The 72089-nt window shown below is 38.4% G+C and overlaps 1 protein-coding gene and 1 non-coding gene across 2 annotated transcripts; both read left to right on the top strand.

Moving 5' to 3' along the window:
* Positions 1 to 52219: 52219 nt before the first annotated feature.
* Positions 52220 to 52322, top strand: LOC145103366 (U6 spliceosomal RNA). The gene has a single exon (XR_013706460.1). It is a non-coding gene; the product is annotated as a U6 spliceosomal RNA (small nuclear RNA).
* Positions 52323 to 54316: 1994 nt separating this feature from the next.
* LOC145097523 (putative prolyl 4-hydroxylase 9) lies at positions 54317 to 56260 on the top strand. Its single transcript, XM_079035099.1, has 8 exons — positions 54317 to 54710; positions 54811 to 54924; positions 55062 to 55219; positions 55308 to 55410; positions 55488 to 55583; positions 55664 to 55729; positions 55822 to 55941; positions 56046 to 56260. Exons 1-8 carry the CDS (start codon positions 54564 to 54566, stop codon positions 56130 to 56132), a joined length of 891 nt encoding a protein of 296 aa, XP_078891225.1. The 5' UTR covers positions 54317 to 54563; the 3' UTR covers positions 56133 to 56260.
* The last annotated feature ends 15829 nt before the right edge of the window (positions 56261 to 72089 follow it).

Raw genomic sequence — 72089 nt, 5'->3', positions numbered from 1 at the left:
CAAGCTTACACACTCTATTAGGGTACTTTGCATCAACAAAACCCTCTGGCTGACTCATGTAAACATCCTCGACCAACTTCCCACTAAGGAAAGCGGTTTTGATATCCATTTGCCATATTTCATAATCATGAAATGCAGCTATGGCTAGCATAACCCTAATAGACTTAATCTTCGCTGCTGGTGAGAAGGTCTTATCATATTCAACTCCTGGATTTTGAGTAAAGCCCTTCACAACCAGTCGCACCTTATAAGTGTGTACTTTCCCATCCATGTCGGTCTTCTTCTTGAAGATCCATCTGCACCCGACTATCTTACGACCCGACACATTGTCAACCAAGTTCCAAACTTTATTGACATGCATGGACTGAATTTCGTTGTGCATAGCCTCTTGCCATTTGACTGACTCAGGGCCTGCCATGGCTTCCTTGTTGTTGTTAGGTTCATCCAGATTAATCAGTGTACTATCACTGATCAATGTATCACCTTCTACAGTAATAGGGAAACAATAATAATGCTCAGGTGCATTCCTAACTCTAGTGGAACGCCTCAGAGATACAGACTCGTCAACTGGTTCAACAGGAGTTTCCTCCTCAGGTTGATGGCTAGTGTTTGAGGTTCCTTCACCGCTCGACTCTTGAAGATCTTCAAGGTCAATTTGCCTCCCACTGTTTCCGTGGCTTATGAATTCTATCTTACGAAATAATCCTCTCCTTGCTACAAAGACCACATTTTCACTCGGTCTGTAGAAGAGGTAACCAAAGGATTTCTATGGGTAGCCGATGAAAATACACCGCTCACTTTGAGGTTCGAGCTTGTCGTGAGTCTCGCGTCTCACGAAAGCCTCGCAACCCCAAATCTTGATGTGGTCTAATGTGGGAGCTTTCCCAGTCCACATCTCGTGAGGTGTTTTGGCAACCCTTTTAGTTGGAACTAGATTAAGGATGTGGGCAGTAGTCTATAAGGCATACCCCCAAAAAGAGATTGGTAATGAAGCTCCACTCATCATGGAACGAACCATGTCCAAAAAAGTTCGATTATGCCTCTTAGCCACACCCTTCAGCTGTGGTGTCCTAGGAGGTGTCAGTTATGAGACAATCCCACATTCCTTAAGATAGTCAAGGAACTCGATACTAAGACACTCACCACCCCAATCAGATCGGAGCATCATTATCTTCATGTCCAGCTGTTTCTCCACTTCTTTCTTGAACTCTTTGAAGTTTTGAAAGGTTTCTGACTTATGCTTGATTAAGTAGACATAGCCATATCTACTGTAACTATCAGTAAAAGTCACATAGAAGCGGTTAGCATTCCTTGTGGCGTTTTTGAAGGGTCCACACACATCTATGTGTATGAGGTCCAACAAATCCTCACCCCTTTCACAAGAACCAGTGAAGGGTGACTTAGTCATTTTTCCAAGTAAACAAGATTCGCAACTATAATCTGACTTTAGGTCAAATGACTCCAAGACTCTAGCCTTTTGGATTTGGCCTATGCGCATCTTGTTAACATGTCCAAGACGACAATGCCACAAGGATGCTTTCTCCAAACTAATGGAAGAATCAATATGCAATACATTATTTCCTAAGTTGTCTACAACATTCATAGTTGTTGGATTAGGTGTCTAAGTTCATAAATATTTCTGGAATGTACTTGACCCGGTTGGCATTGTCCATTTGGGTTGCATGGCATTGCAACACTTGGATAGACTAAATGATAGAAAGGACACTTAAGGTTTATTAAAATATTATAAGTTCTAACATATTAATAATATTATTTAATTAGTATTGATCAAGAATTAATTTGGTGATCAAAAGGCGACTAATTAAATATATGGGGTTGATTGTGTAAATCATCCATTCTTTTATAGTGGGCTAATGATCCATGGTTTATTGAATTGGGCTAAAACCCATAAGGTGCTCCATGGATAGTTTATGGAGGTTATAAACCCATGGATCATGGAATATGAAAATCCATGTCAATTAGGGTTTACATGTTGTAACCCTACTTGTGACACAACTATAAAAGGACCCTATGGCTAGCAAAATCGGTACTACAAAGAAAGACCAAGAGGGCTAGCTGATTTTGAGTGTTAATGAACTTCTCTTAAGGTTATTCCAAGAGTTGTGGTGTTGTGTGAAACATTTGAGGCATCACACTTGAGGTGCTAGGCTCACAAGGTTCTCAAGGAATCCAAGCAACAAGAAAGGTATGTTCTGTTACTAGCTTTTATGTTTCAAAGTTCCCCATGCCATGCTAGTTAGGTTAAGGACCTTGGAAAATCAAATTTGCATGTATCTTTGTAAAACATAGATCCAAGGTTTCTAGGGTTGCATGTACACCTTAGGAGTGTTAGAATGCTCAAAACCCCTTCAGTGGTATCAGAGCCTGGTTTTTTTCTTGATACTTGATGCGACTTGTTGAAAAAACTCAAGATTTTTGCATTCTGCTGAGTGAACTCGTCGAGTCCATGGGGGGACTCGACGAGTCCATGTGTAAATTCATCCTACTCGTCGGGTAGATTCTTGCGCTCGATGAGTAGCAGGCCCTGAATGTTGATTTTCGAGTTTTGCTGCTAGAAGTGGACTAGAAACATTACCCTAAATTGTTTTGGTCTTATAAAACTTGCTTAGATGGTGTAATGATTATGCTAATCCATTTGCAACAAATATTATCAAAATTTCAAGTCTTATATGTGTTTTTTGTGATTCTTGAAATTATTGATATGAATGTTCGTGAATTTGTGAGTATGGTAGATCATAGGAATTATTTTGTTAGTTTAATTCTTGATCTTGATGTGTTTTAATGGAATCCATAATTTGTCGTCAAGTTATGGATTACCAAAAGTCTTTCCTTTAAAGGCCATTAATAAACACATAGGTTACAAAAATGAAAAGTCTCTCATTTTAATAAACCATTAACTCATAATGTATGTATGTATGTATGTATTTATATATATATCTATGTATAAGAACAAGTCGTTTTACCGTTAGTAGGCCTCATTCACAAAGTCGGTCTATAAGGGGGTATAAGGTTGTTGCCTATAAAATGGCAGCTTAATGGGTGTCCACTCTCACCCATCACTTCCTTGACTGGTGGAGGGTCGTTAGCCGAACGGGTAGGACAATCAATTTAATCCTCATTAAAAGTATGATGGTTATAAAGTAACTAAATGTTTTATAAATTCCCAATCTTAGTTACTCTAGGAAAATGTGAATATAGTGCTAACCCATGAAATTACACTTTGCACTTTGCTTAAGTCGTTAGTGGAGCGTGTGTGGTTAACCGGCACACTAACCAGGACTTAACAAGGTAGGCAAAGGGTGGCTTAAGGTCTATTATAGATCGGTGGAGCGCATGTGGTTAACCGGCACATCAGTTAGGTGATAAACATTAAGAGTACCAAGTAAGTTGCATGGTTAATTCACACCTTGTTCTGTGATCGTCGGCATCCCAGTTACAAAACCTGAAGGGCACATTCGAGATTGAAACATGCCATTGAAAAGTTCAATGAATATCAAAGAATCTAGGAGTTTCAAAACCAATTAAAACCTAATAATATATTTCATTTTTCATGGTGGAAATTGGTGAATCATCATTCACCTACCTTCAAATATTTTATAGCTTGGATTATGGCATCCCTCTTTTAAGTTATAAAATATTTTCTTCGGTCCTAGCCTTAATATTACATTTGGGTGTCTTATTAAGGAACATCTTTATATATAATCTAAACTTGTCCTTTCTTTTTAGATGTCTTCCAACAATGTTGCTTATGGCTCAAACCCTACCAGCTCCTTCTCTCTCATGAACCTTTGTGGGAGAGTCATCTTCGATGGATCCAACATCAATGATTGGATCAGGAACATCAGGATGGTCACTCCAAATAAGGACAAGGAATATGTCCTCGACAAGGAGCTTAAAGATCTTGATGAGTCTACCGCTACTCCCGAGGAGATCACTAACTTTAGGGCACATGAGAGAGATCCTACCAAAGTGGCATGTATCATGTTGGCCACGATGACAGCCGAGATCCAAAAGTCCTATGAGGACTATTACCCTTTTGAGATGCACCAGGACTTGATGGATAGATACAATCAGAGTGCTCATCAAGAGCGGTATGAAATCATCTCCTCCATGATAACAACCCGGATAAAGGATAGTGAACCCATCACGGGCCATATGCAGAAAATTCAAAGATTCATGAACCGTTTGCTGAAATTGAATGTGAACTTCCCCGAGGAGTTGGCAATTGACATCATTTTTCACTCCTTACCTTCGTGTTATGATCAATTCCGAATGACATACCACATGAACAAGGAGGAAGTTACACTCAGCAAACTTCAAGGACACTTGAAGACCGCCGAAAGTGGTCTTAACGGTAAATCAGTTGTTACCACTCCTACTCCTACCACGGCCCCTATCTTGGCAATCGGGCAAGGTAAAAGGAAGAAGTGGAAGAGCCCTTTGAAGGGTACCAAGCGAAAGTCCCTTAATGGCTCCTCTTCAAGTGAAACCAAAAGAGTTTTTGTCACTCCTTCTACCAACCATAAAGAGGTTGAATGCTTCTATTGCCATGAAAAGTCGCACTGGAAGCGAAACTGCCCAAAGTACCTGCAAGATGTTAAGGATGGGAAAGTGAAACCCAACCTTGCAGGTATTTACACTATACTGTCTAATAACTCACCCCATTCTAATTATTGGGTCCTTGATACTGGTTGTGGTATTCACATATGTTCTGATTTGTAGGGACTAAGAAGAAGTGAGAATGTGGAGCATGGGAAGATAAAATTGATCATGGGGAATAGGAAAGCTTCACTTGTCACCATGATTGGAGTTTATTCTTTGTTGCTAAGTAGTGGGCTAACATTAGATTTGAATAAATGTTGTTACTCGCCTGAAATGGTGAGAAATATTATTTCCTTTCATGGTTTGTACAAACAAGGGTTTACCTTTTCGTTTGATAATGAATGTGGTGGTATTAATGCTTTCTTTAATAATGTTCTTTATTTTAAAGCATTACCTTGTGATGGTGTGTATGAAACTGTGTCGGTTGTTGATAACCTAGGAAATAATGTGTTGTGTATTGATTCTTCCACTAACTTGGATAAATCATCATTATGGCATTGTTGTCTTGCACATGTAAGCAAGAAACGCATAGGCCAACTCCAAAAGGATGGAGTCTTGGAGTTATTTGACCTAAAGTTGGATGATAGTTGTAAATCTTGTTTACTTGGGAAAATGACTAAGTCGCCCTTCATTGGTTCTTGTGCTAGGGGTGAGGGTTTGTTGGATCTCACACATAATGATGTATGTGGACAATTCAGAACCGCCACATGAGATGCTTACCGCTACTATGTGACTTTTACTAATGATTTTAGTAGATATAGATATGTCTACTTAATCAAACAGAAGTCAGAAACCTTTGAAAAGTTCAAGGAGTTTAAACAGGAAGTAGAGAAATAGTTGGGCATGAATATTAAGATGCTTCGATCCGATCGAGGTGGTGAGTATCTGTCACACCCCCAAACCAGAACGGCGGAAACGTTCGGAGTCCGAGGACGTCATGTACAGTGTCATAACAAATGAATAGTAAAGAAAGTACACGCAACCATCATATACACAATTGAACAGTTTACATCATTGTAGTATTACATGTTTGCAAAAGTCAATTACAATATGATGTCCAAAAGATTAAACTAACGCCTGAGCGTGAGTCTACAAAAGCAGTTGCTAACCTGATTTAGCGATTTCCTGAGAATACAAGTTATTTCAAAGAAAAAGTGTCAACATTTAAGTTGGTGAGTTCATAAGTAGTGTTTTGACAAAATGTATGCCATTCGAAAGTTCATGTTCGTTTTCCAGAAAATCCGATATTTTCTTCATAAAGTGGGTTGTGACTCATTGTTGTATAAAGTGAATGTTTGAACCAGGAAAATCCTATCTTTTCCTAAAAGTGAAATGCAGTCTCAAATGACCAAGACCGTAACTTGTAAGCAAATATGACATGCTCAAAAGAATGATGCTGTAAATCGTTATTGTACAAAATGAATGTGTTTGAACCATGAAAAACCTATATTTTCCTAAAAGTGAAATGCAGCCTTAAATGACCAAGACTGTAACCTGTAAGCAAATATGCCATGCTTAGAAATGAAGATGTATTGTTTTATTGTTAAGTAAAACTAGTTGTGGAAGTGTTTATCCTGAGTTTTGAACATGCTAATAATACCCTAGAATATAGTTATTACCCCCAAGCATGATTGAGTTATGTATTACTAGGTGTATGAGTCATTGTTTCCATGTGTTGTGAGTTCCTCATAACCATACTAGACGCAGTACCTAATGTTGACATTTGTCACCCCGGGGACTGTAGCTAACAGTCAGGGTGCAGAATCGTTAGCCCCGTATAGATCTGTACACACTTGTCACGCTCTCCCACCAAGAGACTCTGGTTATATGTGGGGACTTTCGTTTGGTACAAACAAAGCCATATGACATCACATGATTTCTAACAACAAGTTCACGAGTAATATGATGAAAAATCGTTTGTATGAAATGATTTCCTTTTCTACCGTGTTACAACGGCGTGATGATTGAGTTGAGTTTTCTTGTAAAAGTATCATGATATAGTTGAAATGGTTACCCTTGATATGATGTAGTATGCAAACGTATAAATAAAACATATTTCTATTTATAAAACATATTGTATCCCAAGAGGGTAAATTTGTGTTGTGAGGTGTTTTGCATGATAACAACTTCATATGATAGTTAAAATAACAATACAAAAAGTATAGCAAAAGATTGGTGTTTCACATGATTTTAACCGTGTGTTTACTTGTATTCCCCCCTTCAAGGTATTTCAAAAGAATTTAAAGTGTTTGTAGGGGTATGAACTCACTTGATAGATTGAAGAAAGTGAGACAAGAATCGAGCAGAACTTTGACTGGAAAAGTTGATTTTCTCGGGCTTCTCAGGAATCTCGGGAATCTTGGGAGCGTAAAACTTCCTTCCGAACATGGATATGAAAACCGGGACTTCGGGATGGCTCTGAGGGTTTAAACGCAGATCTTCGATGCAAGAAAGGGAAGAAATGAGCAAATATCCCCGGAACCCTCACACCCTTTATATAGGGTCTGAATCCTCGGATTACACTAGGCATACCGAGGCATTACGTTGGGCGTAATCCGAATCAGACCGGTGACTCCTCCTCCTTCGGATAATATCGGGTATTTATAATTAAATTTAATATTTTAATTATTTAATAATATCGGGCATTACGCAGAACTATGCTCTACAACTTTCGTTTAGACTCCGTCGGCTAATTTTGACGTTATTTTTATTATTTATTTTTAGCAGGACGGGACTGGAAAAGTCCGTTAAAATCCATAACTTCTTCATCCGATGTCCGTTTTCGTCTGTCTTTTTACCGTGGCACTAATATTGATGAGACCTACGATTCCCGTTTAGGTTGTGTTGGCTAAAAATCGCTCGATCTCTATTTCGAGTTTTTAGTTGTCTACCGGTATTCTGAAACTTCGAAAAATCATAACTTCCTCATACGAAGTCAAATTTGGGCATTCTTTTTATGTATGTTCATGGTTTAATGATATCTACGACTTTCATTTAGATACTTAAGGCTAAAAAGTATTTTATTGGAATTTCGCATTTTACGCTTAACAGTGTTTTACCGGTATTGTCGCGGATCTTCGATCGGTCATAACTTCTTCGTTATAACTCGGATTTTAGTGTTCTTTATATTTTTGGAAACCTTATTATGATATCTACCACTTGGTACATCCCAATTATGGTTTTATAAAAGTTTAATTTTGAACCTAATTTGACTGGTGTTACAGTATCTTAGTACAGAGTTCCTTGACTATCTTAAGAAATGTAGGATTGTCTCATAATTGACACCTCCCAGGACACCACATCTTAATGGTGTGGCTGAGAGGCATAATCGAACCTTTTTGGATATGGTTCGTTCCATGATGAGTCGAGCTTCGCTACCAATCTCATTTTGGGGGTATGCCTTAGAGACTGTCGCCCATATTCTTAAACTAGTCCCTACCAAAAAGGTTGCCAAAACACCTCACGAGATGTGGACTGGAAAAGTTCCTAATCTGGACAACATCAAGATTTGGGGCTGCGAGGATTTCATGAGGCGTGAGAGTCACGATAAGCTTGAACCTCGAAGTGAGAGGTATATTTTCACCGGCTACCCACAATATTCCTTTGGTTATCTCTTCTATAGATCCAGTGATAATGTGGTCTTTGTAGAAAGGAGAGGAGTCTTTCGCAAGAGAGAGTTTATAATCCAAGGAAACATTGGGAGGAAAATTAACCTTGAAGAAATTCAGGAGTCAAGTGGTGAAGGAACCTCAAAGCCTAACAAACAACCTGAGAAGGAAACTCCTTTGATCCGACTTACGAGTATGTACCTGTGAGGCGTTCCACGAGAGTTAGGAATGCACCTGAGCATTACTATGGTTTCCATATTACTGCGGAAGGTGATACACTTATCAGTGATAATACATTGGCAACTATAGATGAACCTAACAGCTACACGGAAGCCATAGCAGGCCCTGAGGCTGCAAAATGGAAAGAGGCTATGGAGAGCGAGATACAGTCCATGTATGACAATCAAGTTTGGAACTTGTTTGACAATGTACCAAGTCGAAAGACAGTAAGGTGAAAATGGATCTTCAAGAAGAAGACCGAAATGGATGCTAATGTATCCTAATAGAGTGTGTAAGCTTCAGAAACCTATCTATGGATTGAAACAAGAACCTCGCATATGGAATCTTTGTTTCAATGAGAAAGTCAAAGAATTTGGTTTTACAAGGAACGAAGATGAATCATGTGTATATGTCAAGGCTAGTGGAAGTATAGTTAACTTTTTGGTACTGTATGTGGATGACATACTACTCATAGGAAATGACATCCCAACTCTATCGGAATTGAGGTCCTTGCTTGGGAAGTGTTTCGCTATGAAGGACCTGGGTGAAGCTGCCTATATCCTAGGGATAAGGATTTTGAGAGATAGTAGTAAAAGACTAATTGGACTTAGTCAGAGTACCTACTTGGATCAGGTGCTGAATAGGTTCAACATGTAGAAATCCAAGAAAGGAGAGTTACCGATCCAGAGTAATGCCAGACTGAGTAAGACTCAGACCCTGAGTACAGAGGCTGAGATAGCTGAGATGATTCGAGTACCATATGCTTTTGTTGTAGGCTCCATCATGTATGCTATGACTTCTACTCGTCCTGATGTGGCCTTTGCTTTGAGCATGGTCAGCAGATATCAGGGGAACCCTGGAAAGGCTCAATGGACTATGGTAAAGAACATTCTCAAGTACCTGCGGAGGACTAAGGACTAGGTTCTTACCCTCGGTGGGAGTGATGACTTGAGAGTTGTGGGGTATAGTGATGCTAGCTTCCAGACTGATAGGGATAATTTCCGCTCTCAGTCATGATGGGACTTTACCTTAAACAGAAGAGGAATTACTTGGAAAAGTTCCAAGCAGGAGACAGTAGCAGATTCAACCTGTGAATCAGAGTATATAGCGGCAAGCGAGGCATAAAAGGAGGCTATATGGCTAAAGAACTTCATTAGATACCTTGGAGTTATACCAAGTATAAAGGAGCCTATGGAGGTTTTCTGTGATAGTGAAAGTGTAGTTGCCTTAGCCAAGGAACCAAGGGATCATGGAAGATCCAGACACATCGACAAAAAATACCATTTCATCATACATCGAATAGAAGAAGGACTCCTCGTGTCAAAGAGGGTATCATCGGATGAGAACCCAGCAGATCCCCTCACGAAGGGACTGGGTAGGGTTAAGCATCAGCATGCGAGGCGCATAGGGCTAAACGATGATATTAGTTTTAGAAATTAGATAGCATTGAAATTTTTAAAGTGTAATTGACATTTGATGATAAATAAAAGTTGTTGTTTATTTATAAGTTGTCACACCCCCAAACCAGAATGGCGGAAACGTTCGGGGGCGGAGGACGTCATGTCAAATATCATAACAATTGAATAGTAAAGAAAGTACACACCACCATAATATAAATATATTTGAAAAGTTTACATGATTGTATGTGTTACATGTTTGCAAAAGAAATCAAATACAATATGGTGATCCAAAATATGTTACTAACGCCAGCGCGTTAGTCTTCAAAAGTAGTTGCTACCTGGTCTAGCGGGTCCCTGAGAATACAAGTTATTTCAAAGAGAAAGTGTCAACATTTAAGTTGGTGAGTTCATAAGTGGTGTTTTGAGAAAATGTATGCCATTCGAAAGTGTGTGTATGTTTTCCAGAAAAACCCTTATTTTCTATTAGATGTATGAAATGAGTTTGAAAGATTGTTGTATGTACTATATGTATTTGAACCAGGAAAATCCCTCATTTTCCTAAAAGTGAAATGCAGTCTCAAATGACCAAGACTGTAAGCTATAAGAAACTATGACATGCTCAAAAGAATGATGTTGTAAATCGTTATTGTACAAAATGAATGTATTTGAACCAGGAAAATCCCTTATTTTCCTAAAAGTGAAGTGCAATCTTATTGTTAAGTAAAACTAGTTGTGGAAGTGTTTTAACCTGAGTTTTGATCATGCCGATAATACCCTAGAATATAGTTATTACCCCTCGAGCATGATTGAGTTAAGTATTACTACGTGCATGAGTCATTGTTTCCGCGTGTTGTGAGTTCCTCATAACCATACTAGACGCAGTACCTAATGTTGACATTTGTCACCCCTAATGACGGACTGTAGCTAACAGTCAGGGTGCGGAGTTGTCAGCCCCGTATAGATCTATACACACTTGTCACGCTCTCCCTCCAAGAGACTCTGGTTATAGGTGGGGACTTTCGTTTGGTACAAACAAAGCCATATGCCATCACATGATTGCTAACAACAAGTTCACGAGTAATATGATGAAAATCGTTCGTATGAAATGATTTCGTTTTCTACCGTGTTACAAAAACGTGATGAGTTGAGTTTTCTCGTAAAAGCATCATGTTATAGTTGAAATGGTTACTCTTGATATGATGTAGTATGCAAACGTATAAATTAAACCTATTTCTAATTATAAAACATATTGTATCCGAAGAGGGTAAAGTTGTGTTGTGAGGTGTTTTGCATGATAATGACTTCATAAGATAGTTAAAACAACAGTATGAAAAGTATATCAAAAGGTCGATGTTTCACACGATTATAGTTGTGTGTTTACTTGTATCCCCCCCCCCCTAAAAGTGTTTAAAAAGCATTTAAAGTGTGGTTGTAGGGGTATGAACTCACTTAATTAAAGTGGTTGATTTGAAGTAGTCGAGAGGAGAATCGAGCAGAACTTCAACAGGAAGAGTTGGAAACGTGGGAAAATCTCGGGATACTCGGGAATCTCGGGAACACAAAACCTTCCTTTGGGACTTGAAGGTGAAAACCGGGGCTTTGAGAGGGTCTCGGGGGCATAAACGCAGAGTTTCGGCGCGAGAAAGAAAAGAACTGAACAATGGAACTCGGAGCCCTTGAAATCTACTTATAGGGGCATTTTTGGGGTGTGCCACGTCGTGGCAAGGTATGGCCACGTCGTGGGGAGTCAAACCTATCCTCTTCCATTGATTAGACGCCCTCAGTCTCCTGCCGGGTCGCGGCAAGCTTTTGCCACGTCGTGGGGCCTGACAGCCTCGGATTTTGGACCCCGAACTTGTAAAATCCATAACTTTCGCATACGAGCTCCGTTTTCGACGTTCTTTATATGCACGCGTAGCTAAAAATATGATCTACAACTCTTGATTAGACTTCATCGGCAAATTTTGACTTTATTTTTAATTATTTATTTTTAACGGGCCGGGACACGAAAAGTCCGTTAAAATTCCATAACTTCTTCATCCGATGTCCGTTTTCGTCAGACTTTTCGCCGTTGCGCTACTAATGTTGAGACCTTTGATTCTCATTTAGGTTGTTTTGGTCAAAAGTATCTCGAGCTCTATTTCGAGTTTTTAGCTGTCTACTGCTATACCCGAACCTTGGAAAAATCACAACTTCCTCATACGAAGTCAGATTTGGACGTTCTTTTTATGTACGCTCACGGTTTGATGTTATCTATAACTTTTATTTAGATACTTAAGGCTAAAAACTATTGTATTGAAACTTCACGTTTTTCGTTTAATCGGTGTTGCCGGTTTTGTCGGAAATCTTAGAATGGTTATAACTTCCTTGTTATAACTCGGATTTTTGTGTTCTTTATATATATGAAAACCATGTTACAATATTTACCACTTAGTATAATCAATTACGGTTTTATAAAAGTTTAAATTTTGACCTGAATTTTACTGTTGTTACATAAGTAAAGTGTTGTTATCTTCTGTCAATTGTTTACTATCATTTAATTTTGCATATTTTGACTTCCAGAATAATTATGTTATGATATATCATATTATTCAAATTCTCCACAGTCGGTCATATGTTCGAAGTAGATATGAATCAAGACTGTCATGAAGTTAGCTTGTAGATGTCTAAAGTGTTGGACATAGCAAGAGTTGCTGCAACACTCATGAGTGCTCATAAGTCTTGTGTATTAGATTCAACCCACACTCACTTGTATCAATTCATGAAATTTATCTCGAGTGATCATGAGAAGGTAATATCATATAAGTCTTCAAACCTAGAGATATGAGTTGTTGACAATGAGTTGGTTATACATTGATTGCACGAAAACGCATTGGTAACTCGATGTTATAAAACTTGCCTTTATGTATGATTCAACAAGTAGTAGAACAAGAATATGAGTCAAAGTTTATATGTTCCTTCTTGGATTAGAAGCAATATTTGGGCCCCTCGATGATTTTGTGTTGACCTATGTACCGGGCCTGGTCAGAGCTATATTGATGTGTTCAATTAAGTTCTATGTCAAACATATCGAAAATCGGGAAACAAACTGCTGGACAATAAGTAAGACATTGTTCCATGTATTTGTCTGACTGATATCTAGAACAAAGGATTATATGATCAGTTATCTTAAATGGCGTATCATCATCATCTCAGTTCCACGAGACTTTGAAAGAGCTACAATTGTTGATCGGTTCCTAAAGTCATTCTTGTAGTTATAGTTGTTAGACTTATCGAAGTGGGAGACTGTTGGATTAGGTGTCTAAGTTCATAACTATTTCTGGAATGTACTTGACACGGTTGGCATGGTCCATTTGGGTTGCATGGCATTGCAACACTTGGATAGACTAAATGAGAGAAAGGACACTTGAGGTTTATTAATATATTATAAGTTCTAATATATTAATAATATTATTTAATTAGTATTGATCAAAAATTAACTTAGAATTAATTTGGTGATCAAAAGGAGACTAGTTAAATATATTGGGTTGATTATGTAAATCATCCATTCTTTTATAGTGGGCTAATGATCCATGCTTTATTGAATTGGGCTAAAACCGATAAGGTGCTCCATGGATAGTCCATAGAGGTTATAAACCCATGGATCATGGAATATGAAAAAGCCATGTCAATTAGGGTTTACATGTTGTAACCCTACTTGTGACACAACTATAAAAGGACCCCATGGCTAGCAAAATCGGCACTACAAAGAAAGAACAAGAGGGATAGCCGATTTTGAGTGTTAGTGAATGTGACATCCCCAAAATCTCGGCCAGAAAAGACCGATTTTCATTTATGCTTTTAAATATTTTCAGAGTAAATCCTTTTGATTTGAAAGAGTTGCGGAATTTGTTCCCAAAAGCAAAACATGATAAAACATTGTTTACCGAAGCATTTCATAAAAGAAATGTATTTTCATTATAAACAAAACTCGGGGTGTCATGTTCCGATACAGACCAATAAGCATAAACGAATACATTACAAGTCATATAACAAATATAAACATATGCAGACTTGTAAACAAAACAACTTGATGGTTCATCCATCTCATGCCCTTCCGCCACTACCTGTAATACAATATAAAACTGAGTGGGTCAGGCTTGGGAGCCTGGTGAGCATATAGGGTTTTCAACCCACAATAAATATCATATTTAATTTTCACCAACCAACAATAACCCAATTACCCATTCCCGTTATTCTCACTTTAATGTCCCTAAAACAACTAACATAAGGGACCTAGTCTAAGAATATTTCATCGGGGCGACAACACATGCTTCGGGGGTACCTCAGCAATATAAGTCAAATAAGGCAACCATGAGGGGGATGGAGTACAGCGAATGAACACCCAAGTTCATTAACACCTACAGGTGGCGAACCTGCTAATGTTTCCACAAGACTGTCTAGAATAGCCAGTGGTCGTCATCTAAACTCCGCTAGATGACTCAATCAAACAACAACGAGGCCTCTCATCTGTTTATTACACACCAACTGTCTACCCATGTTCTACCCAACATATTAGTAGATAAAAATATACATTTGTATACATAGTTTAAAGAAAACCTGTATAGCATGCTTTAATCAACACATATATCACATAACAGATGAGGCACACACACATAACACATATCTCATAAAGAAATAAGCAGATCTATAAGATAGAAGAGAGTGAATACTCATTCACACATAACACAACCAAATATATACACATAGCACGTATTTTATATATAATACTTCGTATTATTGTATTTGGAAAGAAAATAACTACACACTCACTTGATCAGAAGATGATCGGACAGCACTACGGCTTATAGAAGTAGTAATCCACAGCAGATCTGGAAGATCTCCTCGAAAATCGAACTTCTCGCGGGCAGAGCTTCGACTCGGGAACCGCACTTTTCGGGATCTTCGGGATCTCGGGACTTGCCTCGGGGCTAGAGTATGATACCGGGACTTCGGGATAGCTTCGGCACGAAAAACGATGCAAAAGACTAGAGAGAAGAGAAGAAAATGAATAAGACATAAGGCTGTCTTCGGATTCCTTTATATAGAGGCTGGAGCCTCGGAGTACGCGGGGCGTACTGCCCAAAACGTCATTGCTTACGTATCCGAAGTGCTCGAGTGCGAGTGTCGACATCCCTCGGAGTACGCGGGGTGTACTCGAGTACGCGGGGCGTACCTCGGATCAGATCGGTGACTCCTTCGGATAATACTTCCGAATTTTGAATTAAAAATAAATACAAAATGATTAATAAACTTCGGAAATTCATAACTTCTTCATACGAACTCCGTTTTCGACGTTCTTTATATCCACGGAAAGGTGAGACTACGCTCTACGACTTTCGTTTAGACTCCGTCGGCTAATTTTGACTTTATTTTTATTAATTATTTTTAATAGGCCAGGACAGAAACTTTCGTTATAAATTCATAACTTCTTCGTTTAACGTCCGTTCTCGCCTAACTTTTTATCGTTTCAATACCAACAATGAGATCTTCGATTCTCATTTAGATTGCTTCGGCTAACAACCGCTCGATCTCAAATCGAGTAAAACAGGCTGTATACCGCTAAGCCGGAACTTCGATAAATCATAACTTCCTCATACGAAGTCAGATTTGGGCGTTCTATATATATTCGGAAACCTCGTTTCAAATACTACAACACTAACCAAAGATATTAAGTTTATTTTACACTTAAATTTTGACGCTTATTTTATTCTTAATTAATCAAACCACATAATTAAGCAATTAAGCAAATAACACATAATACTCAAATAATACATTATTATTATTATTTCAAAACGGGTTACAAAGGTTAACCTAGACTATTACATTGCTACAAGTGGCAAGCCCGGAAACACAGGCGTTACAATTCTCTCCACCTTAGAATGATTCCGTCCCCGGAATCACACATCAACAAACAAATGCGGATAGCGACTCAACATGTCACTCTCTGTCTCCCAGGTGAGATTCGGCCCATTCGTGTGTTTCCATCGAACAAGCACTAACCCAACCATTTTGCGTCGCAACTTCTTAGTCTTTCGGTCAACAATTGCCTCTGGTTCTTCAATCAACCTTTTGTTCTCATCAATTCTCAATTCAGAAATTGGAGTTATATCGGGAACTTCTCCCGTGAACTTCCTCAAATAACACACATGAAAGGTGTTGTGAACTCCATTCAGTTCTTCGGGTAATTCGAGCTTGTAAGCTTGGTTCCCAATCCTCTGAAGGACTTTAAACGGTCCAATAAACCTTGGACTCAACTTTCCCCTTTTACCAAATCTTATAAGTCCCTTCCACGGCGAGACTTTAAGCAAAACCGAATCTCCAACCTCAAAAGTCATCGGTCTTCGCTTCTTGTCAGCATAGCTCTTTTGACGATCTTGAGCTGCTAACATTCTTTCCCTAATTATTTTCAACTTTTCAGCAGTTTGATGAACCAACTCTGGTCCCATAAACTGCTTTTCCCCAGCCTCAAGCCAACAAGACGGCGTACGACACTTCTGTCCATACAAAGCTTGATAAGGTGCCATCTTAATGCTCGAGTGAAAACTATTATTATAGGAAAATTCTACCAACGGTAAATGTTCATCCCAATTACCTAGGAATTCCAAGGTACATGCTCTCAGCATATCTTCAAGTGTTTGTATCGTTCTTTCACTCTGACCATCAGTCTACGGATGGTAAGCTGTGCTTAAACATAACTTGGTACCCATTTCCTCTTGTAGACTTTTCCAAAACCTTGATGTGAAACGGCTATCACGATCCGACACAATCGTTAACGGAACACCGTGAAGCCTCACAATTTCCTTCACGTAAGAATTCGCAAGCTTTTCCATAGACCATTTCTCCCTGGCCGGTATGAAATGCGCACTCTTAGTGAGTCGATCAACGACCACCCAAATCATGTCGTGACCATTCTTTGTTCTGGGCAGTTTAGTGACAAAATCCATAGCAATGTCTTCCCACTTACCCATAGGCACAGGCAAAGGTTCTAAACTCCTGTAAGGTTTCTGATGTTGTGTCTTGACTCTCGCACAAGTCACACACTCGGCCACATACTTTGCAATATCAAGCTTCATCGTCGGCCACCAGTAGTAGGGTTTCAGGTCCCTATACATTTTAGTGCTACCCGGATGAATCGAGTACATGGTTTTGTGAGCTTCTTCCATTAGAAGATCCCTAATTCCTCCTGATTTAGGTACCCAAATACGATCTTGGAATACCTTCAGTCCATGACCGTTAGTACCAAACACCAACGTTTTACCCAAACGTTCCTCCTTTCGGTCATTTTTCTCAGAAGCTTCCTCTTGAGCTTTCTTTATACTTTCCACAATGGTCAAGACAACTTCAATTCCCAACGCTCTTGGCCTCTTCCTTTCAAGATTGACCTTCCGACTGAGAGCATCAGCAACAACATTAGCTTTACTGGGGTGGTAAAGTATCTCACAGTCGTAGTCTTTAAGTAATTCTAGCCAGCGTCGTTGCCTCATGTTCAATTCTTTCTGATTAAAGAGGTATTGGAGACTCTTATGATCAGTGAAAAGTTTGCACTTCGTGCCATAGAGGTAATGCCTCCATATTTTTAGAGCGAAAACTACCGCTGCCAACTCCAAATCATGAGTCGGGTAATTCTTTTCATGCTCTTTCAGCTGTCGAGACGCATATGCTATCACCTTTTCTCTTTGGGTCAAAACACAACCCAATCCAACCCCAGACGCATCGCTATAAACAACGAAGTCTTCAACTCCATCGGGTAGAGAAAGTATTGGTGCCTCGCATAGCTTCTTCTTTAACTTCTCGAATGCTTCTTTATGCTTCTCACTCCAAGCATAAGTAGCTCCTTTGTGGGTCAAAGCTGTCAATGGAGTAGCAATCGAAGAAAAGCCTTGGATAAACCTGCGGTAATATCCGGCTAATCCCAAAAAGCTTCGAATCTCCGTGGGACTTTTCGGTTGTTCCCACTTCATCACAGCCTCAATCTTCGCTGGATCAACCATTATACCTTCTTGGTTGACCACGTGACCCAAGAATTGGACCTCACGAATCCAAAAATCACATTTGGAGAGCTTTGCATAAAGCTTCTCCTCCTTCAAAACTTCTAACACTTCTCGCAAGTGTCTGCCATGCTCCTCCTGGCTTTTCGAGTAAATCAGAATGTCGTCTATGAACACTATCACGGATTTATCAAGGAACGGGTTACAAACCCTATTCATCAAATCCATGAACGCTGCTGGAGCATTGGTTAGTCCAAACGACATAACCAAGAACTCGTAGTGTCCATATCTAGTTCTGAATGCAGTCTTCTCGATATCTTGCTCTCTTACTTTTAGTTGATGATATCCTGACCTAAGATCGATCTTCGAGAAATAGCTCGAACCTTGCAATTGATCAAACAGGTCATCAATCCTCGGCAACGGATATCTATTCTTTATTGTTGCCTTGTTCAGCTCTCTGTAATCGATGCACATTCTCATACTTCCATCTTTCTTCTTTACAAATAACACCAGAGCTCCCCAGGGCGATGAACTAGGTCTAATGAAACCTTTGTCCAATAACTCCTGAAGTTGCATCATTAGCTCCTTCATCTCCGTCGGTGCTAATCGATAAGGTGCTTTTGCTATTGGCGTGGTTCCTGGTAACAAGTCTATTCTGAACTCCACTTGTCTATCAGGTGGTAATCCAGGAAGATCTTCGGGAAATACTTCCGGATAATCACACACCACTGGAATGCTCTGCATCACCTTCTTTTCTTTCTTAGCATCAATCACAAATGCTAAATATGATGTACATCCCTTGGTCAAACACTTTCTGGCTTTCATTAGAGAAATGATCCCAGAATTCACTCTGCGTTTGTCCCCATACACCATAAACGAATCTTTTCCAGGCGGGTTTACTTTAACTATCTTTTTCTTGCACAAAATTTCGGCATCATTGGCGCTAAGCCAATCCATTCCCAACACGATGTCGAAACCATTTAGTTCGATAGGCAATAATTCCTCGTGAAACTTATTCCCATTCAGATCAATTAAGATGCTTTTCATACGATGACTAACAGGTACAAACTTGCCACTAGCTACTTCGACTAATAAAGCATCATCTAGTCTATCAATAGGCAAAGCTAGCTTTCTACCAAACTCATGCGAAATAAAGGAGTAGTTGGCTCCAGAATCAAACAATATATGAGCAGGTAATTCGTTTACGAGAAAGGTACCTGAAGCGACATCAGCTTCATCTTTCGCAGCTTCCAGTGTCATCTGGAATGCTCTCGCCTTTGGCTTTGGTGGAATGTTGGGCTTTGCTGCCTCCTTCTTCCTCGGACAGTCCTTCAAAATGTGCCCCTCTTCATCACACCCAAAACACATCCTTTTGTTGTTCGGAGATTCATTGGCAAAATGTCCGACCTTTCCACACTTGTAGCAGGTTACATCCTCGCTACATTTCCCAAAGTGCTTTTTCTTACACTTATCACACCACTTTGCTTCGCCTCCTTTTCCTCCAAACTTTTTCGAATCAGATTTCGAAAATTTGCTCTTCTTACTAGAACCAGATGTTCCTTCAAACTTCCTTTTCTCACCAACCTCAACCTTGACGATGGTTCTCCCCTTGATCATGTTCTCCACAGACTTGGCAGCCCAGATAGCTGCCTCTAGAGTAAGTGCCTGACGTACTGGCACCTCGTACTCCCATGGAAGTCCCTTTGCATACCGGTCCACCTTTGTCAACTTGTCTGGAACGATACGTAAGGCAAACTCCATCTTATCGGTGAAGTTATTGGTGTATTCATCAACTGACATGCTACCCTTCGTCAATGTCAAAAACTTATTCTCCAACTCCAACAGATTTTGAGCCGAGCAGAACTTGCGCTTGAACTGCACCAAGAACTCTGCCCATGTCAATTGCAGTGGCTCATTAGGGCTTAAGGTCTTCCCTAGAGTGTTCCACCAACGAACAGCTCCACCTCGGAATTGTCGCACGGCATAGATAGTTTGCAACTTACCTCTGCAGCCACACGTCATGAAGGCTAGCTCCATTTCGGAGATCCAATCCATAACCCCAATCGGATCCTCCTTTCCATTGAAGGTCGATGGTTTGCAAGTCAAAAAGTCCTTGTACTTGCATCCCATTCCATCATTCCTTCCTTCACGGTTATCTTGCCTAACTATCGGTGGGTTGGCTGGACGAACAGACCCACTGAAGTTTCCACCTTCTGAGTGCCCTTCATTTAATTCAGGCTCTTCCACACGAATCGACAGTTCTTCACGATTTTGTTGAAGCAACCGTCTAGTTTCATCCATCTGACGATCCAACATCGTCTGAATCATCAATTGCACACCAGCCATGGTTATTGGCTCAGGTGCTGCTGCTACGACAGGTATTGGCTCAATCACTGGTGGTTGATTCCTGTTTTCGTCAGCATTTCCAACTCCACTTCTTGTTCTCACCATTTTGATCTACACACCGAATAAGGTGAAATTAGATCCTCAATCATGATGGATATTCAAATCATCCTTATCACTCCGAAACGTTTACATGCTAGTTCTAATATCGTAGACGTACGCTTAGAATCCTACACACATAAGGTTTCTAGATCCGGTCGGCAACAGACCATAGATCCGAACAAATAATATCATATATGGCAACATATAACATTTAGCACATAAAGCATTTTAGGCAACTTTCCTAAAATAAACTAGTGCTCGTGTCTAAATCACAACAGAAACACATCTCAAAACTTCACTTAGCATTCTAAGTTTAAGTCTAGAAATCCTACAAATTCCTAGTTCGCTTAAACTAATGCTCTGATACCAACTGTGACATCCCCAAAATCTCGGCCAGAAAAGACCGATTTTCATTTATGCTTTTAAATATTTTCAGAGTAAATCCTTTTGATTTGAAAGAGTTGCGGAATTTGTTCCCAAAAGCAAAACATGATAAAACATTGTTTACCGAAGCATTTCATAAAAGAAATGTATTTTCATTATAAACAAAACTCGGGGTGTCATGTTCCGATACAGACCAATAAGCATAAACGAATACATTACAAGTCATATAACAAATATAAACATATGCAGACTTGTAAACAAAACAACTTGATGGTTCATCCATCTCATGCCCTTCCGCCACTACCTGTAATACAATATAAAACTGAGTGGGTCAGGCTTGGGAGCCTGGTGAGCATATAGGGTTTTCAACCCACAATAAATATCATATTTAATTTTCACCAACCAACAATAACCCAATTACCCATTCCCGTTATTCTCACTTTAATGTCCCTAAAACAACTAACATAAGGGACCTAGTCTAAGAATATTTCATCGGGGCGACAACACATGCTTCGGGGGTACCTCAGCAATATAAGTCAAATAAGGCAACCATGAGGGGGATGGAGTACAGCGAATGAACACCCAAGTTCATTAACACCTACAGGTGGCGAACCTGCTAATGTTTCCACAAGACTGTCTAGAATAGCCAGTGGTCGTCATCTAAACTCCGCTAGATGACTCAATCAAACAACAACGAGGCCTCTCATCTGTTTATTACACACCAACTGTCTACCCATGTTCTACCCAACATATTAGTAGATAAAAATATACATTTGTATACATAGTTTAAAGAAAACCTGTATAGCATGCTTTAATCAACACATATATCACATAACAGATGAGGCACACACACATAACACATATCTCATAAAGAAATAAGCAGATCTATAAGATAGAAGAGAGTGAATACTCATTCACACATAACACAACCAAATATATACACATAGCACGTATTTTATATATAATACTTCGTATTATTGTATTTGGAAAGAAAATAACTACACACTCACTTGATCAGAAGATGATCGGACAGCACTACGGCTTATAGAAGTAGTAATCCATAGCAGATCTGGAAGATCTCCTCGAAAATCGAACTTCTCGCGGGCAGAGCTTCGACTCGGGAACCGCACTTTTCGGGATCTTCGGGATCTCGGGACTTGCCTCGGGGCTAGAGTATGATACCGGGACTTCGGGATAGCTTCGGCACGAAAAACGATGCAAAAGACTAGAGAGAAGAGAAGAAAATGAATAAGACATAAGGCTGTCTTCGGATTCCTTTATATAGAGGCTGGAGCCTCGGAGTACGCGGGGCGTACTGCCCAAAACGTCATTGCTTACGTATCCGAAGTGCTCGAGTGCGAGTGTCGACATCCCTCGGAGTACGCGGGGTGTACTCGAGTACGCGGGGCGTACCTCGGATCAGATCGGTGACTCCTTCGGATAATACTTCCGAATTTTGAATTAAAAATAAATACAAAATGATTAATAAACTTCGGAAATTCATAACTTCTTCATACGAACTCCGTTTTCGACGTTCTTTATATCCACGGAAAGGTGAGACTACGCTCTACGACTTTCGTTTAGACTCCGTCGGCTAATTTTGACTTTATTTTTATTAATTATTTTTAATAGGTCGGGACAGAAACTTTCGTTATAAATTCATAACTTCTTCGTTTAACGTCCGTTCTCGCCTAACTTTTTATCGTTTCAATACCAACAATGAGATCTTCGATTCTCATTTAGATTGCTTCGGCTAACAACCGCTCGATCTCAAATCGAGTAAAACAGGCTGTATACCGCTAAGCCGGAACTTCGATAAATCATAACTTCCTCATACGAAGTCAGATTTGGGCGTTCTATATATATTCGGAAACCTCGTTTCAAATACTACAACACTAACCAAAGATATTAAGTTTATTTTACACTTAAATTTTGACGCTTATTTTATTCTTAATTAATCAAACCACATAATTAAGCAATTAAGCAAATAACACATAATACTCAAATAATACATTATTATTATTATTTCAAAACGGGTTACAAAGGTTAACCTAGACTATTACATTGCTACAAGTGGCAAGCCCGGAAACACAGGCGTTACAGTGAACTTCTCTCAAGGTTATTCCAAGAGTTGTGATGTTGTGTGAAATATTTGAGGCATCACACTTAAGATGCTAGGCTCACAAGGTTCTCAAGGAATCCAAGCAACAAGAAAGGTATGTTCTCCTACTAGGTTTTATGTTACAAAGTTCCCCATGCCATGTTGGTTAAGTTAAGAACCTTGGAAAATCAAATTTGCATGTATCTTAGTAAAACATAGATCTAAGGTTTCTAGGGTTGCATGTACACCTTAGGAGTGTTAGAATGCTCAAAACCCCTTCAACAACTTCATATACACCATTACAAGGTAATGCTTTAAAGTAAAATACATCATTGTAAAAAACATTAATAGCACCAATATCATTATCTAATGAAAATGTAAATCCTTGTTTGTACAAGCCATGACAAGAAAAAATATTTTTCTCCATTTCAGACAAGTAACAACATTTATTCAAATCTAATGTTAACCCACTACTAAAAAATAAAGAGTAAACGCCAATCTTGGTGACAGGTGATGCTCTCCTATTCCCCATGATTAAGTTTATCTTCCCGTTCTCCACATGCTCACTTCTTTTTAGGCCCTGCACATCAGAACAAATGTGAATTTCATAACCTGTATCAAGGACCCAAGAATTAGTATGTGGTCAGTTGTTAGCCAGAATAGTATAAATACGTGCATGGGTAGGTTTAACCTTCGCATCCTTAACATCTTTCATGTAGTTAGGGCAGCTTCACTTCCAGTGCCCCTTTTTCTAACAATAGAAGCATTGCGCATCTTTTGGGTTGGAAGAGGGAGTGGCACAACCACCTTTGGTTCCACTCAAAGAGGATCCATCAAAAGACTTTCCCTTGGTGCCCTTGGAAGGGGTCTTCCTCTTTTTCCCTTTACCTTGCCCGATTGCCAGAACAGGTGCAGTAGTAGGAGTAGCCGCAACATTTTTACCTTTAAGACCATTTTATGCAGTCCTCAAAAGTCCCTGAAGCTTACTCAAAGTGATCTCGTCCTTATTCATATGATAGGTCATTCGGAACTGATCATAACATGGAGGTAAGGAGAGTAGAATGATATCTATAGCCAACTCCTCATCAAAGTTCACATTCAATTTGAGCAGACGGTCCACGAACCTTTGCATTTTCTGTAGGTGGGACGTGATGGGTTTACCATCCTTCATCTTTTTTGTGATCATAGAGCAGATGATTTCATACCTCTCTTGGCATGCACTCTGATGGTACCTTTCCATCAGATCCTGGTGCATCTCAAAAGGGTAGAAGTCCTCATAGGACTTTTGGAGTTCAGGTTCCATAGTGGCAAGCATGAAGCTACCTTGGTGGCATCTTTCTCATGTGCCCTAAAGTTGACAATTTCCTAAGGAGTAGCAGCAGACTCATGGATTTCCTTAAGCTCCTTGTCAAGGACATACTCCTTGTCCTCGTAGCGAGTGGCCATCCTTATGTTCCTAATCCAGTCATTGAAATTAGTTCCATCATAGATGACTCTCCCACAAAGATTCATGAGAGAGAAGGAGCATGTTGGTTTTGAGCCAGAAGTAGCATTGTTGGAAGACATCTGAAAAGGAAGAAAGACAAGTTTAGATTTGATATAGAATCCTTAATAAGACACCCAAATGAAATATTAAGGCTAAGACCCAAGACAATATTTATAAGTTGGAAGAGGGATGCTGTAATCCAAGCTACATAATATTTGAAGGTAGGTAAATGATGATTTACCAACTTTCACCATGAAAAACGAAATAGATTATTAGGTTTTAATTGGATTGAAACTCCTAGATCTTTTGAGATTCATTGAACAATTCAATGGCATGTTTAGATCTTGAATATGGCCTTCAAGTTTGTAACTAGGATACCGAGGATCATAAAACAAGGTGTGAATAACCATGCAAATTAACTTGGTACTCTTAACTTTATTACCTAATGGATGTGCCGGTTAACCACACACGCTCCACCGATCTATAATAAACATTAAGCTACCCTTTGCCACCCTTAAAAGTTCATGTTAGTGTGCCGATTAACCACATACGCTCCACTAACGACTTGGTAATGGTACAAAGTGTAATTTCATGGGTTAGCATCAATATAACATTTTCCTAAAGTAAGTAAGATTGGGAATTTATAAAAGTTTAGTTCCTTTATAATTATCAATATACTTTTAATGAAGGGAGAATTAGAGTCTTTGTCCTAGCCGTTCGACTAACGACCCTTCACCAGTCAAGGAAGCGGTGGGTGAGAGTGGACACCCATTAAGCTGCCATTTTATAGGCAACAACCTTATACCCCCCTTATAGACTGACTTCGTGAATGAGGCCTACTAACGGTAAGACTGACTTGATGTTATATATATATATATATATATATATATATATATATATATATATATATATTATTAACTTATAATATTATGAAGTATAAGGGTTGAATTTTAAACTTTTAAAATTCTAGGGTTTTGAATTAAGGTTTTCTAAAGTGACTTTACAAATTCCAAAACTTGAGGGAAAGTTTTGAAACTATTCAAAACCTTTCATTTCTATAACTTATGAGTTTTAAAGCTTTCAATGAAAGAGACTTTTGGAATTCCATAACTTGAGGAAAAGTTATGGAGTCAATTATGAAGCATTTAGATCAACAATTAACTAACAAACAATTTGCAAATAATTCCTATGATCCAACAAAAACTCATAAGCAAGAAACATCCGTATCAACAATTTTTAAGTATCATATGAACTTAATATAAAACTTGAAACTTTGACAATTATCATTGAAATTGGATAAGCACAATCATTACCACACCAAAAACATATTTAACAATCTAAAAAGAGTTTAGGGTAATGATCCTAGTCCAATTCCAGCAATAAAACTTAAAATTCTGCACTTAGGGTCTCCGAATCGTCGAGTGCATGAACCAACTCGACGAGTTGGATGAGTTTTCACATGGCCTCGTTGAGTTCCCCCATGGACTCGGCGAGTTCACTGATCAGAGAGCACAAAATCGATTTTTTTTTAGCAATTTGCATCAAGTATAATTGAAAACAAGTCTTGGCTCTGATACCACTGTTGGGTTTTGAGCATCCTAACACTCCTATGGTGTACATGTAACCCTAGAAACCTTGGATCTATGTTTTCTCATTTATACATGCAAACTTTCATTTTCCAAGGTTTTCATCCTAACTAGCATATCATGGGGTATATGTAATATATAAATAGTAGAATAACATACATTTCTTGTAGCTTTGATTCCTTAAGACCTTGTGAGCCTAGCACTCCAAGTGTGATGCCTCAAATGTCTCACGCAACACCACAACTATTGGAATAACTTGAGAGAAGAACACTTGTACTCAAAAATTCGGCTAGCCCTCACTTGTAAATCTAGTGGCTGATTTTACTTACTATGAGGTCCTTTATATAGTATATCACATGTAGGGTTACACCATGCAAAACCCTAATGTGCATGACTTTTCATTTCCTCCATGATCCATTGGTTTTTAACCTCCATGGAGCATCCATGGATCACCCTATGTGTTTTAGACCAATCTAACGAACCATTGATCATAAGCCCACTATATAAGAATGAATGATTTACACAATCAATCCCCATGTATTTAATTAGTCTCTTTTGATAACAACATTAATTCAAAAATAATTCTTGATCAATACTAATCAAATAATATGGTTTCATATTAATATATTAGAACTTTTAATATATTAACAAATCACAAGTATTCTTTTCTCATTTGTCTATCCAATTGGTCCGATGCCATGCAACCCAAATGGACCACGCTAAGCTGGGTCAAGTACATACCAATATAGTTATGGGCTTAGACACCTTATCCAACAAGGGTTTCTAAGAATGGCTGAAGGACTTGGAGGCTGAAAGAGTGAGGCTAAATGATCCATAAAGGTGCTTAAATAGTCCTCAAACCCTAAAAATTAGGGTTTCACCTAGACATTAGTACGCCCAGCGTACATATGTGTACGTCCAACGTACTAGGGCATGCCCTAGTACGCTTAGCATGCTCACATGTACGCCCAACGTACTACTCATGCTCCCAAAAATTACCATTTTTCCACTAGGGATACATCTTTATATTCCAAGGACACAAAATGACATATTAAAAAACAATGGGAGGATTTGAAAATACTTGAAAGCCCGGGATGTTATAGTAATGTATAGGTTGGATTTAGTGAGGTGTTTAAACTGAGATTTCCAAACATGATACTCTGTATACCAAACGAAACCTACCTCCGATATGATCCTACCTGGTTACTCCTTTTTAGAATTTTGAAGTAGACTTTGGAGTTATTGAGGAATCTAAGCCCTTAGGATAATAGACTAAGATTTAGTGTAATGTACATCTAGGTCTTTTGGAAAATGTGTAAGGCACAGCTCTGCCGACTCACCAATCACCAGACCCTTTTGTCAAGTGAGTGCATATTTACTTTCAAACTTACACACAAATACAAATTTTCTAATTGGTTAAATGTTATGCACACTATTTTTGTCACATTTAAGATATTTGTACAATATGATATGATTGTTAACTGATCTAATCATATACTTAATAATATAATTGTGTAGTAAAGGGTTGTGCGTAATAATAAATGAGAGGTTTCATTAGGGCCGCGTAAATTAGTGGTGGTGATAGGTTAAGTGAGAGTTATGCGAATTGCAAAGTCATGACCTGCCGTGCTTATCCAAATACTATTGTAATGACGTACCTAGACAAGTACTATTTTACTGCCGTGCTTATCCAAGTACTATTGTACTGTAGTGCCTATCCAAACACTTTTGTGTTGTCATGCTTATCCAAGTACTATTGTACTATCGTGCCTATCCAAAAACTTTTGTACTGCAGTGCTTACCCAAAATGTTATCATACTACCGTCATAGTTCCTTTAGGAAAGATCTCTCGAGATCACCATACTAGGATTAAGAAGTGAGGATAACAGAAATGGGGTTATTAGGTTATTTGAATGCTGAAGAATATATAAATAAAGATTATAATATTGTGGGTTGAAAATCATATGAACCTCACCAGCTTTCCCAAGCAGACCCACTCAGTTTCTCTTTATCATTGGAAGCAATACGACATTATATGCATGATGAGAGATTCATGGAGATATAGACCGTTAGATTACTGAGACATTGTAAGTCTCCGTTTATGCTTATGTTTATGTGTTGAAGATGACATCCCGAATTTTATAAATAAAACACATTTCTTCGAAAATGTTTTTATAATATTATTATCATGACTTTGCGGTAAATTACGTGTAATTAATCTTTTTTAGAATACTCTGATTTAATAAGCATAAATAAATCGGTCTTTTCTGGCCGTAAAAATGGGGATGACACAAGGAAGTACAATTATACTTGGCTAGACACGACAGGTACGACAATATAATAATACTTTGGATAGACACGACATGTCACAATGTACTATTTTGCACAATTCTCACTTAACTTATCATAACCACTAATTTACATGACCCTAGCACCATCTCTCATTTATTATTACACACCGTTTACTACCCAAAGTAATTATGCACTCACTTGTTAAGGTGATGACTGGATAGTTGGGCAATGCTTCACTTCAACACTTAGCCTTTCCTTTGATGTGACCTAGGTTCAATTACCACTAAGTCTTACTTTATTATTTTTCGTGACCTCTTATTAGTCTAGATTCAACATTAATCCAAAGTCTAATGATCTATAGTTGATAGTGGACAACCAAGTAACATCATATCGGAGGTAGGGTCTGTTTGGTATACAGTATACTATTTCGAAATCCCACTTTAAACACCTCACTAAATCTAGCCTTATCATCATCTCCATAAGGCGATCAATCAGTATAACACTTGGAATCAATGATAACTCTTGTTTCGTGGTTCATAATAACGATAATGAACTTAAACATAAGAACACTTAAAGTAATATAAGTGTAGCTTACCTTATAGAGATTTGTAGAGAAATTTCAAGAATTGTACTGGCATAATTTCGACTCAAGAGCTTCTATTTTCGAGCTCTTTGATGCCTCAAAGCCTTGCTAAGATGCTCCAAAACCCTAAAAACTTCAGAAAATAGGATCTATAGAGAGAGAGAGAGAGAGAGAGAGAGACGGAGGAATGTTTGGGATTGATTTGTGATGCAGAAATGAGGTAAAATCATCTATTTATAGGTTGTTAAGGAGCCTCTCACGTCATGAGCCATGTGTCTCCTGTCGTGATCATGCGTAGGCAGCAAAGCTTCGTCTCTGATGCAGACACGTAGCACCGGACACGAGTAAAACTGTAGATCTTCAAAAACTCATAACTTTCACATATGATTTCAATTTTGATGTTCTTTATATTCACGTGTAGATATCGACAAGAACTACAACTTTTATTTATACTCTATCGGCTAATTCTTGATCGATCTTAATTTTAATAGTCTACAAAGATTACAATGTTAACGACCGTGTAAAATTCATAATTTTTACATACGGACTCTGTTTTCGACTGTCTTTATATCACTAAACTACTATTAATTAGATCTTCGGCTTTTGTTTAGATTGTTAAGGCTAAAAATTGACCGATCTAAAATTCAATTTCTTAGTTGTATACTGCTATACTGAATTTTAAAAAATCAAAACTTCCTCTAATGAAGTCAGATTTAGATGTTCTTTATATGCACGCTCTCGGTTTAATGACTACTACGACTTTCGTCTAGACGACTTAGACCAAAAAAAATTTTATCAAAAATTTACTTTTTACGATACGTAAAGTCATGCCAGTTTAATCGTGAAACTTCGAAGAAGCATAACTTCTTCATACGAAGTCGGATCTCAGCGTTCTTTATATTTATGGGATCCTTGTAACATATACTATAACTTTAGTTATGATTATTTGTCTAAATTATCTTCTATCAAAAATTCATTTTTGACGCTTATTATCTCTAAATTGACTAGCCCGAATCTGCGAGTGTTAAATATGCGATGTGCCCGAGCCGGAACATAATGCGTTTGACATAGTTTTAGGAATATATAAAAGGCATCGATCATAACCCTAAAGATAGAGATGGCAAAATTAGATGTTGGTTTTAACATCCAAAACCCTTTTAGGGCGAATTCAAGGCCAAAGAAGCACTTTGGAGCAAGGGTTTGAAAAATTAGAAGCTAGGAGCATTAAAATTTCTATTTGGGTTGCTTTATGATCATGTTTAGCCATTCGTTTTTGATGTTCTTATTGAGTGGTTATGGGTTAAAATCCTTTTTCTTTCACTAGAGTATACGAAACCTTAAGGATTTGGTAAGATTACTTTAATTGGATTTTTTAGTTTTATTTAATTTATCATGTTTGTTTGATTAAAGATTCATATTTGTTTTTCTTGATATCTTTGTTGTCTATTGCTAAGTTAATTGAGTTTAGAGGACCAATCTAAATTTGTTGGCTTGAATTGTAATTGTTAACGAGCATTGGCAATTCTGACTAGAGATAGACCAAATCCTAGGGTTAGGTTCATAAAGTAATTAACTTTAATGTGTATGCTTGCATCAAACAACCAATGTGTACATCACATTGATTACCATGACTATTGGGATCGATCACCCAATGAAATTTCTCAGGATACAAAATTAATAGTAGTTGTTTAGATATTTAATTGCATGACCATTATGTTAATTATCTTAATAATTTTAAAGCTAGTTAAGTGGACCAAGAGAACTAAGTAATTTAAAATCAATGAATAATTACTAATATCTATTGCACCATATTGGAATTCACCATAACTGAAAGACATAAATGGATCTAGATTAAAGTCTGTTCTTGCGTTCTCAACCTTTTAGGTGTTTTCATTTGATCCTACTCCTATATATATATATATATATATATATATATATATATATATATATATATATATATATATATATATATATATATATATAGACATAAAGCACCGTGTCGTACCGATAAAAAATATATTAAGACTCCCCCTCAAAATTTGGAAGCTCGAAGAGGATAGAGAAAGGATGTGTGAAGCCATGAGGAGTTGGATGCTAGTTCTAATACAATGTAAGATATATGAAGTCTAAAATTATTTCTCCAAAAAAGTAATTTGGATCGTAGGAGATTCAGATATATAAAAGACAGTATCGTATGATATGATATACACTAACAATATGATTAATTATGAGATTGTTGTAACTTTAAGAAACACTATTTAAAATAAGCTCTTTTTAAAAAATTCGTTATCAAAATTTTTATAATATAAGATGTAAAAACTACTTAAAACTAGCCGTTTTTTTATTATTTGTTATTAAATTTTTTATAATATAACATGCGAACACGTTTTTAATTTGGAAAAGAAAATCTAACATCTTAGGAATTCATAGAACCAAAGAATGTATGGATCACTCATGCACACGTGTGCACTAATTTTACGTGTTGACGTATCTAGATATTTTTAGTGTGCATGTGCATAGTTTATGTAAACATGTGGACGAGGATATGCCTTACGACGAATAACGTGGGAGACCCATTAATACAAAGAAAAAAAATAAATACTCTTAATCACTTAATGAATGGAACCGCAGGCCTCTTGTAGAAGTTGGTGTCATTTGTATCCATATTCCAAGTAACATATCCTCAAAGTTTTAAATTTGAGGTCAATATCACGTGTTACCTATCAATTATCACTGATTTACTCAATAACTTATTCATCTTTTAGTTATATATAAAATGCCATCTAATATTTAATTTATTTTCAGTTGCATCACAAGGCAGGTGGTTCAGGAGTTAGATATGTCGGGTAATATGTCCGGTGATTTCTCAGTTTTATTGGTAGTGGGTCTTTTGTGGTCATGACTAATTCTAGTAAATAGAACAACCTTGCTCCTATTAAAAATGAATATTGTTGCTATATTCATCTCACGGATGGCTCCAATAATGCTATGTCGATCCTTGCAAGATTTTGTGTGGCTTCTCTCGGTTTCAGAGTGGATGTACAACCTGTGATGGAAACAAGAAAGGTCAGAAGTGTTATCGGCTGAGAACCCAGTAATACTCTCTGATTCATAAGTTAGACACGTAGTCGCGATATTACTATGAAACATTGTGAGTATATTTAGAAACGTGACTTGTGTTTTCCTTTTTCCTTGTTTGTTAGTGTTGCGTGGTTTATATAGGTGGTACATGGGTAAGGTAATGATAGTACTATTCTTATTTCGGTGCACGTGATGCATTAGTTGCTTCGTGGTGGTCTATTGATCTTCCCTATATGCTTTCTAAAGTCGACGTCTTATCTTAGCTGAATCATATCAACTCGTGTAGTGGTGTTCAAAGAAAGTGTTTTGTTGTTGTCATTCTTACCTCATTCTGGTTTATTTGGAGGTTTCGTATGCCACATTATTTCAACCTATTAAGTGTAAACAAGTTTATCTTTAAGAAAATCGTTACGTAGTCATTCTTTTGGTTTTTTTATTGTAAATATTGTATTAAAAAACTAGCAGGTGCTAGGCAAAACAAAGTATTATATGGAGTTTATTGCAATAAAAAGGGTTTGAAACTAAACAAAACAATTAACTTTTTATCTTACTGCTATTATAAAACCAAAAAAAGGATTGCAACATTATATAATCGAGGATAAATAGCCATCACTGGTTTAGCGATTCCAAAGAGACTTTCATTTCGTAACTTCCATTTTGATTAACATGTCGGTAGCACAACGACGTCAATGCGCTTCTTTTGCAAAGAAGTTGACGCGAAAGGAAAGCAAGAGTCACAAAAGTATTCGACGGAAATTGTTTTTTGAATTACATCATGCATCTAAAGGTTTACATATGGGTCTATATAAAGGGTGATGCTAAATTTGGCACGAACGACCAAATTTGGAAAATAGAAATTAATATTAGATACATCAAATTAAACTATAAACTAAACATGGAAATTTGATAAATTCCAAAAATTATATATCGTCACTAAAACCAAGTCCTTCAAATTACGAAAATGGACCAAAATTTAGAAAAATCACCAGTTGGAAGCGTAAACAATGGAATTTGGGAAAAGACCGAAGGGAGGGTTTGGCTACTTGGTAGAAGCTTCAACCCATCCAAAGCTCTTATGACGATGTATTTCACACCTTTAAATTCTTTACTTATCAAAATTTACATTCGTTTTAAGTTGGGCTTCTTTTGGCCGGTTTGTTTTTCTCCCACTTGTCAATAAATGATTATGCCAGATCCTCTATACGTTTTCACATCATTCCCCTCAATTTAAAAGAAGTCAATCGTTAGTTTCCAAGACATTCAACTTCCTTTTGAGGATAATAATTGTGGATATATGAGACCTCGAATTCTTGGAGATGGACAATAATAATTTAGGTATGTCCATAATGTAGTAAATATTGTCAATCTTCCGTAATATATTTTACTTTTTGTTGACTCAACTGACTATATACCCTATTTTGTGACTCAACTAAATAGATTCCCACATTGGAAATCGAACACGAGGAGATAGAGTATCACCTCATCTCATACGACAAATATATTGGAATGTGAATATATGCCCACATTGGAAATGGATCACGAGGAGATAGATTATCACCTCATCTCATACCTTAAATATATTGGAATTTGTTTTTGTAGCGCTAACATTATAAATTGAGAAATCTAATTTAACTGGGGAAAAACTGTTACATTATGTTTAAAATAAAATAAAATAAGTAAATAAATAAATAAATAATAAGCCCCTAACACCCCTCGAGATGTATTTCTATATTTTTATATATATTTATATTTTATATTGGCCCTAAATCCATAATAAATTATTAGTGTGTTAGCGCAAGGTGTTAAATGTAAGAAATTATGAAAATCAGGGAGTTAAAAGTGAATTTTTGGACAATGGGGGTTAAAGTGTAACTTCCGAACTAGTTATGAATATTGATTTTTGGATGCTAGGGGCTGATTGGTTATTTTTGGATTGTGTTGAAAGGATTTTTAGAGTCAGGGGCTACAGTGTAAATATTGGACTTGAATTGAAAAGAATAGAGGGGGAACGGCCGAAAGTGTAAAAATGGGTCACAAGTTTGAGATTTGAGACGGGGATTTAAAACCCTTCGTCCCCTCTATTCCCCTCGTCTCTAATGCACCTAAAACCCTAATCCTAAATGTTACTCCAGGCGCCACCTTGTTCTCCAACTTCCAGTCGCCGCCGCCACCTCCTTGACGTCGCCTTGAGCCACCGAAGCGACCTGTCGCTGCACCCGCTGCAGACGAAACCATGGACCGCCGAAGTCGACGTCGTGGTTGATGTTGTTGTTGTTCTCAATAGCTAATCTTCTCCTCTCTCTCCATCTACTCTGATGTCGCGTTGTTGCCGTCGCCACTGCTACGAGCGACTGTCGTGTTTGACGCCGCTACTCCAACTGTCGTATGTCGTCCCGAGGGTGGTTAAGTTGGTGTGTACATTTCGGTGTTTGAAACTCAAGTTTTGAGTTTGTGTGCGTGTGTCATGTTTTGAGTGTGTGTGCGTCTGTTGTTGCTGTGGCATGTTGGAGAGACATGTGTGGGTGTTTTGTTGGCCGGAAAGTGAGACAGACCACCATGTCAACCAACCATGGTGGTTGCTGCCTTGTTGACATCTTCTACTGCCACTAACTACCATGAGTGGTGGTTGTGTGTGTGATATGGTGTGTGTGTGTGTGTGCGTTTTTTATGGTGTAAGGTATTATGATCCGTTCTTGGCCGGAAATTGAAGAAAACCCACCACCACAACTGTGAGGTGGTGGCTGCCACGTTCTGCCGCCGTCTGCCACCATCTTTATGGTTGTATTGGGCATTTTTCCTTGTTATTTTGGTGTTAGTGTTTGTGTGTGATGTAAGAACTTTTATGTGTGCTTGTACTATTGGATTTATTACTTGAAATTGTTGCTACCGTATGTTGGTGGCTGCCGCCTCGGACCGCCGCCGACCACTACTGCCCGAGGTGGCAGTGTGTGGTGCCCAATTTATTAATTATATATTTATTTAATTAGATAATCATCTAACTTTAGGAGTTAGAAACCCTAATTAGGGTTTAGAAAACCCTAATGCAAAGAACCCCTAGTTTTTGGAGTTGCTCGGGACCTGCATTAAAACTATTAATTAAACTTAAAATAATACTTAATAATTCTTTGCAATTAACTGAATGTGATATTGGACTTAATGGATTAAGTTCTTAAGGGTTTAAGTGTGGAACACAAACCCTAGTTATCATTTTATTTGGCAACCCTAGGATCGGGGAGCTCTATTTTGGGAAATGATCGGGCACGTTATCAGGATATTGATTGGATTTTTATTACACCCAAGAATGACTAAGTCAAACCTTAATCAGTCCTACCCTTAGGTGATTAAATCCTTAATGGGTTAAGTGTTCTTACTTAACCCTAATCGTCATTTCATGTGAGGTGATCACTGTTGCAAGCGACTATGACCTGTGATCGGGTATTGACTCAAGCATCTTCCCCTAGGTGATTGGAAGTGATTCAAAGCTGGTAGAGTTCTTCGTTGCTACAACGATTATCTACACGCATATTGTGACATCCCCATTTTCACGGCCAGAAAAGACCGATTTTGTTTATGCTTTGTTTGAAAATCAGAGTAACATTTTAAATGAAAGTGTTGAGGAATTTGTCCCAAAACAAAATATGATAAAGATTTATCAAAAGCATTTCCATACAAATGTATTTCAGTAAAAAGACTCGGGATGTCATGTTCGATACAGATCATAAGCATAAACAATAAAACATAGGCCTTACTACATTATTTCGTATTTACAGGCCTAAAATCCCCGAATCTCTCATCCCAAGACATCACATCTATGCTCATGCGCCACTAACTATAATACAAGAAACCGAGTGGGTCAGGCTTGGGAGCCTGGTGAGCACATAGGGTTTTCAACCCACTATAAATAAGTTTATTAATTTCATCAATCAACAATAACCCGATTACACATTCACATTATCCTCACATTACGTCCCTAAAACACCTATCATAAGGGACCTAGACTAAGGATCAATATCTGGATGGACACTAATGCTAAGGGGATTCCTCAGCAATAAATGTCCTTAAGGCAACTATGAGGGAGATGGATTACACCCGGCGAGCACACAGTTCAAATAAACACCTACATGTTGCGATCCTGCTAGCGTTCCATTGGACTGTCTAGAATAGTATGTGGTTACCATCTATACTCCGCTAAATGACTGGATCATCAATAACATCTATAACGAGGCCTCTCATTATTTTATTTTGTCACACAGCAACTATTACATCTACCCATGTTTTACCCAACTCATTTTGTAGATATAAAATACATATACAGTTTAAATTATTTAAAACATGTATAAAATCGTTCATCCAGCATAGATAGCAAGTATACAGATAATATGCACACGACACGTAATTTATATAAGATACTTCATATGTATGTGTAAGCTGAAAGTAACTATGCACTCACCTGAAAAGGTGGTGATTTTGCCCTCAAACAGCGCTTCGTTATCTCAAAACAATTATCCCTCGACAAAACCTAGTATCAATACCACTAGGGTTTAGTCTAACGTTAACCGCGACTAATTAATAGTCTAGCTATTATTATTATTATTATTATTATTATTATTATTATTATTATATAAGCGTTAAACAAAACTCTATATAACTCATAATAATAGCCCAAATAAATATTTTAAGGACCTAATAACATTACTATAATTATTTGAAAGCTATATTAAAAATTTCATAGGCGTAGCTCACTTACAACGGATTTTAAAGAAAACCGGGCTTTGCTCGGAGCAGCGTTTCCGAACCGAAAGACCCTTTTTCTCGGGACTCCGGGGGCCTCGAGGCTTCCTTCGGGTGCTAGGGAGGTTCCCTAGGGTTTAGGGGGATTAGGGATAGAGAGAGAACCTAGAGAGAGAAAGAAAAGGTTAAAATAGTGTGGAAATGAAGGCTGCCTCGGCCCCCTTTTCATAGCCTGCGAGGCCTCGGATTACGTTGGGCGTAGTCCTTGGCTACGTTGCGCGTAGGGCTCGGATGAGGATGCCAGCTCACACCAACTAACTCGCACTCCATCGGATGGATAAGAACTAAAGTACGCTAGGCATACCAGGCCTCAGACGTGGGTCGTAGATGCAAGGAGACGTGGCGCGAATCCGAAGCGAGACGGATCTGCAATGGACGGCTGTGGCACTACCACGTCATCACTTCCATCCTCAGCTTCGCGAATTCCTCTTCCAACTTTCATAATTCGTAACTTTCGCATACGAGCTCCGTTTTCGACGTTCTTTAAATCCACGCGTAGGCGGGAATGTACTCTACAACTTTCTTTTAGACTCTGTCGGCTAATTTTGAATTTATTTTAAATTTTATATTTTTAACAGGCCGGGACAGGATTGGTCCGTTAAAAATCCATAACTTCTTCATCCGACGTCCGTTTTCGTCTGTATTTTTATTGTTAAGCTATTATTAACGAGATCTTCGATCCTCGTTTAGGTTGTGTCGGCTAAAAACTGCTCGATCTAATATTCGAACTTCGAGGTGTACACTGCTAAGCCGAAACTTCGAAAAATCATAACTTCTTCATACGAAGTCAGATTTGGACATTCTTTTTATGGACGCTCTCGGTTTAACGTATTCTACGACTTTCGTTTAGATCACTAAGGCTAAAACACGCTCTATCGTAAATTCACTATTTACGCTTCCCGGTATCGTGCCGGTTTCATCGCGAAACTTCGACGGGTCATAACTTCTTTGTTATAACTCGGATTTCGGCGTTCTTTATATCTCCGGAATCCTTGTTTCGACCACTACAACTTTATGTAAAGATCGGGTTTATCTCATACTTTAATTTTGACGCTTATTTTTATCCTTTATTAATTATACATTTATAACAAATACACATAATCCACATAATATTCAAATATTTCATCTTTATTACTTCAAAAAGAGTTACAATAGTTGACCTAAACTATTACATCATCTAAAATGCTAAGCCCTGAAACACGGGCGTTACACATATCGAGATGAACTTTTCCTTACTATACCATGGGTCGAAGGCACCAATGTCGACATATGGTATTTGGTTGGGTTGAGCCGGTACTGCTTTGTGCGGTAGGCCAAGATACTATAAACCATAGGCATGGAGGCTCGGGAGGAGCGGTAGCGTTGAAGTGGTAGGCCAACAAACCCTGGGTATTCCAACCCGATGACTGATTGGACCAGACATGTTGGTATTCCAGCTCAAGGTTGATTGGGCCAATATGCTTATGATACGAGGGTATTCCATCCCTAGGATGAATGGACTCATCGTGGACATTCCAGGTATTCCAACCCGAGGTTGATTGGGTCATGCATGAGTGTTTCTATTTATGCTTTGTTTTGTGTAGTGGTATTTTGGGGGAAACTCACTAAGCTTTGGGCTTACAGTTTTAAGTTATGTTTCAGGTACCTCATATGATCGCGGGAAGTCGAAGGCTTGATCGTTCACCTCCTCGTGTTTGGTGTTATGATTTTGGGAAAACTCTGATATTAAACATATTTTGAAAACTATGTTGTAAATAAATATGATTTCTGTTTGGTTTTAAAAAGTTCAAAATTTTCATGAATTTTAATGGTTGTTACACTATATCTACATATTAATTCATAAAACATTGATCGACAACGATGAACATATTGTATCTTTCACTTAACAAAATAAGAAGCATATATTCAATTATCAACTATCTAGAAGGGGGGCATAGTTACTCAACTTGAAATATTTCCAGTATATGGATTGTTGGTCTATGAAGATCCACATCTTCTATGGCATATACTTTCAAGATAGCAGAATTGTTTGAATATTACAACTCAAGCTACAACCCATTTTCCAATCAAGTTTGACTTAATATTTTGACCAAGCTCATAACACTAAATTATACACAAACTAATTATACTCCATGAACTAGTTGTCTACGTATCTTAATTCATTAATACATTAGTTTAATTTCACCTTCTTCCCATTTCATCAATTCATTTTCATAGCTCATTGTATAAGTCATTTATACATGATTTAATTTTTGGGTTTTATTAACATCAATACACTTTCTAAAGGAAGCGGAAACAATCAAAGAGTTACCTAAATGTACATGCACCCTATAATCTATGTTTTACTAGTTATAGCAACAAACTTTAAAAATATAAATATAAGAATATAACCTCTTGGTTAATTGCTTGAGAACTTGTGAATGTCAGTATTTTCAAAAGGGTGAAGGACCCAAATTAGAATCCATCTAATGTAGTTAGACCCACAAACTCCAAAAGCTAAAAATAAATAACCCTAAATTCAGTTTTGCGAAAATTCAATAACCCTAGGAGAGGGTTTATAATTTTTGTGAGTAGGAGAGAGGGAGAGAGTTTGGAAAAAAAATCAGAGGGGAAACAGCTTCCATGCTTTTACCCCTAAAACACAATTTATAGGATGTAGATAAATCCTTAATTGATTTAAAATTCAGGTTAATCCTTATCTGATTCAAAACACACCTTATCCCTAATAGTGACTCGTAAAAACTATTCCCTACATGCCCTCCATGTGCTTCTGGAATATTTCAATTAATCTCTAAGAATTAATTAATACTCAAGCTCTTTAGTTAATTAAAAGTATTTAATTAATTACTAAAATAATTTTCATTTAATTATTAATTACTTAGTTGCTTAATAGCTTATTTTCTCCATTTCCTTTTAGATATTTGTGTTATGAGTCTAACCCAAAAGTACCCTGTTATTATTAGAAATATTATAAGAGCAGTTAATGACCTTGGATGCTATTTCCAACATTCTCTCACTTGGACAAGTCATTAAGTTTTAGGATCAAAATATTTCACTAACAATCAGTAGAGAGTAGTCATCCAATACAACTGCCAAACTCTAATCAGAATCAAAATTCAGTCCTTAGACAAGTAATCAAATAATCATTCATTGCATATATCTCTATGAAGACGAGACATGGCTAAAGGTCAATCTTAATGTTCAAATTTTGCTGCCCAAATTACAATTTCTAAAAAGCACATCCGACTTCCAAATCGAACAAATCAATTTAGTCGGGGCTCAACCAAACACTTCAAATATTCTAATTTAATACTATTTCTAAATAATATTCAAGATAAATATTCAAATTTTATATTCAAGTTTAAATAATATTTAAATTTTATATAATTAAATATTCAAATTCAAATTTCTATTAAATAATATTTTAATATTAATCTACGATTTGAATATTTAGATTTAAGTAATTTAAATAATATTTTAATCAAGAGGTTTATCTCAAAAATTTTGAAAAATAAAAAAACGAAATTATATAAAATTCGTCTAGATGTGTCGTGTCCTTCGATAACAGGTTACCAATTTTTCGATTTTACAAAATTATGCAATTAACTAAAATCTATTAGGCTTTGATGTCACTGTTGGGTTTTATTAGCATCATTACACTTTCTAAAGTGTAACACCCCATTTTCGCCTTGTAGTATAAATGATCAGTCATATAAATATACATCTTTGATAAAAGACTATTTATGATAAATAGTCTTAACGAAAGTCGAAGTAATCGCAATAGCGATAGCGTACATATAAAGAACGCCTAAATTTGAATTTGTATGAGTAAGTTATGATTTTTAGAAGTTTCTACATAACAGAGTACGAAACATAAACCACAATAGAAATCGGTCAATTGTTAGGAAAAACAATCTTAAAGAGACATGAAGATTTCGTCCATATGATTACGTCGATATAAAGAAAATCAAGAACGAAATTCATATGAGAGAGTTATGATTTTTATACGGGCTTTAACAGCCTAAGCTTGCTAAAAATTAAGCTTTAAAAATAAAATGAGAATTAGTCAGCAAAGTCTAAATGAAATGTAGATCTCGTCGATAGTTACTAGTAGATATAATGAACGTTGAAAACGGAGCCTTGTATGGAGAAGATATAATTTTTTAAGAATCCATTAAATTGCATGCAAGATGGCGCACACAAATCAAGCGCACGGCGTACACTGACACATCACCCAGAAGGTCCCACATGTCATATAATTGTTGAAGCCACCTTACCCACCCGACTAAGTGCACGACACACACCGACTAAGTGCATGGCATGCGCCCCATTTTCCTTCTTTAAATAGACAACAATTTTCATTCATTTCTCACATCGTTTTTCCTCTAAAAAGCTCTCTGGAAATCCTTTGTACTATTAGTCCCTTTATCAGTAATTCCAGTTATAATGCTGATTGATCTACTTATGAGAGATGTGTCTCAAAATGGGCATGTTGGCTTGGTTGTTGAATTTTAGAAAAGCTATATGTCAAAATGATCCTACCTCCTAACTGTCTTGTCTTGTTGATCCTTATTTGATAGAACTTTTGATATTCATTGTGATTAGTGAAAGATCTAGCTTTCATTACCAGATTGGCATATGAAATGATAAGCTAAAGCAGTCTAGGTTAATACTTGTTAGACGCATTACCCGTTAACCCGAAGTAATACCTGCAAATCGTCTGAGTAATTGTTTAGGTGAGTTATTTCTTTAAACTATGTATTACAATACATGTCCATGTATGTTAGGATAAAAAAATAATAGAGTAGAGATGATAGATTAGTCTTTATGTGCTTAAGTGTAAACTAGTAAAATAGAAAATTTAATTGTGCTTGTATTAGTAGAATCTAAAGTGCAGTCTCTATGTACGTAATTGTTGTGATTAAAGACTTAGTTAGGGGATGATGGTGGGACGGTTAAAGAGATTGGGATCCTATAGACCCGCATGTTAACGAAATAGCGTGTAGGTCGTAAGTACACATAGACCCATGTTAACGAAATAGCTTGTAGGCCGTAAGTAGACATAGACTCATGTTAACGAAATTGTACGTAGACCGTAAATACACATAGACCTGTGTTAACGAAATGGTGTGTAGTCCGTAAGTACACGTATTATTGCCAGTTATTGAGCCTTTGTTTGTATGCATGTCTATGTATTGTGTTATATGGTATTTTGGGGAACCCACTAAGCCTCGTGCTTACCCAATTGAATATAAATATTTTTCAGGTACTTCATCGACTTATGAGAAAGGCAATGTCCGACTGTACACACCCACATTTGCAATAGGTTTCTGCATAATGTAATTACACTTTGATATATATATATATATATATATATATATATATATATATATATATATATATATATATATATATAAATGAAAATTTTGGGTTGAAAATCGGGACGTTACAAGTTGGTATCAAAGCCCTGGTCTAAGTGGACTCGATGAACACTCGTGGGATTTCAGACTTAAACTAAGGGTCTGGGTAACTAATAAATCTTTTGACAAAAATAGTAATACAAATAGGAAAGAATGCGATGCGTGCAGTCTGCCAAAACTTAGAAAGAAAATTGATTCCTAAAATATCCATATTTGTTATGTTTGTTGATATATGGAATATTAGAAATGCATGCTAGTATGTAAGCTACGGATCTTTTTTAGGAATTTCCGGTTAGAATTTCCTAGTACATAAGATGCCTAGTAGCTTAAAGATTTGCTTGTTAGTTATTGCTTAGAACTTGTATTGCTATTAATTAGCTATTTGAAAAATACACTAGGTTGCATGTTCCCAAAACTAAATAGTTTTAGATTGCCTGATTTGGCGGTATTTTGACACTCTCATATGAGTCTTACCGTTGTAGTGTCGGATCTTTCACTTGATAGAATGTTTGATTTTAGAGGCATGTAATCGCATTCTTCGGATAATTAGTTAATATCGGTAGAAGTTCTTCCTCGAATAATAGTAGGCTGAAGTGGAAAGGACTCTTAGAATGAGAGTCTTGGAAGTTTATATATACTCGATATGACATATATTCGTAAGGCAAGGCATCAGTAAAGATGCAAGGTTCTAATGAAATCTAGGAAAACCTGTTATCATGAGAAAACTTTTGGGACAAGCATGAGTAGGTGTGAAAGGTAGTAGAGACATATACTACCCGAAGCACAAGAGTCGCACTTGGTTCAAGAAGAGTCACAAAGTTGCTAAGGCACTGGTAGTTAGGTAGATAGTGTGGCTAACACTATGAATTCATTTCATTTCCATCATTACCTATTGTATGGTGATGTCTAGAAGAGTGACTCTAACTTCAGGCCCAAGTAGCCATATAAAATCAAGTCTAATTTATGTAAGTAATTTAGGTTCTGAGAACCTTGTCCGACATAGTGTCGGTGTTAGTCATGAGATTTAAGAAGGAAGTAATGAAGATAATTGATAGTAGAGTTGCAGCCTTCATTAGGGCGAAACAACTAGCAACTAGAGTTACTACCTATTGTAGTGCGGTTGTATTTCGACCCCATAACCCAAGGAGAGCAGATGGAGTGAATTCAAAAACCTTTTGTTGTTGATAATAGTTTGACTACATTAGAATACCCCCTTATACAAATTAGTTATACATGTGCGTTAGTTTGTGTAACATCCCGTTTGAAATACATTAATTAACTAATAAACTCATAACCCCAAGATGTAAATTTATATTTTATATTAATTTATAATGGCCCTAAAATCCATAATATTTAGCGAGGTGTTAGTTTCGGGAAGCTAAATGTCATGATTTGGATTTTTGGGGGTTAAAGTGTATTTCAGGGATTTATTTTGTAAAGATTTTCAGAAGTCAGGGGGTGTTTGGTAATTATTGGATTTAATATGAAAGGATTTATGGAAGTAGGGGCTAAAGCGTAAATTATGGACCTAAGTTGAAAAAAAGTTTTGTAGAGGAGGGGTCATTTGGTAACATTTGTATTTAATTTGAAAGACAAAGGAGAAGGAGGGACTAAAAGTGTCATTATGGATCAAAGTTTGAATTGATTGAGACTTATAAACCCGAAACCTTGTGTCCCTAACCCTAACCCAAATATCCTACACCATCCGCCACCGTCCTTCCTATGGTCTCCGGTGACGCTACCTGCTACAGTCGAAGTCGCAAACCACCGTTGAAGCTCCTGCTGCCGGCGACAACGAGGACCATCGGGAAACGAAGTTGCGTGTTTTGTTGCCATCGTTTTCTCAATAGAATGCCCTACATTCATCGTCGCCACCTCCTCCCACTATTGCATTGTTGCCGCCACTGTGCCCAATCGTTGAAGACGAAGCCACCGCTAACGCCTATGATTAGTTTTGTTGTTGTTCGCTGTGGTCTCGGCTCGACTGCCCTCGTTTCCTTTCTGACTCATAGTTATTGCCATCGCAGGTACTGCCGACGAAGACGAAGATCGTCGCCGCCATACGCCACTAGGTGGGTGGTGGTGTTACTGTTCTGGACACACGTGTGTGTGTGTTCTGCTGTTAGTGTGTGTCATGGGTGTGGTTATCTTGATCAGATTTCACAAGAAAAGCCACCACCACCACCACCACCATCGTGAGGTGGTGGCTGCCACCCTCTACCACCGCCTGCACCACAAGGGTGGTTGTGTGTGTGTATTTTATTGTGTTTTATTTTTAGATATTTGCTCCGAAATAATCAAGGAAAAACCCATAATCACCACAGTGAGGTGGTGGCCGCCGCCGTCAGCCGCCGTTGACCACCACTACCCGAGGCGGTAATGTGTGGTGCCTGACTTATTTAACCCTAATTGACCTAATGAAGCCCTAATTGACCTAAAAACCTAACCATTTGACTAATTGACTCGTGCTTGGGTTAGAAACCCTAATTAGGGTTTAGAAAACCCTAATTTTGGAAATGTGAGTTTTGGATTTTTCGGGACCCACGTTTGTAGCGTTGGATTTGGAATATTGAATTATGCCCGACCACATCATATGCTTGGTCTAGTGGAGTGATGCACTTAATGGATTAAGTCCTTAATGGGTTAAGTAGGAACACTTAACCCTAATCATCATTTTATGTGAAAAACCTTAATTGGGTTTGGGTTCTAGTTGGGCCATTTCTTGGAATGGGTTGCTATCGGACTTTTTGGGCGAAAGGGAAGCATGTTTATGGAGTAAGGAAATTATTGGGCTTTAGGATAAGGTCCATTGGAATGGCCTGTGTAACACCTGGTTTTGAAAGTATTCGATTGTGTCTTCGAAGGACAAGGGTATAAGCGTAATCTGATGATTCAGTCTTTTTATGGGTCTCGGGTACTATTTAGAAGGTTTTTAGGCTTGTGGGTGTAGCTAGGAGCGTAGGGCTTCTCACTACCGTTTTATGGATATAAAGTTCGTCGGAAACGGACTTGGGACGAAGACGTTATATCACTTTGAAGTTATTGGCAATATTGGTCCCTAGTGGAGAAAAGTGGCAAGAAGGTACCATGCATGCAAGGTGGTAGGCGCGGAAGTACGCCCAACGTTCGAGAAGTACGGCCAACATAGGGGTGTGAAGTGAACACGGGTGTTGGAGACGTACACTCAGCATACGCTCAGAGTTTCTAAACCCTAATTTTAGGGTTATGCCACTAGAAAAGGAATAATATGCCTCATTGGTCAGCCTCCATTTCATCTTTAGATAGCGATCATGAAACCCTAATCCTCCCATGAGTGTTCTTGGAGCTTTGGAGGCCATTAGAGAGCATTATGGTGTTGTGAATCCGTTTTCCCAAGTAAGTGTAGAGCAAAGCAAGGTGGTGGTTCAAAAGAGAAGTTGTAGATCCGAGATTGTTGCTTCATTTCAGATCATCTTGAGGTATAAAGTCTTAAACTGTCCCCTTAAATGCTTAGATCTATTATGCTGGGTTTTTGGACCTTTTTGGTCCCAAGGATGGAGCTTTATGGTTTAAATCTGATTCCTAGGCTTAGAGCTGCCACTCTCAGTGTTAAATGAGTCCCTAAGGCAGAAAATTTCCATCTTGAAGGTCTTAATGGGTTCATGCATGAGTTAGGGTCCTTTTTATGAAATTAGAATGCCATTATCAGAGTGTGGGTTTGTTTGGGGCATGCAAAGTCACCAAGTCAATGACTTTATGGATTGAGACGTTAGGTAGATCTCATATCTGTTATTTGGTCCCTTGGTTTGAAGCATTAAGCACTTAATGGATTTTGTGCATCAGCCGTTTGTATGATGGGCGTACAATGTAGTATGTTACGCGTATAACCCTTTTCCCCAGTACGCCAAGCGTACAGAAGAGGTACACTGGGCGTACGCTCTCAGGAAGACTTGGGCCTTTGTGGACTTCGGACCTTTAGACCTTAATGGTTTTGGGCCTGGATTTGCGGTTTTTTGGGCCTAAATGTATCTTGGGCCAATATTGGAATAGTTGGGCCTATTGGGCCTTATGAACCAATTTAGATATGGACTTCACATTATGGGCCTCGGTTTCGGCCAATTCTTGGATTAGGTTGTTGTGGGCCTTCGTGGGCTAATTAGGGTCAAGTGTAACAACATAATTTTTCGAAACAATTTTTCACATTTTAAAAACATACTTTCATTCAAAATAGTTATAAAAATATCATTGTATCACATAACAACCCTTAACATTACATCCTAAGATCATAACATGTAAAACTCCTCGTGTGTATACGGATCATGCTGGCACCTTGCCGTGGTCGTCACTAGTACCTGAAACACATCACACAACTCTGTAAGCATAAATGCTTAATGAGTTCCCCAAAATACCACATACCACACATACGCCTTTCCAGGCCATAACTCTAAGGGATCTTCCGATCCAAGTGTCTCAGGGGACTTCCGTCCCGAACTCCGGTAGACCTTCCGGTCCTACCCGTATCGACCTTCCGGCCCGTAACTTCTTGACCTTCCAGTCCATACCATACATAACATACATATCACATAACATATAACACATACATCTCATACCATACAAGACCTTCCGGTCACACATAGGTACCCTTCCAGGTACAGTATAGTGAGAAGACTCACCTCGGTATCTCGGATAGTCTCGTACTCGATCACACTGGTCTAGCCCCCGCCTAAACACATAACAATACTCTCAAATAAATAATGGCTCTCAAAGGATAGATTAAATCCACTCTATAATTCCACAGAAGGGTAAAAGACCATTTTACCCCTCCCTGACCCAAAAGTCCAAAGGTTGACCAAAACCCTAAAAGTCAACAGAAGGCAGTACGCGGCGCGTACATTCTCTGTACGCGGGGCGTACGCCAGCGAACCAGAATCAGGGCTTCAACCCCTTACGCTGCGCGTACTGGGAGTTACGCCCAACGTAAGTCCCAGTTCAGCCATTTCTTTGATTTTGGTCTTAAACGGTTAAGACACTCCTTCAACTTCTAGATTTGACTCTCTTACAACCTTTTATTCCATAAAGTCAGAACCTTTAAGCCTTTGCATGGCTGTAAAGGTCCCTACACCCTCAAACCTCTTTCCTTTATCCCTCCAAAGGTCTAGATCTCATGCATGGCTCCATCTTTACGTCCAAGTTTGAATTTTTATGAACATACAACACTTATAGACCAGAAATATGCTAGATCTAGGCCAATGGAGACCATTTGCTCATAAAGTCTCCATCTTGGGACCAAAAACCCTAGAAACTGGTCCAAGAAGCACATAATACAAATAAAAAGGCAAGGTTTGAGCTTTTTACCTCAGGAAGAACCTCCAACCTCTGAAAAGCTCAAATCTACTCTTTCCCACAAGCTTCTAACCTCCAAAATGACCTCTTCTTTCCTTCCACCACCTTGAAATGACACTAGAAGCTTAGAACACCAACACACTTGATAAAAACGAAAGGGGACTCTCTATTAGGGTTTTTCTCTCTGGAATGGAGGCTGAGGTCGCAGCAATAGCATTCCTTTTATAGTGCTCAAGCCCCAAATTAGGGTTTACATATGTACACATTACGCCCAACGTAACCTGGGTACGCTCAGCGTACCCAGGCGAGTCCGCGTCCAAAAATAAGCGCGCGAGTACGCGCAGCGTACTCCTCAGTATGCCTAGCATACTTACAAGCCTAACACATACTTACAGGACTTAACTTGACAACTTGGGAAAAGGAGAAGGGTTAAATAGCTTTACCTGAATTTCCGGATGTTATAATTCTCCCCCACTAGAACCAGACTTTGCCCTCGAAGTCTCATGCCGAAAATAACTCCGGATGCTGCTCCCGCATCTCCGACTCCGTCTCCCAAGTCACCTCGGACCCCTTCCGATGTTGCCACTGGATCTGAACCAGGGGCACCTCCTTGTTCCTCAGAACCTTGATCTCCCGATCCAAGATTTCAATCGGCCTCTCAATATAATTCAGACTCGCGTCCACCTGGATATCCTCCAACGGTACCACTGCCGACTCATTGGCTATACACTTCCTCAGCTGAGACACGTGGAAGGTATCATGAATCTGGCTCAACTCCGTAGGTAGCTCCAAATGATATGCTACCCTGCCCACCCTCGCGATCACCCTAAATGGTCCAATATACCGGGGCCCCAACTTGCCCCTCTTCCTGAAACGAATCACCCCTTTCCAAGGGGATACTTTCAGAAGAACAAAATCCCCAACCTGAAACTCGAGCTCTGATCGACGCCTATCCGTGTAACTTTTCTGACGACTCTGGGCCGTCAGCAATCTCTGTCTAACCTGCTGTATCTGCTATGTCGTCTCAAGCACTATCTCAGTACTACCCATTACTCTCTGTTCTACCTCTCCCCAACAAATGGGAGTCCGACACCTCCTCCCATACAACAACTCAAAGGGAGGCATACCAATGCTCGAATGGTGGATGTTGTTATAGGAAAACTAAGCCAAAGGTAGATACGTGTCCCAACACACATGCCCGAAGCATGTCTTCGGGCGTCTGAATCGTTCGCTCACTCTGTCCGTCCGTCTGTGGGTGGTAAGTGGTACTGAAATGCAGCCTCGTGCCCAACTCCTCGTGGAACTTCTTCCAGAACCTGGAAGTAAAACGTACATCCCGATCCGATACAATTGAGATCCGCCCCCTACTCGACGAGTTGAGCCTCCAATGCGTCGAGTCCCAGTAAAAAATGCGATATTCTTTATTTAAGATACATGCCAAGAACCGGGTGCTACAAAAATAACTGAATAGGTCTCGACTCCGAATATCAGCTCAACCAGTCACATATACATCAATAGCGATAAATCTCAACAATAACTCATAATACCTAAATTACACTTAGGTCATAGTTGGTCAAAGTCAAAAGTAAAAAAAGTTAACCCAACTATTCACCATATCGTGGCATCCTTGCCACGTCATGGCAACAAATCGACAAAACATACAGTTTTTGGCCAAGTCACCACGTCGTGGCGACCTCAACTACTTTATGGTGACGTGTGTGGACAAATTAAACCACTAAGTCATTTTCTTCAACAACAAGAGCTCCAAGGCTCACATTTGGCCCCTCCTATGGTCTTGATGGGTAAAGTTTCCAAATTTATCCCTCAAACCCTTCCCTAACCCAAAGATCCAACCCTAATCAGTAATGGTAACTTAATGCCTCAAGACTTTCATTAAGCACCAAATCCTTAGAGTTGCACCTCCAAAGTTTCTAGGACGATTTCATACTCCTAAGGGACCTTAAAAAGTCATGGATTTATGCCCTTTCTTGTCCAAAGCATCCTTTTCCAATTTAGTTCAAAAACTAGAGTTTAATGACCAAATCTCCATGTAAGCCACCAAAATGATTACAATTTAGATCCAAGACACAAAATGTTCTTATTGACTTGGAGATTCATAAAGTTGAAAACTGTATGAGATCCCAATACTTATATCCATCCAAACATGGAAAAAGGGGACAAAATCCAAAGATCTAGCAACATGGTAAGAAAAAGGTTGGATCTTGGACACTCACCAAAGTCCAAGAGATATGTTACCTGGAGACTGATGCTTTCCAAGCAACCACCACACCAAGAGCTTCCTTCTCCTTCTAAAAATACCCAGAATAAGCTAACAACTTAAATGGAGAATAGGGTTAGGGTTTATGAGGTTGGGAGTAAGATGGAAGCTGAAACCCTAACCTTAATGTTCCGTATATAGGATCAAAAGCCCGAAACAAAGGTTTTCACTAAAACACTTGTCGTGTCGTGGTGCCTCAAGACCATATCGTTGTAGGTCATTTAAGTCCCGCGATATAAAGCATTATGTCGCGTCGTGGTGATGCTCCACCACGTCGTGGCCACCTCATTTAAAGTAAATACATGAAAGTTTATTGATACCTGGACCGAATGTTACATGAAAATTTACATACGATCTCCGCTCCACTTAGACAACTAGGGCCAGAGTGCAAACCCCTTTGGCCCATGAATTAGAACAAAGTCTTAAAAAGGTAATTACATAAATTTACTTAAAAAGGAATACCTTAATAAAGGATGGACTATCTAAGGTTCAAGTGAGAAGGCTAGCCAAAGCTTGCACCCAAAAAATATATGTTCATGACTCTAAAGAGGGACAAGGCCTAAGCTTAATAGAGCGAGCTCCCAAGCCAAAGCTAAACCACTACGGATAAGAACGAACAACCCCTATCAACCAAAATAGAGCATACTTTGGGTCCAAAAAACTTGCCAAGTAGATAGGAATTATGCTCAATAAGTTCCTAAGGTAAACACGCATAATTTCCGGTACAAAAAACCAACAAATTGAAATACCCCAAAGGCCAACACTAACCTTTAAGAAGAATCCAAACCCAAGATGGCTAACACAAACCACCTGGGATGACAAGTAAAGAAACCTTAAAAAAGAACAACCACAGCGTTATCACCACACATGCAGAAAAAGAAAAAAGAGAGAAGTATGTATTGTTCGTCGGACATTCCCCAGACTTAGAAAAAGGCCATACATGGCCAAAAGCAAAAGAATTGTTATTAAAACTTTTCTTTTAAACATCAAACACAAGTGAATGATCACATACTGAGAGGATTGGATGAAGTTCGGGCTTTGGAGGAGCTACATTCAGGTTGGTTATCTTCAACGTCAGAATCGTTGCATAATCGACGGATGCCTTCCATATCGAGCTCACCAAGATAAAGGTAAGAGGAAAAGTTTGTTTCCATGAAGGCTTTCACAGAAGAGTGCATTGTCAAGGTATGTTCAACAACAATGCTTGGCTTTCCGGGTGTAAACTTCCCGGTAGCAACTTGCTCCCGAATGACTTGTTTGCCACCCTCCACACCGGTAACCATGTACGCCGCCTTCATCTGCCTCACCCCCAAGGATAACTCATCACTCTCCACCAACCGGTCCACCACACAAATGACACCCTTCTAAAGGATCCATGCCACATCCTCCTAAAAAACTTTCCACTTCGACTCCACACCAGCTAATTGCTCGCCTAACAACTTTGCCTCCCTATCCAATACCTCTTTCTCTACCTCTAAGCCCTTAGCATGCTATGAAAGGCGTTCCACCTCCACATCCAATGCTGCTACATGCTCCTCAACAGATGTTTTTCCCCGACCTATAAGTTGTAGCGCTCCTCAAATTTGTGCTTTTCAGCCTTAAGGCCCACCACACACACACACACTCAACTCTTCACGTTCGGCCTTGATAGCAGCGAGCTCCGCCAAATCAGAGCTAATGTGACGAAGGTGCCCAGTGGAAGCTACCAAGTAAGGGGATACATGGGCCACCGTGTATTGCATACTATTGTCCATGTGAGAGTTGGAAAGGAGCTCCGAAGCTTCAATGGTGGCCGGAGGCAATGCATGACGACTCCACTCGTACCCAACCGAATGTTGCGTGAGTAAAGACTCATGAGTGAGCATCCATTATGGGAGAAAGATACCAGGAGGCACCAAAGGTGAAAGGGAGGAGCCAGTAACATCATTATCCTTCATTGGAGATGAAGCAAAAACAGGAGCAATTTGGAAGCCAACCTCTGGCTTCCTCATGAACTCTCCATCACCAAGGTCGTAACCATCCTTTGGTTCTTCTTTTGGTTTAAGAGGCAGTTCAATTGCCTCAATGTCCATCCCCTCCGATAGGTTTGAAGCTTCCTCATCCGGGATGGTAATCAAAACGTCGATCTCCCCCAACAAGAAGTCGACGTTCCGTCTCTTGCGAACACGCTTGCCAATGGTGTTGGCACCAACGTTTAAGGGATAATGACTTAGGAGGGTAATTAGGTTTCCAGTTTGTCCGTATTAGGTCACTAAGGTTTTTTTTTGTGCGTATTAGACCAATATGGTTGTTATTACCATTTAGAAATAGTCCTTTTACCGGTTTTAACCGGTAAAAATGACTATTTGTAAACGGTAATAACAACTATATTGGTCTAATACGCACAAAAAAAACCTTAGTGACCTAATACGGACAAACTGGAAACCTAATTACCCTCCTAAGTCATTAACCCTAAATTTAAGAGACATTGAGAATATATGACCATTAACAGTAAACTAGTTCATTTAGAACTCGCGTCGTCCCATATAACCTGCTACTCCTTTATATGGCGAAACTCTTCATCTATGGTTGTCCCTTTGGGGACATCCGATAAAATTAGAATGACACAGAGAAGATTAGTATGGCCACTGCGCAAGGATGACACACACAAATCGAGAAATGGTCCATTTTTTTAAACCCTTCGTCGTCTTCTTTGGAACCCTAATTCCATTTTCAATTGCTAATAGAGTTCAATTGCAATTCTTACGTTTCGGTAGTTCATCTACTGAAGTCATGATCAAACAACATGTGGATTCCATGGTTAGATTGATCTTCTTGTTGATGTCTTCAACCATTTGTGGCAAGTAAGGGTGATCTTTCTTTTTATAAAGTCTCCTTTAAGTTTTTTACTTTTCCTGTCATTAAGTTTCATGCTTTATAAACTTCCGTTTATGTGTTGTATATAGTATGTATGTGTTTGTTTATGTGCTGATTTTTGATTAATTTTGCAACTTCAGTTTCTTAGTTCATGTTGTGGTTTTGCTTTTTATAAAGTAATTGATAATAGGCATCCTCTGCAAGTCCCTGTTGGTTTTACATTTTCAGTTGTTATCAAATGTAGACATTGATGCAAGTCCCTGTTGGTTTTACATTTTCAGTTGTTATCAAATGTAGACATTGATGGGAGGTATCAAAGTGAGATTGTATTTGTACATATGGATGTGTTCATGTAAACATTTAAATGAAAAAAAAGAAGTTATTGATAAAATGTTGCATATTTATGTAATGGAGATCATCAATCATATGAGTTTTTGGACTTAGAAGTTCTGGAAGGGTTGTGAGATAAGTTTAAATGAAAGCAACTATTTTCATTCAATCAAGTCAGTCACATTGATTAGTAAGCATGTTTTCTAAATAATTAGGGTTAATGACATAGGAGGGTAATTAGGTTTCCAGTTTGTTCGTATTAGGTCACTAAGATTTTTTTGTTCGTATTAGACTAATATGGTTGTTATTACCGTTTAGAAATAGTCATTTTTACCAGTTAAAACCGGTAAAATGACTATTTTTAAACGGTAATAACAACCATATTGGTCTAATACGCACAAAAAAACCTTAGTGACCTAATACGGACAAACTGGAAACCTTATTACCCTCCTAAGTCATTATCCCAAATCTGAAAGAAATAACAAATGGCAAAATCAATTTAATTTATTAGGGTGAAATTTACAAACCACGAAACATATAAGGCTAAGTTTGGCGTACTAGCTGAAAAGCTAGCTGTTAGTTGAAAAGTTAGCTGATAGCTGAAAAGCTAGCTGATAAAAAATAACATTTGGTAAAACTAGTTGAAAAGCTAGCTGAAATATATAAAATTACATAAAAAGACATGTAAGAGTATGTGTTTCTATAATTAATTATGGGGTGTATTTGGAAAATTTTTAAAAAGCTCCTAAAAAGCTACTCTAAGGCTGTGTTTGGTGCGCCATAGCTAGCTGATAAGCTAGCTTATTTTTCGAGCTTTTTTATATTGTCGTGTTTGGTAAACCAAAAAGTAGCTTTTAAGCTAGCTTTTTGAAAAGCTACTTAGACTAGCTTTTTATGAGTTTTTTTAAAATTTTCCAAATACACCCCTTAATTAATTATAGAAACACATACTCCTACATGTTCTTTTATGTAATTTTATATATTTCAGCTAGTTTACCAAACATTATTTTTTATCAGCTAGCTTTTTAGCTATCAACTAGTTTTTTATTTAACAGCTAGCTTTTCAGCTATAAGCTAGCTTTTCAGCTAACATCTAGCTTTTCAGCTAGTCAGGGGCGGACGCAGGATTTTACAGTAGGGATTGCACAGTAGAGTTAGGGGTTGCACGGTAGTAGAAAAAATAAAAATTTCAAAAATTTTCAAAAAATTTTCCACTGTGGCCGGAAAAGTTAAGGGATGCCGGTGCCACCGTGAACCACCCTAGGTCCGCCCCTGCAGCTAGTACGCCAAACATAGCCTAAGTAGTTTTTCAAAAAGCTAGCTTATAAGCTACTTTTTGGTTTATCAAACACGACAACATAAAAAAGCTAAAAAAAAAAAAGTAGCGGTGGCACGCAAAAAAAAGCCTAAGTCTAAATGTCTAATTGGGAATTCGGATATTTATGAATCGGTTCGGGTTCTCATTTGATCCGACTGTACCTCCATCCCAATTTCTTCGCTAATCGCCACTAGTATGAGTATCCACGGTCCATGTCTGCCCAAATTTCAATTCGTTTCAACATCGTTTCTCCAAATATAGCAAGAATTCCCGCCGCTTACCAAGTCAATTCTTCCAGCTACATTTGATTTGATTGCACCTTCCCGTGATTATTGATCATCAATCATAGCAATCACTGTACACTTTCGAGTTTACTTCACCAGAAACCGATCCGATCGCCACCGGGAAAGATGAAAACCAGGGGCAAAATAGGCGGCGGAGGTGGATTAATCGGTGGGTGGTCTAGTCTCGGTAGTCTCGGTTTACCTGCCGTATTTCTCTTATGCATCTTCTTCTTCTTCTTGGGATTCTTCGGCTCTTCTCTATTCTCTCAACAGGTTCCTCTTTTGTCTCCCCTAATTTTACATTTCCGAAGCTGTAATCGGATTCACTGTATCTGTAATTATGCTAATTGTAAAGTAAATCATTGACTAACAGGTTGACACTGAATCTAGTTTACACCCTAAACCTAGGATCCTTAGTGAAAAAGGATACGATCCGTTGCCTCAAGGCGATTCGGGTGATGATTTCTTCACCACTATTCCTTTTCAGGTGCTTTTCTCTTGTTTCATTGTTCAAACTTTAGCTTAATTGAAGCTATTCCAAATATCTGCCATGATAAAAGTCGTCAAATCGGGACATTTGACATTTCTGTGCAATTTTGATAGTATGATTCATATTATTGTTAGATTTTAAGCTGGAAACCTCGAGCACTATACTTTCCCGATTTCGCAACCCCACAACAATGTGAAAGCATAATCAAAATGGCTAAAGTAAAACTCGCTCCTTCAACATTGGCTTTACGCAAAGGAGAAACAGCTGAAAACACAAAAGGAATTAGAACAAGGTATGCATAAACTGATAAAAGTCAAGAACAATAAGAAATCTCTTGGTTTTCTTACAGAATTATCTTTCTAATCTTTTTTCAAAACCAGTTCTGGCATGTTCATAAGTTCATCTGAAGATAAAACAGGGATCTTGGATCTCATTGAGAAGAAACTCGAAAAGGCTACAATGATTCCAAGAAGTCATGGAGAGGTACTCATTACTCATTACTCATTACAATTTAGAAAATTTCATATCAAATTGATACAAAAATTTGGTTTATTTTTCAGTCATTCAATGTTCTAAGATATGAAATCGGACAGAGGTATAATTCACATTATGATGCTTTCAACCCCACTGAGTATGGCCCACAAAAGAGTCAACGGGTAAGTGACTTAATAATGGTATAATGGTATTGTTAAATTACTTTTTGGAATTCTAATTATAATGTTTTTCTTGTGTATAGATTGCTTCTTTCTTGCTGTATTTATCTGATGTGGAAGAAGGTGGAGAAACCATGTTTCCATTTGAAGTAAGTTGTGTTCTTCTGTATTTTGCAAATTTGTTAAATAATTATTGATTATTTTGATCTAATAATAATAATAATCTAATAATAATACACAGAATGGTGAAAACGCGGATACAAATTATGATTTCAGAAAATGTATCGGGTTAAAAGTAAAACCACGAAAGGGTGATGGGCTTTTATTTTATTCTTTATACCCAAATGGTACTATTGATCCGGTGAGTTCATTTTTTTTATATACTAAAAAATTGGCTAAAATATATTTATTTATATTTTGGTTTTTTCTTTTTTTTTGAAATTTGTTAAACATGAATGGATGCAGACATCGCTACATGGGAGTTGTGCTGTGGTTAAAGGCCAAAAATGGGTGGCTACAAAATGGCTTAGAAATGAAGAAGAATACGATTAGTGTGACTTTTAACATCTTTTTAATATGAGATTTTATCACGTCTTTGTTAATCTCTCAACATATATAAATGTACATTTTTAATGTATTACTTTTAAGTTATGTGAAAGCTTAATTAGTATCTTGAATTAGTGGAGGATGTAATTTTGAGATTGTAGAGTTATTGTCTTTTTGGTATTGTACTTTTTGTTTTGTCAAATATTTTAATTATGATTACTTAAGATGTTATAAGGTTGAAGTAATCAAGATAAAGAAAATATTATAAAATTTGGATGACCTTCACTAACGAAATGGCTCAAATATAATGGTTTTTCTATATATGCTTAAAATATAAGAAAATCCAATATAGTTCCATCGGTTTATCGACTTATTAGTGATTAAATAGTTATACTTCTTATTCTGACTATTTGGAAAAATGTTATTTCGGTTTATAAAATTAGGTTAAAATATGTAAAAAGATAATCTTAATGACCATATTATTGATTTAGCAAATAAGTAATTATCTTTTATTGATTTAACCAATAAAAAATTATTTGTGGTGATAAATTGTTATATATTGTTTACAAAAAAAAAAAAAAAAAAAAAAATCTCAACTTTCACTCAAGTTTAAGATTAAGGTAAAATATGTAAAAGCATAAATGTAGTTTCACCAACTAAACTATTATCTTTTATTTATGGGTTAATGTCAATGTTACGTAAGTAAGTTTTTCGAATTGTTTTAAATAGTCATTCATCTTATTTTCTTGCTTTCTAGGGGCTTAAAGTGGATTTGTTGGGTTTAAAATGTTCATTTTTAAATTTGGCCATGTAACGTGTCATATAGGATTGGGTTTTGTTGTAGGAGAATCCATCTCCAATCCTCCCCCTTTTCAACAACAAACACCAACGTCTGATAATGAATCTTTGATCCTCCACGTTTTCGACCTCATACTTTCATAATGCAGAACTAATAATTATGAAGATTTCATCCAAATTTTATCAAGTTCTTGGTTTATAATTGAGTTTTGTCGCAGATCATAGGTTTTTCCCTAAATTATGTTGATTTTTTTAGAACGACATTGGAATTAAAAACAAACTAGGAAGAAGCTAGACCAATATACAAAAAGTTCAAGCCATTTTGGGAGAAATCAACCAATGATCCCAAGAAAAATTAGCTTTTCTATATCTATTAGAAATCCAGAAATAGGAAAAATAACATATATATTATAAAAAATCTCATCTTTTTTAGGGTTGACCGCTCGAAATAATAGTTTATGTCGAAAATCTCATAAAACCCAAAACGTGGTAGCTATAACCCTTTCAAATCTGGTCTTGTTTTTCTTGTCAAAAGATAAAGAATCAGCCAAATTCAGAATAAAAGAAACCGAAAAATCACATTGAATAATCACATTCCACCATATAGCACTCTTTCTCCACATCGTCATTAGAAGACAACAAGAAGCAAACAAATGCTCAGTGGATTCACCAACTTGAGAACAAATAGGACACCACAAAGAATGAAGATCGATTCCTTTATCTCTATGGTTTAATCGGGTAGGGATTCTATCCCTCTCAATTCTCCAAATAAGAATATTAACCTTTATGGGGATAAGATTATTCCATCTAGTGACGATATTAGAACCGGTCAACAAGAAGGAATCAAAAAGTTTTCTAGAAGAAGAAACCGAGAAAACTCCATTCACATCTAGATCCCACACAATACGATTAGGGGCCTCCGAAAACACATAATTGTGCAACATAGAACATAACTCAATCCATTGAGTATTAGGGACTCCCAATCTAGGCAATCTACCAAACACATCCAATAACTTATCCAATGACTTCCGATAAGCAATCAACGCTCTTGGAGAAGGATCAAGCACGAAAAATTTGGGAAATTGATCCTTAAGAGACCCCATTCCAATCCAAGTGTCAAGCCAAAATCGAGTTTTTAACCCGTTACCCACCTGGTTACGATAATTATCTTCTAAATAGCAATACTACCCACAACAACTTTAATCAAAGTCAGACGACCAAAAATAGAAAGAAGCTTAGCCTTCCAAGTAGAAAGTTTGTTGATAAATCTGTCAATCAAAGGTTTCCAAGAAGCAACTTTATTCATTTGAGTGTCTCCGGATTGACTTCCATTGTTTAAAATTATTTTTAAGGAACTGAAGTTTCTTCTTAAAAATAACCATTTCATTACTCTCACCCACCACTGGAATATCCCAAGAATCTTTAACAACCTTATCAATACCATCAATCTCCAACCACGAATGAAAAAAACGAAAGGGAAAAGGACCATAATCCACATATTAATCGAAAAGAATAATAGGATTATGATCAGGTAAACCCTTCTCAAGAACCAAAGCCTAAGTAGAGGGAAACTCATCAAAAAAAAAAAACTTTATATGAGGTAATACTAATACGATCATCCTCTTCAAAATTCAAATTTGGGTCTTCAAAACGATTGTTATCCTCCACATTAATAGAAACAAACTCGTTAAAAGATGGAGACCATCCCATGACTTCTTTGGCTCGCATAGTAAAAACTGAATCATCCACCATAATTGGCATCTCTTCTGAAATAATTCGCATATTTTGAGTCTCCACCAAAATCCTTAGACTAGACAAATTAAGTCCCAATGTTTCATCTATATGACGAATGATACCTCACTTTGATGCTACTTTTGAAAAATTCGACTTAGACCATACACAAAGAGGCATTCCTTCAATGTCAAGCAAAAGTAATCGTTCCTTAGGAACAAAATCACGGGAACAATCAAGAAATTGATGAAACCAACCACATGCCACTTCATTGCTGCGAAAATTATAACATATTTGTTGTGAAGGAAATTCCAGCATTAACGACATACCTCCCACAAATTTACAGTCAACATCAGGGAAACCTTGAGCTTTACACATATTCTCCAAGACAAGCAACATGGAAAATTCTTTAAGTTTTCCTAGAACCACCATATTTGAAAATTTATGATCAAGACTAAAATCACCAGATTTTAATTGCATGACCTCATCAGAAACTTTGGTAACCACGTACTTAACCTTGGGCACGGCAATACTAGCTAGCATAAGTTGTATGATTATTTCCTTTGTTTGCTTGTTGATTAAATTGAGAGCCGTGGGTGAATTACTGAAGAAACAAACAACTTATAAGAGTCCAATTAAATGTCACAAATATTGCGGGTGAGAGCATCCACATATTTAACCCTAATGAACCTGATAAAAGCAAAACATTTCCCTAGTTTCGAGAGTTTCTTGGAGATAAAAACTGTAACATCCTGAAATCTACGACCAAAAATTTTATTTTTTATTTAATAATTAGAAAACCATTTGTCTAAAAACATGATAATACTATCTCATATCAAAACCAACGTATCAATAGTCAAAACATGTCATGACAAAATAATATCAAAGTATGAATCCCATAGATCTCATATGCAGAAATCCTGGTGTGATGTGCTGCAGTCATGTCGGCTCCTTTCCCTTCGAAGAGAAAGTACCTGAAACCAAAACTAAAACCCGTAAGCACAAAGCTTAGTAAGTTCCCCCATCATACCACATACAATATAATAAACATACTGCCAGGCATATCTGGGTGCCCGACTTACCCTGCTGAGCATATCTGGGTGCTCAACCTACCTTGTTCGGCATACCGAGGTGCCCGACATACCCCTGTCAAGCATATCTGGGTGCTCGACCTACCATCCGGTCTATTTGAACCGGTTACGAGGACTATTTCACCGCTACCACTACCACATAATAACATAACATAACATACTATCAGGCATATCACGGTGCCTGACCTACCCTCCGGTTTATCTCAACCGGCTACGGGGTCTAACCTAACCCCTACTACTATCACATAATATCATAGCATACGAGCATGTAAAGCATAACATATAGTGACATACCAGAAAATTATCACAAAGACAATCATCTCAACTATAATCAACTACTAGTGGGCCGACATTAGTGCCTTCGACCCACTTCTACTGGAAGGTAACTCACCTCAAATGCTGTAAAGTAGCTGAACTGTCCTCGGTTCTGAAATCTGCCCCACTCAAACTCATACACATAAAGATTTCTTTAGTTACCTCTTTTCATGCTCATAACCCCTTAAGGGTCAAATTTGGTCAAAGTCAAAGTCAAGGTCAACACCCTAGTCAAAGTCAACGTTCCGAGTTGACTCAATTCGCCAAGTCGACCCATCTACTCTTCGAGTTCCATAAATCCGAAAACTCTGAACTCGCGATCCAACCCGTCGAGTTCTTCCTCTCCATGGTATCGGGAGTTTCCCATTCTACTTGTCGAGTCATCCTTGAACTCGTCGAGTTTTCCCTTTTACAAAAGCGGGGCATTTCAACCTAACTCGTCGAGTTCCTTTAAGGACTCAACAAGTTCTTTAGACTATTGAGCCAACATAATAGATTAAGCTCCTATCCTTCATATCCAAACTCCATACTTCATCTACATAATAGAAATGCCCCTTTAAGGGTAAAGTTTCCAACTTTACTCGTTGATAGTCCTTCTTAATGGGTTTAGCTCAAACCCTAGCCCTTTAAGACTTAGATCTTGGTCCAAAAGCCATAATACTCCAAACCAAAGTATGAAAACTGAGATCTAGGCCCTAGACACCAAATGAACACGTAAAGTCTAAGACTTTCCCTCTATGCATGGCCTTTTGGGGCTTAAAAGACCAAAATGACACCTTAAAGCTTGCATGGGGCTTCCATATATGGCCATAAAGTTTGCACCTTTATGCCATGAAACCCCTTCTAGACCACAAATTTGAAAGGTAAATCACTTGGGACGTCCATTTCCAAAGGAGCAAGCTACTTGGACAAAAAACTCAGCAAAAGTGGAGATAAGAGATCTAAGCACACAATGGACATGTTCGACTTCACAAAGAACACAAAAAAATGACACCAAAACACTCAAAGTGGATTAGGGTTTCGTGGCTAGGGTTCGGTTTATAGAGGCTGCAAATGAGGCCAACCTTTGGAGGTTAAGGTGTTTAAATAAGGTGCAAGACCGTGAAATTAGGGTTTCACTCTGCCAGAACTACTCGTCTGTCACATCCCAAAACCGAGAACGGCGGAATACATTCTGGGGTGGAGGACGTCATGTACAGTATCATAATAATTGCATAATAGTAAAAACAAGCGACAACAACCAATGCATTTATATAGTAAGTTTAATTACAAGCGTGTTCTGTATAGTTTGATAGACACCAAAAGTATAACAAAATAAAAGATGGGTCTTGTATATGCTCCATCTTCTCCAAAAGCTGCACCAGTACCTGTCTATCTTTGACCTGAGGATACAAGTTATTTTGAAAATGAGTATCAGCATAAATCTGGTGAGTTCATAAGAGTTTAGTGTCGTTGTTTGTGTAAAAGTGTTTACAAACATGTAAAAAACTGAAATTTATGTTTACGAGTAGTAGAAATCCCTAGAAAATCCTATATTTTCCAGAAATGTACATTTATATGTTAAACCCTTTGAGTGTGTAAAAAGTATTATTATTGAAACCTTCAGTTATAATAATAAAGTAACTCCTCATGTAACCAAACTGAATGATAATAGAGAACCCGATGACCTTCCCGGTCATACGTAGTGTAGTGATGTAGTGCCACCCCTGGGCCTTGTCGGCTCGGACTGTAGGTAACAGTTGGGATGTAATAGCGTTCGTCCTGTATAGATCTATACATATAGCGTTGCTTTCCTTTCGAGAAGCCTTGGTCACATGGTGTAAGCACGGTAGAGTGCCTTATAGAGGGATAGTGTGTTATACTCTGGATTAGTGTATTCTTTTGTGTTATAGTATACTAGACTTTTAGTATAGTACATAGAGTGTTCTCTTATACATGCATTAACTTGTAATAATAGTAGTTATAATGAGTATAGTAGTAGTAAAGGTAACGAGCAGTAGTCTTAACTATACCTTTTATAGTTAACTAGAGTGTATGATTTCATGCCTTTGAATAACAAAGGTATTGAATAAGATGAAGACTTTCATATCTAACACAAATATATATGATATATAACTAAGAAATCAACGACAGTCGGACGGACAACAGATACCCTAAGACCACATCAAACAAGAACACGAAATAAGGCGAGCTATCGGTCCTAAGTCCTTCAAGTCTTACTTATATAAATATATTAGTGTAGATATATTTTAAAAGAAAAGTAGTTTAAACACAGTTTTGAAAATAGTTTAACAACAATTTAACCTTAAAATGCATTTGATAATTATTTAAAACAATTTTATTGTTAAGTAGCTAAAAGTATAGAAAAATCCATTTTTTATGGTAAGTTATGAATCACATATGATTTGATAATAAAACTTGTAGCATTATACTTGTATTTCCCCCTAAAACATGTAAAAACATTTAAAAAGGTTCATTAAGGGGTATGAACTCACCTGCAATGATTAGATCGGGTGGAAGTGTCGGATGAGCGTTTGGTGTCAAGTAAAGACTTGTACACCCTTTATGACCCTAGTAACATATGAAGACATATGTTTACAAGTAATTAGTGATTTAAACTCTAATTAAACACATATAGATATCCTAATGTGAATAAAGCTCTATGGTTGAGTGCTAGAAGGCTAATGGGTTTCAAGGAAGATGTTTTAGGCCTCACTATGGAGTTTACTCCTCACAAACCCACCATGGGTGCGTTTACGGCTGGGAGACCACCTCCCCCATGAGTTTACAAACGTAAACTCATGGGAGGAGTGTAATTGATTGATTTCAAGCCCCTTGTGGTTCTAGAAGGGATTCCAAGGCAATATACAAGGTTATAGGGGTGTTTAAGGTTCCAAAAGAGCACTCCCTTGGAGTTTACGGTCCTAGGACCACTCCTTGAGATTTTACGGTAGTAAACCCCATGGCTTAGGCCGTGAACTCTTGGACACCCTCCATTCTTTGATTTTGAGGTCCTTGGTTCATTCCTAACAATTTCTAGTGAGGGTATAAGGCTTTTTAGGGGTTTAAAGGTTCATTTGGCATGGTTTAAGGGAGTTTACGGTCTAAGCATATGCTTGGGCCGTAAACTCTTGTTTACCCTTCAAATGATAAGATTTAGGTGTTCCAAGTCCGAAATTGTAAATCCTTAAGTCATATCTAAGCCTAAATGTGGTTTGGAAAGGTTTTGAGGCTTGATTTGCATGTTTAGAGGGAGTTTACGGCCTAAGGAGGTTCTTGGGCCGTAAACCCTCTTTCAAGCACTCAAACTTGTTGATTCATGACTCAAACACTTCTAGGTTAAATCCAAAAACTAGTTTCTAAGCCTAAAGGGGAGAATTTGTGCATTTTTGGCATCTTTTTGGGGGTTTACGGCCTAAGGATGCTCTTAGGCCGTAAACTCCTTATATTAGGCGTTCTATAATGATTTTCAAGCCATAAAAACAAGTAATGATGTTTAGAACAAGTTAGGGTAAGGGAACTTACGTTTTGGAGGCGGAAATTTGCGGTTTTGGGATGAAATCGGACTTAAGGAGAGAGAGTAGAGAGAAAGAGTGTCTAGTGTGGTAAAAAGGCCCAAAGGAGTGTCCACTCTCCCTTATATAGGGCTTGTGTGTTGTACCTGGTATACAACTACCCGATACTTATGTTTAACGAGTTTTAAAGTTTTACCCGGTTTAATAGTCGTAATTAAAAATAAACTTTTTCCAACTAAATGGCAAGGTAATTCACGTGTTTTTATTTATTTCATTACGACGATAAAAACATAAAATGAAAATAAAATAAAACGTTTATTGATTTGTTGACCCCAAATTAACGGAACTTTTATAAAATAAAATATTCTTTTAACGGAAACGGGTTATAACGATGGAATAAATTTTGGGTTGTCACATCATCCCCCCATTAAGGAAATTTCGTGCCGAAATTTAGAATTCAAGCAGCTAAGTTATTACAGTACTACTAAGCAAAGAGATGGGGATATTTGAGTTTTATTTGATCCTCACGCTCCCAAGTGAATTCCGGTCCTCGTTTGGCATTCCATCGAACCTTCACAATTGGGATGCGAATTTGTTTCGTTCGTTTAACCTCCAGGTCCATAATCTCCGCAGGCTCTTCCACGAAGTTGAGGCTCTCGTTGACTTCGACCTCGTCGAGTGGGATTACAAGAGTCTCGTCGGACAGGCATGTCTTCAGGTTTGAGACATGGATAGTAGGATGTATGTTACTTAGCTCGTGGGGTAGGTTGAGTTTGTAAGCTACGGGGCCGATTCTAGCGAGAATCTCGAAAGACCCTATGTACATTGGATTCAGTTTTCCACGCTTTCCAAAGCGTATCGAGCCCTTCCAGGGTGAGACTTTCAAAAGGACTCTGTCTCCCACCTGGAATTCCAAAGGTTTTCTTCGTTTGTCTGCGTAGCTTTTCTGTCGATCCCTAGCGGTCTTCAATCGTTCGCGAATCTGTACAATCTTTTCAGTCGATTCTCGAATGATCTCCGGACCCGTGAGAGTGCTGTCAGGAACTCGTCCTTTAGCTAACTGAGTGTCACCCACCTCAGCCCAACACAGAGGGGATCTGCACTTCCGGCCGTAGAGGGCTTCAAATGGAGCTACCTTGATGCTCGTATGATAACTATTGTTGTAGGAAAACTCCACAAGGGGTAAGTGTGTATCCCATGCTTTACCAAAGTTGATCACACAGGCTCGCAGAATATCCTCTAAGGTTTGGATCGTCTTCTCACTTTGTCCGTCAGTCTGCGGATGGTAGGCTGTACTCATGTCCAGCCTCGTCCCTAATGCGTTTTGTAGTGATTGCCAAAATCTTGAAGTAAACCTACTATCTCTATCAGAGACAATAGATACAGCGACACCATGCAGCCGAACTATTTCCTTAATGTATGTTCTTGTGAGTTTCTCCATCTTGTCTGTTTCTATGATGGGTAGGAAGTGTGCGGACTTGGTCAATCTATCGAAGACGACCCATATGGTATCCAGCCCACTCGTCGACTTGGGTAGCTTAGTTATGAAATCCATAGTGATCCACTCCCACTTCCACTCCAGTATCTCCGGTTGTTGGAGAAGACCTGATGGCTTCTGGTATTCGACCTTGACCTTTGCGCAAGTAAGGCATTTACTTACGAAGGTAGCAATCTTTGCTTTCATGTTAGGCCACCAGTATAGCTTTTTGATATCCAGATACATCTTATCTGAACCTAGGTGAACGGAGTATTGAGTGTTGTGTGCTTCCTTCATGACCAAGTCTCTGAAACCACCGTGGCACGGCGTCCAGATTCGGTCCATGAGATAATAGGCTCCGTCACCCTTGACCTCCACGTTCTTATCCATTCCACGTAGGGATTCTCCAGCCACATTCTCAGGCTTTAAAGCTTCGAGCTGAGCCTCCTTAATCTGTACGGATAGATGTGAATGGATAGTCATTGTTAACGCATTGACCCTTCGACCATAATACTCTTTTTTACTTAGGGCGTCTGCTACTACATTGGCATTTCCCGGGTGATAATGAATCTCGCAGTCGTAATCATTGAGTAGTTCGACCCACCGTCGTTGTCTCATATTGAGCTCCTTCTGGTTCAGTATGTGTTGGAGGCTTTTATGGTCAGTGTATATTATGCTCTTCGTTCCATACAAGTAATGTCTGCAGATCTTTAGAGCAAATACAACTGCCGTTAACTCGAGGTCGTGCATGGTGTAGTTAACCTAATGTGTCTTCAACTGCCTTGAGGCATAGGTGATGACCTTACCTCGTTGCATTAAGACACAACCGAGCCCTTGGTTCGATGCATCACAGTATACCACAAAATCTTATGTCCCTTCGGGAAGGGATAATACCGGTGCGGTGCATAAGGCTCGCTTCAGGGTCTGGAATGCCTTCTCCTGTTTCTCTTCCCAGTCAAATGTCACGCCTTTCTGTGTCAATGTGGTAAGAGGTTTCGCAATCCAAGAGAAGTTCTGAATGAATCTGCGGTAGTAGCCAGCGAGGCCTAGAAATTGACGAATTTCTATAGGCGTCTTTGGTGCTGAACAGTTCTCGATAGCTTTAATCTTTGATGGGTCCACGTGGATTCCTTCCTCACTAACCACGTGTCCTAAGAATATAACTCTTCGGATCCAAAATTCGTACTTAGAGAACTTCGCGTATAACTTCTTCAATCGTAGGGTTTCTAGGACTCGTCGTAGATGATTCCTGTGTTCTTCCTCACTCAGAGAGTAGACGAGTATATCATCAATAAAGACGATGACGAACTGATCTAAGTATGGACGACACACTCTATTCATCAATTCCATGAACACTGCGGGTGCATTAGTCAGTCCAAAGGGCATCACTACGAACTCGTAGTGCCCGTAACGAGTTCGGAAGGCTGTCTTCAGAACATCCTGCTCAAGCACTCGTAACTGGTGATACCCGGACATAAGATCAGTCTTGGAAAAGTAACTCACCCCTTGCATTTGGTTGAATAGGTCGTCTATGCGGGGAAGAGGGTAACGATTTTTGACCGTGAGTTTGTTGAGCTCCCTATAATCGATGCACATACGGAACGATCCGTCTTTCTTCTTCATGAACAAGACTGGAGCTCCCCAGGGTGAGAAGCTCGGTCTTATAAGGCCCTTGCTGAGCAGCTCGTTAAGTTGACCGGGCAGTTCTTGCATCTCTGCAGGCACTAAATGATAGGGCGACTTAGCTACAGGGGTAGTTACTGGGACTAAGTCAATTCTGAACTCAACCTGACGTTTGGGAGGTAAACCAGGAAGCTCCTCTGGAAGGACATCGGGGAAGTCGCATACAACAGGGATGTATTCTAGATCTTTCGCTTTCTGGCTTGTGTCGACGACGTGTGCATGGAAGGCGCGATATTCCTTACGCAAGTATTTCTGGGCTTGAATACTTGAGATGATACGAAGGCTCGTACCGGGTTTGTCTCCGTAGATCAACAGAGTTTCATTATTCGATGGATTTAGGCAGATGGCTTTGTCGAAGCACAGGATGTCAGCGCGATGAAGTCTCAACCAGTCCATGCCAACAATGACATCGAGACTCTTGATCGAGACTGGTATGAGGTTGATTGGGAACGAATGATCGTCTAACGTGAGGGTACAACCTATGTAAATTTCGTTAGAGCTTTCGGTCTTTCTGTTAGCCATTTCTACGATGAATGTTTCTTTTAGTGGTTGTGGGGGTTGCTTAAGTAAGTGTTTAAAGTTTTGGTTTATGAAGCTTCTTTCTGCACCACTATCGAATAAGACATAGGCATAAGAGTTGTTGAGAAGGAACGTACCCGTGACTACTGCGGGGTCCGCTACTGCTTCGTTGTGGCCAATAGCGAGTAGTCTTCCTGTTCCTCCCGCATTCCCAGCCTTCAGACAGTTTTTTCTTGAAATGGCCAGCTTCGCCGCAGCCATAGCAGGCATGGCTCACTCTCGAATTGGGGACTTGAGAGATAGGTTTGGGTTGGAATCTACAGAACCGGACAGTGTGGCCTTTCCGGCCGCAGTTGGTGTAGTGCAATTCATGGCAAGGGCCGTTGTGATGGAAGGGGCACTTGGGCAGGTTCCCAACATAAGTTTTTGCTGGTACCGGGGTAGCAGGAGTGGTGGCAGCATGGACAGCCACGATTTGTTGGTCTTTGGAGGAGGTTTGAGTTTTATTGCCCTTCTTCTGATCCCAACGCTTCCTCTTTTTGTCGGTTGATTTGGGTGGTGCAGTGGCAATTGTGGTTGCTGTTGCTAGAGTGGAAGGAGTTTAATGATCAATCAACCTGTGGGCCAACTCCTTGGCACTGTCAAAGGTTGCAGGATGTGAAGATAGAACATTTCCTTGATACGGGGGCACTAAACCCCAGATGTATCGTTCGATTTTCTTGCTATCAGAAGGTATCATGTTAGGGCACATAGCTACAAGGTCGCAGAACCTGGACGTATAAGCCACTATGTCTGTCCCCTTCATTTTGAGGTTCCAGAGTTCCTCTTCAAGCTTCTGTACCTCACCTCTAGGGCAGTACTCCTTTCTCAGTAGGTCCTTTAGTGTGTCCCAGCCCATGGCGTTGATTGTTACTAGAGAGAGTGAACTGACATGGCCATTCCACCATGTCAGGGCCCTTTCAGTGAAGGTGGCAACAACGAACTTGATTTTACTTTCTTCGGGGCATGAGCACATTTCAAAAACGGATTTGGCTCTTTCGATCCATTGGGAGAGAGCAAGGATTCCTCCGGTCCCATTGAAAAATGTGGGTTTACAGTTCATGAAATCTTTATAAGTACACCCCGGTGTACGTGAGGGAATTTCACCATGTCTGGAGTTGGTGCCCATTCCGGCTCCACTAGCATCGCTAGAATTCATTTGGGCCATGGCTGCCATCATAGCTGCGGTCACAGCTGTTTGAAGCAGCACTGAATCGAACTACGGAGGAGGAGGTGGTGGAGGTGGAGTTTGAGTCGCTGGTCTGCCTCTGTTTGGGCACTTGCGAGGAGGCATCTTTCACTGAAAGTTCATAGAGATGATGACAATAGTAAGAGTCTATTGTAAATATGATAAGAGTGTTTCATGGAATAAATTAACTGCCAATTTACTGGTATTAATGATGTAATACAAGTTCGGGAAAAGTATCCTAACAGTAGGTCTTACATCAAACCATAAGGAAAATGTTGGCAGTCTAGAGGCCTAATTAGAGTACTTTCAAAGTTAGGAATGTTTACAGACAAGTGCTCTACTGAGCATAGAAAAGAAAAGGCTAGTCCTTAAACAAAAGAGGGAGATGTTTCGACATCTTCGATTGGCGACGGGTCCCCATTGGGCGAACCCTCAGATCATCTAGTTGGCGCATAACTTCCTGAAGATGTCGTTCATGAGCCCTCTGACGTGCTCAGAGTTCCCTCACTTCAGCTCGGGATGCAGCTAGATGTTGCTGCAGAGCCTCATTGGTCCTCCTCGTCCTATCCATAGCTTCTTCAAGTTGGCGGATGCGAACAATGTTGAGATTAGAGTTGGCATCCACTTCTACAACCCGACCAATGGCTGCTTGACCTTGCTCAACATTCCTGGCAATCCTTCGGACCATGATGGGCAGAACTCGGTCCGCTGATCCTCCCTCGCTTATGTTGTAGAAGCTTCGGTCTCCATTGTAAGGTAAGGGCTGACCCTGCTCCTCGCTCCACCGGTTCAAGGTTATTGCCCACATGGGAGTGAGGCCTTGAAATGCCAGATGGGGGTTGGGGTTTGGAGTTACAGGGGGTAGGTTGTTAACTTCTGGCTCGGAGCTGGAGCTATCCGAAAAGCCTTTTGCATGGTGATCATCCAAAGGGATCGGGTGATCATCTTCTGGCTCCTCATCGAGCCATCCTCCATTGCCTTGGTTTGGATAATACGGATCGCCGAGATGGTGGAAGCCAGCCATGCTATCTACGGGAGAATGGGGAAAGAAAGGTTAATAGACGTACTCATCTAGGATACTTTTAAGATGGATCATTATTAGTCGACTCAATACTGCATACCAATTACATGTAACCGGAGGAAGATAGTCCTTCGAATAAGCAACCCTAACTTCAGATCCCCAATCAAACAAGAACAGGAAATGAAGCAAAGGCCACATATTCTAAGTCTATAGCGCCATAGTCACATGTAACCATGGTGTATCCACTTAGCAACTATTGTTCTACCAGTAACGACCCTTTTAGTTATCACATATGTAGTTAGTAGAATGCAGAATACTCCTATAGTATTCTTGTTCTAACGTTCTTGTGGTAGTGTTGGTAAGTTTTTGGACTTGTTGCAACACCACAATCACTCTTAGGAACATGCTACTCACTCCTGGAAAAATGTAGTTGATCAGCCTACATCCCCCCAGATGTGACTATATGTCTCTAAGCTTAATTGTGCTGTTCAACAATCTTAATACTTTTGTTCTGTTCTAGTATGATACTGACCCTTTTGTAGTGGTGAATGTATATATATATATATATATATATATATATATATATATATATATATATATACTTAATTAAATATTTTAGTATTTAGAAGTATATATTCTTGGTCAGAGTGTTTTTGTCCTAAAGTGTTTATAGTTTGTATATCTTTTATAGGTTGATATACTTGATTCACTATAAACAATGCTCTGATACCAATCTGTCACACCCCAAAACCGAGAACGGCGGAATACTTTCTGGGGTGGAGGACGTCATGTACAGTATCATAACAATTGCATAATAGTAAAAACAAGCGACAACAACCAATGCATTTATATAGTAAGTTTAATTACAAGCGTGTTCTGTATAGTTTAATAGACACCAAAAGTATTACAAAATAAAAGATGGGTCTTGTATATGCTCCATCTTCTCTAAAAGCTGCACCAGTACCTGTCTATCTTTGACCTGAGGATACAAGTTATTTTGAAAACGAGTATCAACATAAATCTGGTGAGTTCATAAGAGTTTAGTGTCGTTGTTTGTGTAAAAGTGTTTACAAACATGTAAAAAACTGAAATTTATGTTTACGAGTAGTAGAAATCCCTAGAAAATCCTATATTTTCCAGAAATGTACATTTGTAAGTTAAACCCTTTGAGTGTGTAAAAAGTATTATTATTGAAACCTTCAATTATAATAATAAAGTAATAAATCTCATTTAAGTAACGTAGATGAGGAAAAGTTATGCTTGTTGACTGTAATAGTGTTGCAACTTTAATTTGTAATAGATAGTTATTTACTTCGGGATATTAGCTTAGACTTTAAGTCTTAGTGTATTAATTTGGATATAGGTGTAACTACTCATGTAACCAAACTGAATGATAATAGAGAACCCGATGACCTTCCCGGTCATATGTAGTATAGTGATGTAGTGCCACCCCTGGGCCTTGTCGGCTCGGACTGTAGGTAACAGTCGAGATGTAATAGCGTCCATCCTGTATAGATCTATACATGTAGCGTTGCTTTCCTTCCGGGAAGCCTTAGTCACATGGTGTAAGCGCGGTAGAGTGCCTTATAGAGGGATAGTGTGTTATACTCTGGATTAGTGTATTCTTTTGTGATATAGTATAGTAGACTTTTAGTATAGTACGTAGAGTGTTCTCTTATACGTGCATTAACTTGTAATAATAGCAGTTATAGTGAGTATAGTAGTAGTAGAGGTAACGAGCAGTAGTCTTAACTATACCTATTATAGTTAACTAGAGTGTATGATTTCATGCCTTTGAATAACAAAGGTATTGAATAAGATGAAGACTTTCATATCTAACACAAATATATATGATATATAACTAAGAAATCAACGACAGTCGGACGGACAACAGATACCCTAAGACCACATCAAACAAGAACACGAAATAAGGCGAGTTATCGGTCCTAAGTCCTTCAAGTCTTACTTATATAAATATATCAGTGTAGATATATTTTAAAAGAAAAGTAGTTTAAACATAGTTTTGAAAATAGTTTAACAACAATTTAACCTTAAAATGCATTTGATAATTATTTAAAACAGTTTTATTGATAAGTAGCTAAAAGTATAGAAAAATCCCTTTTTGATGGTAAGTTACTAATCACATATGATTTGATAATAAAACTTGTAGCATTATACTTGTATTACTCTCCTAAAACATGTAAAAACATTTAAAAAGGTTCATTAAGGGGTATGAACTCACCTACAATGAGTAGATCGGGTGGAAGTGTTGGATGAGCGTTTGGTGTCAAGTAAATACTTGTACACCCTTTATGACCCAAGTAACATATGAAGACATATTTTTACAAGTAATTAGTGATTTAAACTCTAATTAAACACATATAGACATCCTAATGTGAATAAAGCTCTATGGTTGAGTGCTAGAAGGCTAATGGGTTTCAAGGAAGGAGTTTTAGGCCTCACTATGGAGTTTACTCCTCACAAACCCACCTTGGGTGACTTTACGGCTGGGAGACCACCTCCCCCATGAGTTTACGGCCGTAAACTCATGGGAAGAGGGCAATTGAGTGATTTCAAGCCCCTTG

The sequence above is a fragment of the Lactuca serriola genome, chromosome 4 (assembly GCF_051521515.1).
Source record: "Lactuca serriola cultivar US96UC23 chromosome 4, Lser_US96UC23_V15, whole genome shotgun sequence".
NCBI classification, from domain to species: Eukaryota; Viridiplantae; Streptophyta; class Magnoliopsida; order Asterales; family Asteraceae; genus Lactuca; species Lactuca serriola.
This window is presented reverse-complemented; position numbering and strand designations above follow the sequence as displayed.

Excerpts from the sequence above, each read along its gene's own strand:
- LOC145097523 (XM_079035099.1), top strand. The coding sequence starts at position 54,564 with ATGAAAACCAGGGGCAAAATAGGCGGCGGAGGTGGATTAATCGGTGGG. Across the intron at positions 54,711-54,810 it reads CTTCTCTATTCTCTCAACAG|GTTGACACTGAATCTAGTTT; the intron begins GTTCCTCTTTTG and ends ATTGACTAACAG. Across the intron at positions 55,942-56,045 it reads CAAATGGTACTATTGATCCG|ACATCGCTACATGGGAGTTG; the intron begins GTGAGTTCATTT and ends GAATGGATGCAG.